This window comes from Oncorhynchus kisutch, linkage group LG5 (assembly GCF_002021735.2).
Source record: "Oncorhynchus kisutch isolate 150728-3 linkage group LG5, Okis_V2, whole genome shotgun sequence".
NCBI classification, from domain to species: Eukaryota; Metazoa; Chordata; class Actinopteri; order Salmoniformes; family Salmonidae; genus Oncorhynchus; species Oncorhynchus kisutch.
The window spans coordinates 33,164,042-33,236,130 of NC_034178.2; the positions used below are offsets into that span (position 1 = coordinate 33,164,042).

Genomic DNA, 72,089 nt, shown 5'->3' on the forward strand with positions numbered 1-72,089 from the left:
CTGTGCAAGCGATAATATTGAAATGGAAGGAGTATCAGACCACTGCAAATCTACCAAGACCTGGCCGTCCCTCTAAACTTTCAGCTCATACAAGGAGAAGACTGATCAGAGATGCAGCCAAGAGGCCCATGATCACTCTGGATGAACTGCAGAGATCTACAGCTGAGGTGGGAGACTCTGTCCATAGGACAACAATCAGTCGTATATTGCACAAATCTGGCCTTTATGGAAGAGTGGCAAGAAGAAAGCCATTTCTTAAAGATATCCATAAAAAGTGTAGTTTAAAGTTTGCCACAAGCCACCTGGGAGACACACCAAACATGTGGAAGAAGGTGCTCTGGTCAGATGAAACCAAAATGGAACTTTTTGGCAACAATGCAAAACGTTATGTTTGGCGTAAAAGCAACACAGCTCATCACCCTGAACACACCATCCCCACTGTCAAACATGGTGGTGGCAGCATCATGGTTTGGGCCTGCTTTTCTTCAGCAGGGACAGGGAAGATGGTTAAAATTGATGGGAAGATGGATGGAGCCAAATACAGGACCATTCTGGAAGAAAACCTGATGGAGTCTGCAAAAGACCTGAGACTGGGACGGAGATTTGTCTTCCAACAAGACAATGATCCAAAACATAAAGCAAAATCTACAATGGAATGGTTCAAAAATAAACATATCCAGGTGTTAGAATGGCCAAGTCAAAGTCCAGACCTGAATCCAATCGAGAATCTGTGGAAAGAACTGAAAACTGCTGTTCACAAATGCTCTCCATCCAACCTCACTGAGCTCGAGCTGTTTTGCAAGGAGGAATGGGAAAATATGTCAGTCTCTCGATGTGCAAAACTGATAGAGACATACCCCAAGCGACTTACAGCTGTAATCGCAGCAAAAGATGGCGCTACAAAGTATTAACTTAAGGGGGCTGAATAATTTTGCACGTCCAATTTTTCCTTTTGAAATAGTTTGAAATATCCAATAAATGTCGTTCCACTTCATGATTGTGTCCCACTTGTTGTTGATTCTTCACAAAAAAATACAGTTTTATATCTTTATGTTTGAAGCCTGAAATGTGGCAAAAGGTCGCAAAGTTCAAGGGGGCCGAATACTTTCGCAAGGCACTGTAGTTGTGTAATGTATATGGATACTGTTCTAGTCCTCCAAATGACTTACGTCTAGAGGAAAATTAGGAAAATCTTAAGTATTCTGGGAAAATATCCATGCAGTCAGATTATAAAACTCAACAAAAAAATAAATGTCCTCTCACTGTCAACTGCATTTATTTTCAGCAAACTTAACATGTGTAAATATTTGTATGAACATAACAAGATTCAACAACTGAGACATAAACTGAACAAGTTCCACAGACATGTGACTAACATAAATGTGATAATGTGTCCCTGAACCAAGAGGGGTCAAAATCAAAAGTAACAGTCAGTATGTGGTGTGGCCACCAGCTGCATTAAGTACTGCAGTGCATCTCCTCCTCATGGACTGCACCAGATTTACCAGTTCTTGCTGTGAGATGTTACCCCACTCTTCCACCAAGGCACCTGCAAGACTGACATTCCTGTCTTGCTGGAAATCACGCACAGAACGAGCAGTATGGCTGGTGGCATTGTCATGCTGGAGGGTCATGTCAGGATGAGCCTGCAGGAAGGGTACTACATGAGGGAGGAGGATGTCTTCCCTGTAACGCACAGCATTGAGATTGCCTGCAATGACAACAAGCTCAGTCTGATGATGCTGTGACACATCGCCCCAGACCATAACGGACCCTCTACCTCCAAATCGATCCTGCTCCAGAGTACAGGCCTCAGTGTAACGCTCATTCCTTTGACGATAAACGCAAATCCGACCATCACCCCTGGGGAGACAAAACCGCGACTCGTCAGCGAGAGCACTTTTTGCCAGGCCTGTCTGGTCCAGCGACGGTGGGTTTGTGCCCATAGGCAACGTTGTTGCCGATGATGTCTGGTGAGGACCTGCCACACAACAGGCCTACAAGCCCTCAGTCCAGCCTCTCTCAGCTTATTGCGGACAGGCTGAGCACTGATGGAGGGATTGTGCATTCCTGGTGTAACTCGGGCAGTTGTTATTGCCATCCACTACATGTCCCGCAGGTGTGATGTTCATATGTACCGATCCTGTGCAGGTACTGTTACACATAGTCTGCCGCTGCGAGGACGATCAGCTGTCCGTCCTGTCTCCCTGTAGTGCTGTCATAGACGTCTCACAGTACGGACATTTCAATTTATTGCCCTGACCACGTCTGCAGTCCTCATGCTTCCTTGCAGCCTGCCTATGGCACGTTCACGCAGATGAGCAGGGACCCTGGGCATCTTTCCTTTGGTGTTTTTCAGAGTCAGTAGAAAGGCCTCTTTAGTGTCCTAAATTTTCATAACTGTGACCTTAATTGCCTTCCATCTGTAAGCTGTTAGTGTCTTAACGACCGTTCCACATGTGCATGTTCATTAATTGTTTATGGTTCATTGAACAAGCATGGGGAACAGTGTTTAAACCCTTTACAATGAAGTTATTTTGAAAGACAGGGTCCTGAAAAAGGGACGTTTCTTTTTTTGCTGAGTTTAGTTGGTGGGGATATTAATATGGTTTATTATAATGAGACTGAAAGATTTCCCTATAGGCCTAACATTGGTGTGAACAAATTGGTGAATTTCTGCTAAGTTGGAGTTAATTGACATATGGAGAGTTAAAAACCCTGGAGAGAAACAATACACATGGAGTAATAGAGATCGTTCATTACAATCAAGAATGGACTTGTGAGTGATAGCCTTGAGCCCAACACTGTAGAGGTAAAAATATTGCATTCAGTCCTGATGGATCATAAAGTCCTATGACTGACTGTAAGAATGTGCAGTAATGATGATAATAAATATTCTGGTGATTATTGGAAATTGAATAACTAATTGTTTTTACATGATGATTTAAACATTTAATCTAATAATAATCTAAGAATAATAATCTAATTTCTGTTTATTGGAATTTAACTTCCTCTAATGCAGAATATGAGAAATATTTGGAAGTGCTGAAATGTAAAATCCGTTCAGCCTGTATTACTTATGGGAAAACAGCTTCTTTTAAGAAGGAGATGTGAGGTAGCTGAGCTCTCGAAGAAATTGGCTGATATCACAGAGATTGAGCATCTTGATCTTAATGAGAAAGCTAAATGGAATAATCAACTAGATACATTTTATGAGGAAAAGGCTGGAGGAGCCGTCATAAGTTCCACAAGACAATGGCTTGAAAAAGGTGAAAAGAACAATAAATACTTTTAATTTGGAAAAGAGGAGAGGAGAACTCAACACACTTTGGAAATGTAAGATTAAATGGGGTAACCTCTGAGGATAGAGAGTTGTCATCAAACCTTACCACTAAGTTTTATGAGAATCTGTACTCCTTAGATAACAGATAGAGTGACTCTAAGGATCTCCTTGATTCTATAAATGATGTTAACTCGGTTAGTGAAGAATTCAGTCTGTCTTGTTGTCAAGATTTAGCCAGTATGGACATCCAATATGGGATTGCTCAATTAAAAATTAAAAAAACTCCAGTCTGTGATGGACTAGTAGCTGAATTTTTCAAAACCTTCTCTGAAGAAATAGCAACATTTTACTTACCCTTTAAGGAGGCTATGAAGAAGGGAGAACTGCTTCTCTGAAGCAAGGGGTTATTACCCATACTGTACGTAAACCACACCAGAATCTCTTAATTATTGATAATTGGTGTCCAATCACACTCTTCAATAACTACTACAAAACTATAGCCTCAATCTTTGTGCAAAGGTTAGTCGGGCCTGAATGATCTGATTGGTGAATTTCAATCAGGGTTTCTGAAAGAGTGCCATATATCTAATACTTTGAGGCTGGTGTTAGATTTGGTTGAGTATTGTGATCTATTGGATGACTTCCCTGTTATCTTATTTTGGGATTTTCAGAAAGCTTTTGATACGGTAAATCACAGCATTTGATGTTCGGTCATTTTTGTTGTTGATGCTATTAGAAGTCTGTATAATGGTGGCAATAGCTATGTCAAACTCTGTCATGGAGCATCCTCAATGTTTAACATTTACAAAGGAGCACGACAATGTTGTCCAATAAATGTTTTGTTAGTACAGTACCTCAAACCTTGTTCCCATTACTTTATCATAGTCCCTAATGAAGGCATTACATTCCAGGGCAGAACACTCAAGATATCCCAACTGGTGGATGACACCTCACTTTTTTTGAAAAATTTGTCTCAAGTGTTGTGACTTTACTTTCATGAATCTGATGACTATTATTTATTTAAACCATTAACTATGTTTAATTGTTACCCGATTAAATGAATCATGTAACAATGAACTCATTAGGAATTTGTGGCACCACGGAAGAGTTTGTTTAAAGAGTCACCATCTCCAGAATTAACACTATATGATATACAGTTTCAGTCAAAAGTTTGGACACACCTACTCATTCCAGGGTTTTTCTTTATTTGTACTATTTTATACATTGTAGAATAATAGTGGATACATCAAAACTATGAAATACCACACGTGGATTCATGTAGCAACCAAAAAAGTGTTAAACAAATCTAAATATATTTGAGATTAGAGATTCTTCAAAGTAGCCATCCTTTGCCTTGATGACAGCTTTGCACACTATTGTGTGAAGCTGGCAATGTTCTGGTCTGGTATGTCAATGCTTAGCCAATTCTTAGCCAGTCCTTTTAATGCTAGTTAATGTGCAAAGGATATGATTAGAAGTTATCTCTTATGACTCCTAAAATCACATTCCTATCTTAACAAAAATACGTTCATAAATGTTCATAACACATAGACAACGTATTGGATGGAAACTTGACAGATAAAAGGGGTATCCTTCCCAAATTACAGTATTTCGTCCATACAGTTTTTAATGACATCACAAAATGAAAGACAATATGACATTACTTTTCCACATCTCCCCACTGACCGTTCCCCAAATTCTTTATGTTAGAATTATTGTTCCATTATCCACTTTTTGTGGTCTGACCCATTCTGATCCTCACAGGACAGTCATGTCACAAGCTAGATTGGCATTGGATATTGTGAAGCAGTTCTCCAAAATCTCAGGTTTTTAAATCTTTCCAAATGTGAGATATTTGTTCTTAATAACCTATTATGGATCCACCCCTTTTTTTTAAATGTTTGCTTAAAATGACATACCCAAATCTAACTGCCTGTAGCTCAGGCCCTGAAGCAAGGATATGCATATTCTTGGTACCATTTGGATGGAAACACTTTGAAGTTTGTGGAAATGTGAAAGGAATGTAGGACAATATAACACAATAGATCTGGTAAAATATAATGCAAAGATGTTTTATTTTATTTTGTATTAAGGCCATAATGTATTATCCCAGCCCAGTTGCAATTAACATTTTGGCCACTAGATGGCTGCAGTGTATGTGCAAAGTTTTAGATTGATCCAATGAACCGTTGCATTTATGTTCAAAATGTTGTATCAAGACTGCCCAAATGTGTCTAATTTGTTTGTTAATAACTTTTCATGTTCAAAATTGTGCACTCTCCTCAAACAATAGCATGGTATTATTTCACTGTAATAGCTACTGTAAATTGGACAGTGCCGTTAGATTAACAAGAAGTTAAGCTTTCTGCCCATATCAGATATGTCTATGTCCTGGGAAATGTTCTTGTTACTTAAAACCTAATTCTAATCACATTAGCCTATGTTAGCTCAACCGTCCCGCGGGGGGACACCAATCCCGTAGATTTCAATATTATTGTGCATCAATCAATTTGTTAATCTTCATCACAAGGTGATTTTTGCTTTGCTTTCTAATTAACTACTTTAGAGTCTATTGAATTATGGGTGGCAATAGAGCTGTGCTTTAATTATACTGGCAAGGACATGCATTTCAAACTAACATATTATTGTAATTCGAGTCTCCCGGATTTATGTTTACTATGTTACGTCTAGTCTATGAGACCAGTGTGATTGATTATAAAATAGAGATACATGTATTGATCCTCTGCTACCATACATGTAAGAAATTATTAACATATATTGTTGGCCTTGCTCGTTGTTCGATGCAATTACCTTTTTAATTTACATTGTTCCCTGAAGTAGGAATCTAAATAATTCACTGACCTTGGCCCATGGCTCTCTCTCTCTTATTGTCATACTCATGAGGGATGTCTGGTACTTTATGGCTATTCACTGACCATGCAAAACATCAGTCATATAACGTCACTCAGTGTTGTTGCTGCTAGGGATGCTTGTGAAGTAATCCCAAAGCACTTAGACTCATTGAGATATGAAAGAAATGACTGCTTCAAGAGCACTAAAGTGCCTCTCTCTCAGAGTGGGCATTCCAAAAACAGCTGCTAGGGAGAGTACACGAAGCAGGGAGATTTTTAACGTGAGGCGGGCCTCTTGTCAAAGGGGTCTGTATGGGATGAAGGCGATCTGATAAATGGAACAAAACCCATTACTGTGACATTGACTAAAAGGCAAGAAGTATGGTTATCAACTGGAGAAAAGGAAATCCATTGGAGCTAATAACATGGCCCTCTGGCAGGTGAAATACAGAGGTCGGGGAGGAGAGGAGATGCCAGACCCAGTCTTTAATCACGGAGCTGGGCTGGGACTGAGGAGCCTGCCGGCGGGACCAGGAAGACATCCAGCCCTCTGCATAGATTCATCACTATCACTGCCTCCCCACAGCCCACTGCTCTGGCCCAACACAGATACATCACTGACAGTCTACACACTGAGGTGGGGAGGCACACACAGGAGCGCACTCGCATGTATGCACATACTCATGGACAGAGACTCAAGGCTCAAGAACATTTTGTACATACTGTAACTCAGATTATGTCCCTGATTGACATAGCTTTGTCCAATAAAAAATCTCACACTGTAAATATGATCACAATTACACAATTGATGCAGCCTGAAATAAATACTGACACTTTCTCGTAGGCTTAGTTTCAGCCAGTACAATGTTTTATTTTTACTACAGTCAGAAAAGTTTTCCAAATGTATAATTCCACAATCTGTAATCGCTGATGCCAAATTACTGCTACGCGAAGGCAAGCAGGCCCATTCACAAAATAAATGCCTCTGGGTGTCGCATCACCTTAGTAGGAGTGCTCTGTGAGAGAGGCATCCTGCAGTGCCAAACTAGACCAGACCCACGGATGGCTGTCATGATACATATGAGCACAACACTCATTTATCCCATTTCAGTCCAAAAAGCATTAAGACTATGAAGTGCAATTTTATATCCAAGCTCAAGGAAAAAAATATAAATAACTGTCAGTTATTTTCACAGAGTATTGCCTGTCTATATCCATATTTCTTACTGTCAGTGTGACGCAGCTGCTATCCAGACTGTATCTCAGAAGCAGTGCATTTACTGGAGGCATACAACTTGCAGTTAAGTGTCCTTGTGTGATTTCTTATTCATGTTTTATCTTAGAGTGGTATTGAAACCTCTTAACTGGATAGTTCACCCCACAAATTCACAGGTTGTCATTTTCGTACCTCAGTGTAGTCTAGTTGAGCTGAACTCATATTCCACACCATATGTTGTGTGTAGAGCCCTCGGTATGCATAGGGGATATGCATGCCTCAGTACCAAATGAATGGTAAAGATTGACACCATCTAATCAGAATGGAATTGGATTAGAGTAGTCTTCCAATTATTTACTCGAATAAGGATTTAATGCCAGTATGATAGAAAAAATGGTGAGATTGTCTAGCAGAGAAGACAAGAAAAAAAGCTATGAAAAACGATTTAACAGTCATTTAACTGCGCACTGCATAATATATATGGTACCCTTGAATAGACCGGAAATTATCTTTCTAAAAGTGTTAAGGGTACAATGGCAACGATTTGTCTGAATGGCTGCAGTGAAAGACTGCATGTCCTCTATAGCAAATGTAACAAAAGGGAAAGAGTGTGAAGGATTCTTTTCCACCAACTTCAACACAGTACGAACTAAAGATGTCAGAGGATGATAGTTCTTCTTGTTCTTTCTTTTTTCACTCTCTGATTGCCATGCATCAATCAAAATGTGTCTATCGAATGTCATTTGATAATTCTGTAATTCAGTCATTCTGCTGTTGTCTGTCGTGTCTGGACTATCATTAAATGTGAAGACTTATTTATATAAAACCAGTTCTCTAGGTTTAATTATTACATGATTAAACTAATCATGTAAACATTCATTAACTAGGAAGTCGGGGCACCACGGAAAAGGTTGAGATTTACTAAGTGATAATATTCCGAATAAAACTATTCAGATATTTTAATATCTGATCGATTAGTCATTCTCAATAATGCATTATTATTACCTCATCAGTTCTCATTACTGAACATCGCAAACCCTTGGATATCTGCACAAACCCTAGTTTCCATAATGAATCAGCAATATACAAATTGACTTAATTATTTATTTACTAACTAACTAAATAATCAAAGAAATACATAACAAACAAACAGTAGATATTGGTTACTAACAATGATAGAAAAGTCCCTAGTGGGCTAAGCTGATATGACTGCTTGGTATACCACGGAAAGAGGTGGGGCAGATAAAGTGCGGGAAAGACAAGATGGATTACATACATAGTTGATAATTGTATTCATGGACATGCTAATACTTTGCACATGGACGGCCGCTCATTCTGAAAGAAATTGCAATGTACATATTTACGCCTGTATGTCGTTGCTGTCTCTTCGTTGAAAACACTTGATCGTCCTGTAGAGTTCATCAGAGTCTCTGGTTAACTTTCCCAGAAGTCACAATGTATTTTGTGGTGGTAGGTGGTTAGAATGGATAATTCAGAGTACCATTTGGAAATGTTCTCATATAATAGTTGCTTCGGCGGTTGTCGGTATTCTCGTTCTAGGTTTAGGTAATTTCTAGCTGCAGACTAGTAATTTGTGTCGTCTAGAATTTGCTCCTTCTGTAGTGAATCGATAGTCCCAGAGTTTAACCAGTTCTTGCCGTGTAGCCAAACTACAGCTGTATGGTCTAATGGTCTATAGAATTGTAGCCATTCCAACGTGGCGTTTTCAGACTTAATGTACATTTTGTAGGAAGTGGGTTTTATACTCTGTGGAAAAAGGGGTGGTTCTATGATGCCTGATGTAATGTCTAGGCTCACGTGGGTGTGGCCAATGACTAGTTAAAACTTCATAACTAAACATGTATTTTATTTTAGAAGGCCAATATGACATTAGATCTTCTCACAAATAACTTACCATTCAATCATATACTTTACACAACATTCAGGTGGAAAACTAATAACTGAGAAATGTGCACTTCCAGAGCTACCGTTATTCTGTGCTACCGTCCGCCCTGATGTCACAAAATAAAACAACTTCGACAGGATTGTTCTTTAAATATCCATGGACCATTCCCACATTCTCAAAAATATAAATATTGTTTAATCCTCCAATTCTGGGGAATAGGAGTTGAAGAAAGAGAAGCTCTAGGTTTATTTCTCCTCTCTTTCTGCATGACCAGGGGAGAGAGTCTCTGCCAGGAATGTATGACCTGTCGTAAAGTCATAAAACGTGTGGTGGGAGAGAAAGAGTGAATGAACTACAGGACAAAATAAAAACCATCCAACCCAAAAAAGGCCTGTGGCGTTGATGGTAGCCTGAATGAAATGATAAAATATACAGACAACAAATTCCAATTGGTTATACTAAAACTCTTTAACATTATCCTTTACTCTGGCATCTTCCCCAATATTTGAACCGAGGTCTGATCACACCAATCCACAAAAGTGGAGACACATTTGACCCCAATAACTACCGTGGAATATGCGTCAACAGCAACCTTGGACATATCCTCTGTATTATCATTAACAGCAGACTCGTATATTTCCTCAGTGAAGACAATGTACTGAGCAAATGTCAAATTGTCTTTTTACCAAATTATCATATGACAGATCATGTATTCACCCTGCACACCCTAATTGACAAACAAACAAACCAAAACAAAGGCAAAGTCTTCTCATGCTTTGTTGATTTCAAAAAAGCCATTGACTCAATTTGGCATGAGGGCCTGCTATATAAATTTATTGAAAGTGGTGTTGGGGGAAAAACATCCGACATTATATGGGGCGCCAGGGTAGCCTAGTGGTTAGAGCTTCGGACTAGTAACCGAAGTTCAAATCCCCGAGCTGACAAGGTACAAATCTGTTGTTCTGCCCCTGAACAGGCAGTTAACCCACTGTTCCTAGGCCGTCATTGAAAATAAGAATTTGTTCTTAAACCAGTTAGAGATAGGGGGCAGTATTTCCACTTTGGATGAATTGCGTGACCATAGTGAACTGCATCAAAATCTGTCCTAAATTGTTAATATATGCATATTATTATTAATATTGGATAGAAAACACTCTGAAGTTTCTAAAACCGTTTGAATTATGTCTGTGAGTATAACAGAACTCACAGGGCAATCTTCCAAACAAGTTTTGAAATCGTGAAAGTTGGGGCAACTTTGACATCATCGCCCCCTCCCTTCCCAACAAGTTATGGATCTGGAAACACTTCCTACGTCTTCCACTAGATGTCCTCATTCAGTTGAAAGTGTAATGGAGCATTTGCTGTGAACTTTGACCTAATGGGAGGGAAAGTAGTCGGTGTCGCAAGAGAATGCCATTTTGTTGTGGTGCATTTCTCTTTGAGTGCTACGGCTGTTCCAATCAGCCCCAGATGAAAACGAATGATCCGGTTGGAATGTTATTGGATATATATGATTATAACATCCTGAAGATTGATTCTGCACTTAGTTTGACCAGTTTCTTCGACCTGTAATATGTCTTTTGGAAGTTTTCATGCAAAGTTATCCTGGACCAGAAGTTATTTTTTGGGCATGTGAGCTGAAAGTGATAGTAAATGCTGCTATTTGGACACTATAATTGAACATTATGGAACAAAACAATTTATTGTTGAACTAGGACTCCTTGCACTACATTCTGATGAAAGATCATCAAAGGTAAGGGAATATTTATGTTGTAATTTTGTATTTCTGTTGACTCCAACATGGCGGAGAAATATTGTTACGTCTGAGCGCCGTCTCAGATTATTGCAATGTTAGGCTTTTCCGTAACGTAAAAAAAAATGTGACACAGCGGTTGCATTAAGAACCAGTGTATCTTTAATTACATGTAGAACATGTATCTTTAGTCAAAGTTTATGATGAGTATTTCTGTTATCTGGCGTAGCTTTCTATAATTCCTCCAGATATTTTGGAGGATTTTCTGAACATGGCGTCAATGTAAACCGAGATTTATAGATATAAAATGCATATTATTGAACAAAACATAAATGTACTGTGTAACATGTCATATGACTGTCATCTTATGAAGATTTTCAAGAGGTTAGTGTTTGATTTTTTTTATCCTGCTTTTGTGATTTAATCTTTTGCTGGAAAAAATGGCTACGTTTTTTCTTTGGTTTGGTGGTGGTCTAACATAAATATATGTTGTGTTTTCGCTGTAAAACATTTTAAAAATCTGACACACTGGGTAGATGAACAAGGTGTTTATTTTTCATTTGAGGTATTGGACTTGTTAATGTGTGGAGGTTAAATATTTCTAAAGAATATCTTTGCATTCCCTGTGCCACCTTTTCAGCTGAAGGGGGGGGGGGGGGGTGGAGTTCAGCAACACCTGATCTGGTGCTGTGATTGTGTGCATCCCTAACATGAGGAAAGTAATCACTTAGATATCTGGGCGCAGGACCATAAATACTCCTGTAAACCAAACCTAGTCTAATCTGAGACACCCTAGCCGCAACAGGCAGCCAGTTTAGTTCCTGAAAGCAGCTCCTGCCTATGTGAGTATGTGGACTCACCTTCAATACTACCCTGATAAGTTAATCTGGGCTATCTGGAGCTTGCCCTTCGTCAGTTTAGATAAACCCCCAAAGCAGGTAGTACTGGTGTAGTCAAAATGGCATTGAATGTGGGCAGTAGCTATCACTTTCATGGAGTCCTTTTCAAGCAGCTTGGACTTTCTAGACAAAAATGTTGTCCTGGCATTAACCTTCCCTAGCACTTTATTGGCCATGCTCACATCTCCCAAGCTTCCATCAAGGATACATCCTAGGTAGCTAACGGAGGTTTTAGTAGTCAGCACCTCACCCCCTATCTCCACTCTGATTTCAGAGGACCGACTCAATTTAGGTCTGGATCCAAAAATAATTGCCTCAGTTTTCCCTAAGTGCAGCGATAGCTTATTATCTCCAAGCCATTTGTTAATGTTAGTAAGCTCTGTGCTAAGTATGCTCTCCAACACAGTTTTACTTTTGTGAGACACCAGAAGTGTAGTCATCCGCATAAAGAAAAAGATGGCAGGAACAAGCATCTTTCATATCGTTAATATGCCATAAAAACAGCAGAGGCCCAAGCACGCTCCCCTGCGGAACACCACAACTCATTGTTTTTCTTGAGACAGTGACCTCTACTACTTGCTCCCTTCCTGATATATAGGACTTTACCCAGCCTAGAGGGATACTGCTTAACCCAAGTGCCTCTAGTTTGGAGATTAGGAGACCTTGGTTAACCTGTTGCTTCGAGCAATCCTGTATCCGGTAGGGTAATTATATCCTCAATCTCATTACCATAACGCAATGTTAACTATTCATGAAAATCGCAAATGAAATGAAATAAATATATTGGCTCACAAGCTTAGCCTTTTGTTAACAACACTGTCATCTCAGATTTTCTAAATATGCTTTTCAACCATAGCTATACAAGCATTTGTGTAAGAGTATTGATAGCTAGCATAGCATTAAGCCTAGCATTCAGCAGGCAACATTTTCACAAAAACAAGAAAAGCATTCAAATAAAATCATTTACCTTTGAAGAACTTCAGATGTTTTCAATGAGGAGACTCTCAGTTAGATAGCAAATGTTCAGTTTTTCGCTCCGTTTTGTTCATCACGTTTGGCTAAGAAAACCCCCCGAAAATTCAGTCATTACAACGCCGAACTTTTTTCCAAATTAACTCCATAATATCGACAGAAACATGGCAAACGTTGTTTAGAATCAATCCTCAAGGTGTTTTTCACATATCTATTCGATGATAAGTCATTCGTGGCAGTTTGGTTTCTCCTCTGAAGTAAATGGTAAAATACACGCAGCTGGAGATTACGCAATAATTGCAACGGAGGACACCAACCGGAGCACCTGGTAAATGTAGTCTCTTATGGTCAATCTTCCAATGATATGCCTACAAATACGTCACAATGCTGCAGACACCTTGGGGAAACGACAGAAAGTGTAGGCTCATTCCTTGCGCATTCACAGCCATATAAGGAGACATTGGAACAAAGCGCATTCAAAATCTGGGGCATTTCCTGTTTGAAATTTCATCTTGGTTTCGCCTGTAGCATCAGTTCTGTGGCCCTCACAGATAATATCTTTGCAGATTTGGAAACGTCAGAGTGTTTTCTTTCCAAAGCTGTCAATTATATGCATAGTCCAGCATCTTTTCGTGACAAAATATCTTGTTTAAAACGGGAACGTTTTTTTATCCATAAATTAAAAGAGCGTCCCCTATATCCAAGAAGTTAACTGTATCAAAGGCCTTCTGTAGGTCAAGCAGTACCATTCCACAGATATTTCCCTCATCAATCTCTTTCTTGATGAAGTCAGTCAAGTAAAGTAGACATGAATCAGTGGAGTATGTTTTTCTAAAACCCGACTGAAAATCATACATTAGACTTTGTTTGTTAATTAACATATTCATACATTTGTTCATGTACAATTCTCTCCAAAATCTTTGATGTTACACAGAGGATAGATACAGGCCTATAATTCCCAGGGTCAGACTTTATCGCCTTCTTATACAGAGGTATAACTTTAGCTTGTTTCATATCGCTGGGAAAGGTGCCTTGTTCAAGAGAGAGATTAATGATATGCGTAATACAAGGGCCAATTTGCTCAGCAGAAACTATAAGAAACCTTGTAGGAATATTATCCAGGCGTGTGCATAAATACATTGTGGGTTGGGCTATTCTTTTTGCAGACATCAGTAGTGAAATCCCCTAACAAAATGATTGGGCGGCCTGTAACGCACCCCCAACAAAATCGGCTTGGTTTTGGGAAGGCAGATATTCAGCCAGACAATCTCCAGATCAGTGTTTAAATCCTCCCACCATTCCGATTCCGATCCTTCCTGACAACAGAGTAATTACCTATCTCAATTTCTGAGTCACAAACAGAGGAATCCAACCATGTCTCAGTAAAACATAAGACACCCACCTCTGATTTGCAAACCAACAGGCGTATCTCATCGATCTTCGGTAGTAGGCTTCGGACGTTTAAGTGCACAAATTGTAAGCCCTTCTTCCCAAAGGCCTCATTGAATTCCCGATCCACTTGTAACTCGCCTCCCACTGCGCTACCATCTTCCCACTGCACTGCCTTTGGTGGCCTCTCTGCCGCCATGGAGCACCCCTCCCCAGGTGCTACACCATCGTCCTCACCACCGTGTCCCCCGTCACTCGGCTCTGGTGGCTTCCGCTCCGCTGTGGACCCCCCCTCCGGTGCACTCTCCACCCTCGGTAACACCTCTGGTCCCACTCCACCTTCAATGCTCAGACACCCCGCGGGTACAGCACACCGACAGCAACGGTAAGCTTCATTGACCCCATGTCCAAAGCTAGGATCGCTGCATTTTAGATGAATCCACTGCGCACATTCCAAACATATCAAAGCAAACTGGCAGCTTAACTTCAACAGTGAAGAGGCGACTCCTGGATGCTAGCCTTCTAGGCAGAGTTCCTCTGTCCAGTGTCTGTGTTCTTTTGCCCATCTTAAACTTTTATTTTTATTGGCCAGTCTGAGATATGGCTTTTTCTTTGCAACTCTGCCTAGAAGGCCAGCATCCCAGAGTCGCCTCTTCACTGTTGATGTTGAGGACTTGTGAGGCGTCTGTTTCTCAAACTAGACACTCTAATGTATTTATTCTCTTGCTCAGTTGTGCACCGGGGCCTCCCACTCCTCTTTCTATTCTGGTTAGAGCCCATTTGCACTGTTCTGTGAAGGGAGTGGTACACAGCATTGTACGAGATCTTCCATTTCTTGTCAATTTCTCACATGAAATAGCCTTCATTTCTCAGAACAATAATAGACTGATGAGTTTCAGAAGAAAGTTCTTTGTTTCTGGACATTTTGAGCCTGTAATCGAACCCACAAATGCTGATGCTCCAGATACTCAACTGGTCTAAAGAAGGCCAGTTTTATTGCTTCTTTATTCAGAACAACAGTTTTCGGCTGTGCAAACATAATTGCAAAAGGGTTTTCTAATGATCAATTAGCCTTTTAAAATGATAAACTTGGAATAGCTAACACAATGTGCCATTGGAACACAGGAGTGATGGTTGCTGATAATGGGCCTCTGTACGCCTATGTAGATATTCCATAAAAAATCTACCGTTTCCAGCTACAATAGTCATTTGCAACATTAGCCATGTCTACACTGTATTTCTGATCAATTTGATGTTATTTTATTGGACAAAAAAAATTGATTTTCTTTCAAAAACAAGGACATTTCTAAATGACCCCAAACTTTTGAAAGTTGGCGTATACATAATGACATTTGTAATGTCTTTATTCTTTTGGAACTTCTGTGAGTGTAATCTTTACTGTTTATTTCACTTTTGTATACTATCTACTTCACTTGCTTTGGCAATGTTAACATATGTTTCCCATGCCAAAAAAGCAGAAAGACAGATTTATACCTTTATACGTCAGGTCGGGGATTCGAACTTGCAACCTTTAAGGGGAGGCAGGGTAGCCTAGTGCTCTAACCACTAGGCTACCCTGCCTCCCCAATATCAACAGAGCAAAGGGTCTTTGTTAATTAGTCCCTGAATAGCAACCAGGCTGTCGTGGAAATTCTTGCACAGGGACACTCAAAGTCAATCTTAAATGAATTGTTGTTTATTGTCAGCGCACTGGAGAGGTTCCAACCAACTCAATGCACCATAGTACACATGTTAATCTGGAGCTCTCCTGGGCAGTCCCAGCAGTTGTCTTATTTATGGCTATACGCAGACAAGTTATATTTGCATGATTTAGCTTAACTAATTAATCATTACCGTTTTGTTTCATCCATGTGACTGATACTTTTTCATAACATGTGACAGACCAACACCTCACGAGGCTTCTTCTCTCTAAACTGAGACCTTGAAACGGAGATATATTTTGTTTGTTCTCAAAACAAGGTCTGGGCATACTGCCAAATTGCAGCTACTGATAGTGAGGATTTGTATAGTCAGCCACTTGCATGAACACAGAAATTGGTTATAAGAAAAGCACAAACATTAAAATTCCCATTATAGGGCCCTAAGCTAAAATTTGTTGAACTTCTTGATTTAGCCTCAGTTTCAATTCTCCTCGTTAGGAGATGCGACTGAGAACGAGATTTGGGTCTTGGAGGCGTGCTTTGATGTGGGTGTCTCTTGTGTGTGTTTGAACGTGAGAAGCTTTTGTACTTTAATTCTACCAAAACAGTACACAGTTACATTTACTCTTCCCTAGATAACTTGAAACAGTCTAATTAGGTCTTGTGTCTGGAAGTAGTCAATTTTGACACTAGAATAAATGTTGCTGACTAATATCAATGCTATATAGGCCATTTTCTACACGAGAAGTTGTTCATTGACTTTAGTTGCTCTTTGAGCGAGCACACATAAAACTGTGCTTCTTGTGTAGGGACTGTGGCTAACACAGCCCTAATTACCAGGAAGTGTGGATGGGACAGAGCTATCTGTGTATTAGATCATGTTTATGAATGGTAATTGCTGCTCTGATATATCCAAGGATGCTGCTGTGTTTGCTCATTTAAAGTACCCTGTTGGTACAGCACAGCACAACCTCTTAGGCAGTAAGCTCTCATTGCATCCCTGTTCATTGCATTCCTCAATGGTGTGAGATTGAGGGCAGACCCTGTCAAAAGATTTCTCAGTGAGATGATGTGATGCCTTACAAGCTTCGGCCAAGCGATGTGAAGCAAATGCAGCAGTTGTTGGAATGTTTATCAGTCATGAATCACACATCCTCCATCAAAGGCCCATGATCCTCAGGGGTAAGGGCTGCCATCTCTCTCCTCTTTAATAAGGGGAGCACCTTGTTATCCAGGCCGAATGCTGTGCATTTAACCCTTGGGCTGTTGTCTTGGGTGAGCAGGCTGCTGATGCAGGGAGCAGGGTGGAAGGGGGAGGGAAATGCACTTCTACTATTGGATCCAGAGGCACATCCCATGTGTATCGCCTGCTTGGGTTTTGAGCAAGCTGCGGCATCACTCACTAACCCAGAGTTATGCGTGCACTGTAGGGCACTACCTGAAAACTGGCAAGTGCACAGAGCAAACCCCAAACAATATTTGTCACAGCCTCACAGCCTTCGGGTGATGACGCTAACCCACAAACCCTACTGTTCTGGGAGGAGGCAATGGAATACGGAACCCTCAAATCGCTATATCGAGGAGGACGAGAACCTTGAGATGGATGAGGAAGAAATACTCCAAATTGATGAGGAAACTCACCCGATGGCTCGAGGTTCTCTTCCGCCTTCAGTGCAGCATCGGCACCCAATTAAGAATTCGGGCTTGTCAATGTCTGTAAACGGGCAGAGACCAAGCTCGGAATCAACTGGCCTGCACCCATGGAGGGTGGCAGCACCGAAATGGACTGGTTCGACAAGAGGAAACTCCCCTCTCACACCATCCTGGAGAAACAACTCCTCCCAGCGGTCCCAGCATGTGTGTCAGAAGCCAAACGTAACTGGGACAAGCCCCTGTCCACACACTTTGTTGCATGTGCAGGAGAGCTACTAGGTGACAGATGAATATGACATAGAGTTGTATTAATACATGCCTCCTGACAAGATGTAAAAACTATATTATTTCAGTAAACATTCATTCCCTTTCATTACAGTGTATTCATTGAATTCTAACAACACAACATGATGTCAGAAGTGATTGAAATGAGGAGAAGAAACCGAAAAATACAATAAACAACTCAACAAAGCAACAAACTGGATAGCCGTAAGATGCTAAACTAATGGCACCAATGCTAGGCTATGTAAAGTGAGGCTAGCTAGCATAACAGTCATCACTGCTAATAAGTAGATAAAAGCATAATATCATTACGTACATGGGAAGCGTAGATAATGTTCTGAAAATGGAAGGTTTTACATCCACCGCAAAAACTTCAGTTTACTGTCAATGTAGCTGTACATTTTGAACTGTACCCAGCTGCGATTGAAACTGATGTGAAAAGATGAAAGCGTCAGGGTTCTTACATGTGATAGGGGAAGAGGCACTGGATGTGTGCAATAACTTAGAGTTAACTGAAAAGGAAGATAGGCTGATGGCAAGATTAGAGAAGTTTAAAGGTTACTCTATACCAAAACAAAACATTATGTTTGAGAGGCACAGATTTTTCACTAGCACTCAGAAAACCTGAGAATCCATTGATACAGTATGCGACTGAATTGCGTAATAGGAGCAAGACGGGTGAGTTTGGCAGACTGACAGATTCTCTGATAAAAGACAGGATTGTGTGTGAATACCAGACAATGGGCTGAGAGAACAAGACCTGGACTTGGATAAAGTTATAGCACTGTGTAGTGCTGCAGAGACAGTGAAATCACAGGCAAAATAACTGTTCGGTGATGGTAGTTGCACCATGGATGCAATGAAAAAACAGGCCACGCACAGATCAAACAAATATAATGGCTATGTGATAAAAGGCGAGTGACCAGCCAAGAATAAAAATGTGATGGATGACAACCAAAAAGCATGCGGTTGTTGTGGAACACATCATCCTCCGAAAATGTTTCAGCATACAGCAAGACTTGAAACAAATGCAACAAAAATAACCACTGTGCTCGTTGTTGTAAGAATAAAGGGAAGCAAAACCAAGCAGATGCATTGAGTGAAATGAACTAGAGGAGTTATATGTGGATGCTGTATCTGAAAAAAACACTAAAACAGAAGGATAGGATTCTTTGTTTGCAGGTGAATGAGAGTATTATTTCATCTAAACTAGATACAGCTGCACAGGTGAATGTGATATCAGAGGCTGAGTTTAAGACAGTGGAGTCTCCTCAGAGGAGGAAGGGCAGGACCATTTCAATAAAAATATATATTTTAAAATATTTTAAAAGTTTTGCTTTTTAGATAAAGCTATTCGAAATATAATCATGTTACCAAATAATTGATTAAAACATTATTTTGCAAAGAAGGTCTACAGTAGACTCCACAGCACTCTTTAGGGTAGCACCATGGTGTAGCCGGAGGACAGCTAGCTTCCGTACTCCTCTGGGTACATTGACTTCAATACAAAACCTAGCAGGCTCATGGTTCCCACCCCCTTCCATAGACATAAACATTAATTATGACAAATTACGGAGGATGCCCTCCAACCTATCAGAGCTCTTGCAGCATGAACTGACAAGTAGTCCACCCAATCAAAGGATCAGAGAAGGAATCTGGTACTGAAAGCATAAACTACAGCTAGCTAGCACTGCAGTGCACAAAATGTGGAGGCTAGTTCACTCAAAGAGAGAGAAAGACAATAGTTGAACAGTTTTGAACAAATTAATTTCTTCCAAAATGAAAGAGAAGCAAGAGAGAAATAGAGAGAGATTGTCCTTTTTTTCACTTTCAGTTTCACTTACTTAACTAGCAAATGCAGCTAGCTAGTTCAGCCTAATGAAACACCCTGCTCAAACAGAGGGATGCTATGTTAGCTAGCTTGCTATGACTATCCAACACAACATTGGAACTCTTCCAAGTCAAGGTAAGCTTCTGGTTTTACTAATTTATTGCCACCGGCGCCCGCCTGTGTAACTGCTTACTAACTGTACACTGTAACGTTACTGCATGATTGTAGACTGTTTTACTAACGTATTAGTTCTATTAGCTATGCTGACTATGACGTTACATGAACAAATATGGTGACAACGATGCAGGCTGTGTGTAGCGTTTTGACTTGGAAAGATTTTTTTGTCTGGTCTCCTACAGCTGATGTGTTGTGCATTGAAGTCCACAAGCAAAGAGAAGAGGTGAGAGTAGGAGAGCGCATGCGAGAAGGAATACAACGTGGCTGCTATGAAAGTGAACTGTGTTTATGCGTGATCAGGGGTGTATTCATTCCATTTTGTTGATTCTGTTGAAAAACGTTTCTTAAACGGAAGCAAACGGAACAAATAGAGGATAAACATACCTGAATTTGTCCAATAGAAACTCTCGTTTGCAGCTGTTGGACTACACCCTATATCAGTTAGATGCAGGCAAGAGTGTGAACGTCAACATCAGTTGTCATGTCTCACTGTCTGTCACCTCAAATTTGTCTCTTGACCTGTGTGCCGGGCGCCTGCAGGCTGACCTCGGTCGCCAGTTGAACGGCTTGGTGCGGCTGGCTTCCGGGTTAAGTGGGCGGGTGTTAAGAAGCCGGTTTGGCGGGTCATGTTTCGGAGGACGCATGACTCGACCTTCGCCTCCCGAGCCCATTGGGGAGTTGCAGCGATGAGACAAGAATGAAATTGGGGAGAAAAAGCGGGTAAAATACAACAAAAAAAGAAAAGGGCCAAGACCGAAACTGCATGGCCCTAAAGTTAAAGTGACAGGTTACGCAGGTGTTGAGATTCCAGTTAAAGGGAAGTGCGTTGCCAAAGTGTCATACAAGGACACTGTGCACACTGTCATTCATTGTAGTACCCCAGGATGTGCAGGCTATACTAGGCTTATCAGCTTGTTACAGACTGAACCTAGTGAAAATAGTTATTGTGGTGGAAAGCTAGACAGAGACAGACTGTGATGAACTGTTGATTCTCAAAGAATGATGATCAAACTACAAAGCTATTCTCTGAATGTAGCATACGCTCCAGGAAAGATGATGTACACTCTTTCTAGAGCTGTGGACCCGAAGGTGCTAGCGAGTACCGAAGCAGATGACAAAGTGAGATTATATGTGGAAATGATCACAACAGCATTGCCAGTCACAGATGGAAGATGGAAGATGGAAATCATACGGATGGAGACAGAAAAAGACACAACACTGACAAACATGAAGAAAACAATCATCAATGGATGGCCTAACATGAGCCAAGACTGCTCACAAGACATAACCTAATACGGGAATTGCAGAGCTGAGCTGACAGTAGGTGAAAACATTGTCTATAAAGGAAACAAAATAGTAATTCCGAAAAATCTGAGGAAGGAAATGTTAATATTCATTCAGGGTGCCTAGAAATCGAGAAGTGCAAGAAGAGAGCATGTGAATAATGTATTTGCCCAGAATTAACCAATATGTGACAGACGAAGTATCAAACTGTAATATATGTCTGCAATAGCAAGCAAAAATGCAGAGCCATTAATGGCCAACCCTGCACCCGTGAGACCCTACCAAAAGGTTGGAGCTGACCTTTTCACATGTAATGTAATGGATCACCTTATTGTCACAGATTCCGTAGGTTTGTAGGCTGAACCACCACCACCGCAGATGTTGTGATAACATGCATGAAATCCATATTCTCCGAACACGGGTGGCAAGTGAAGTCTTCAGCGATAATGGACCGCAATTCTCTCATGCAGAGTTTAAGCAATTCAGCAAGGACTAGGACTTTGTCCACACTACATCAAGTCCACACCTCCCACAATCGAACGGACTGGTGAAAAGATATGTTCAAGACAGTGAAGAGACGGATGTACAAAGCAAACGACAGTTTGTAGAACTGACTTCTACAGGAGTCTGCTTGCCACTTTGAGTGTGGGTTTTCACAAGCACAGCTCCTCGTGGGACAGACTGAGGAACAACTTACCCATCAAGGAGAACCTAAAAACTAAAGGAGAGAAAGTGAAAAAGTACTAAATAAATAAATAAAAGCAAAAGTTTTACTACGACAGAGGGACAAGAAACCTACCTGAACTCCGACCTGGTGACAACATGAGGTACAAAGACAAAACAAACACATGCGCACAAAAAGGAACTGTGATCAGTGAAGTACAGCCAAGGTCATACAACAGATGGCCCTGTTCTACAGAGAAATAGTTGTGATCTTCTAAGGGGACCAGCAACAGAGAGTCATGACACAGACACAGTTTTGTGTCAAACTTTTTTATTTAACCTTTATATAATTAGGGAAGTCCGCTAAGAACAAATTCTTATTTGCAATGACACTCTCTGCCAAGAGGCAAAAGACCTCCTGTGGGGACGGGGGCTGGGATAAAAATAAAAAAGTAGGACAAAACATCACAAAAGAGACCACAACACCAAATAAAGAGAGACCTAAGACAACAACACAGCATGGCAGCAGCACATGACAACACAGCACGGTTGCAACACAACATGGCAGCAGCACAACATGGTAACATGGTTAGGCACAGACAACAGCACAAAGGGCAAAAAGGTCGAGACAACAATACGTCATGCGAAGCAGCCACAAGTGTCAGAAATGACCTGTTTCAATGTAGAGACGGAAATAAAACTGTCCAGTTTGAGGTTTTTTTGCAGCTCGTTCCAGTCGCTAGCTGCAGGAAACTGAAAAGAGGAGCGACCCAGGGGTGTGTGCTTTGGGGGACATTTAATAACAGAATGTGACTGGCAGAACAGGTGTTGTATGTGGAGGATGAGGGTTGCAGTAGGTATCTCAGATAGGTAGGAGTGAGGTCTAAGAGGCTTTATAAATAAGCATCAACCAGTGGGCCTTGCATCGGTTATACAGAGATGGACAGTTTACAGAGGAGTATAGAGTGCAGTGATGTGTCCTATAAGGAGCATTGGTGGCAAATCTGATGGCCGAATGCTAAAAACATCTAGCCGCTCGAGAGCAACCTTACCTGTTGATCTATAAATGACATCTCCATAATCTAGCTTTTTTTTTAATTTAACCTTTTTTAACTTGGCAAGTCAGTTAAGAACAAATTCTTATTTACAATGACGGCCTACACCGGCCAAACCTGGACGACGCTGGGACAATTGTGCGCCGCCCTATGGGACCAGGATGTGAATTGTGATGCCTCTAGCACCAAGATACAGTGCCTTAGACTGTTGCAACACCCGGGAGCATGGGTAGGAATGTCATCTGAATCAGGGTTAGTTTGGAAGCTGGGGTGAAAGAGGAGCGATTACGATAGAGGAAACCAAGTCTAGATTAAACCTTAACCTGCAGCTTGGATACGTGCTGAGAGAAGGACAGTGTACCATCTACCCATACTCCCAAGTACCTGTATGAGGGGACTACCTCAAGCTCTAAACCCTAGTAATCACACAGGTGGAGCATTCTTCTTCTGAACCACATGATCTTGGAGGTGTTCAGAACAAGGTTAAGGGCAGAGAAAGCTTGTTGGACACTAAGAAAGCTTTGTTGTTGAGCATTTAACACAAAATCTGGGGAGGTGCCAGCTGAGTACAAGGTTATATAATCTGTATATAAATGGATGAGAGAGCTTCCTACTGCCTGAGCTATGTTGTTGATGTAAATTTAGAAGAGTGTGGGGCCTAGGATCAAGCTTTGGAGTACTCCCTTGTTGACAGGCAGCGGCTGAGACAGCAGATTTTCTGACTTTATACACTGCACTCTTTGAGAGAGGTAGTTAGCAAACCATGCCAAAAACCGTTCAGAGACACTAATACTCCTTAGCCGACCCAGAAGAATGGAATGGTCTACTCTTCTTCTGAACCATCAAAAGCTTTGACCAAGTCAATAAAAATAGCATTGCTTAGAATCAAGGGCAATGGTGACATCATTTAGAACCTTTAAGGTTGCAGTGACACATCCATAACCTGAGCGGAAACCAGATTGCATACCAGAGAGAACACTATAAACATCAAGGAAGCCAGTCAGTTGATAATTGACAGGTTTTTCCAAAACTTTTGATAAACAGGGCAAGAAATTGACATATAACAGTTAGGATCAGCTTGATTTCCCCCTTTAAATAAAGGAATCACTGTGGCTGCCTTCCAAGCAATTGAAGAGGCTGAAAGCACAGCTCTGGCGGCAGCAGTCCAGAGTGAAGAACAAACCATCAGATGATTGACTCGGCAAGTGAAAGTACCAGAAAGATTTATTGAGAATTGTTAGAGACTCTAAGGTTACGTTAAAACAGTTGAGAGTACATTTCTAATGTAGTATTTTCTAGTGATCCTACTAAGCATATAGTTAATAACATTTTGCTAACACGGTTGAAATGCTGTTTACAAATCATTTTGTTATTACACAAAGTACACAAAGAAATTGTTTATTTTGAAAAGTAACATAATTATATTTAAAGAAAGGGAGAATGTAATGATATATGCAAATAGTGTTTGCTAGATTGAATACCATGCCTGAGCAGGATAACACATGCGCAGGAGAGATACTCTGTGGCAGTTGAACGTGACAGAGAGTTGTATGAATGAATGATCGTCTGACCTAGGGGTACGCCCCCAGAGGTATAGAGGGTGCAGTACAGACCCCACTCACGCCCTACAAAACCGGGGAGAGGCACATCTGTAGTCCTAAAACCCTAACGCTCATGCAGCGGCTCATCTCTATGCATCCACTCAACCCCCAAGTGCCCCCTGTGCCGCAGCTCTGGCACTCGCTCTCTGAGTCTACATAGACTGTCAAGATTATTCTGTGGAGCAGGGTACTCCGCTTTCATTACGCCCGACTCATGTCCCAGGCGTATTGAATGTAGGAGTGGACGTGTTGTCCAGCGGGAATCGCCTTTAATGGGACTGGGAGAGATACAGTCTAGCCACCATTCGTGTCTACAGTTTGCCCCATGGTTATCAAAGGTAACATTGTTACCTAACCCCGCGTTTATGACTAAGGTCAACAGCGATTACAATTGTCTCGTGTTAAAGCTTATGGCATTCCACCCGCCGCCATTCACTTGTATAGAAGAAGAGCGCCTCCACCGTTAATTCTACTTGGATAGAACGAGTGCATGGCGTAAGAGTGACCAACGCTTCGTGTCTTGAGCACCCCACTGCAAGAGTAGGCTCCTATCTCGTCAACAGCGATCCAATTGGATAGTAGAGGCTATTATATTGGCTTATAATAGCAAGTGTTTACAGCCCCTGGAGGGCCTGAGGGCTCATTCCACTTGGGTACTGCTCAAAGGCATCTCTTTACAAGAGATTTGCAAGTTGGCATGTTGGGCCACCCCTCATACTTTTATGAGGTTTTACCGACTAGACGTCACTGCATCTTCATTGGCGCATACTGTCCTGAGTGTCAAAGCCTCTGTGGGGTGATGCTGTTGGAACTACCCTGGCTTCGGAGAGCATTTATGTGTTACAGGAGGTGGCCATATCCCATCGAGAATTACCAGTTAGCGGGCGAGTGGCTCCCTTTAGGAGAGGGGCTCACCTCATTCGCCACTCGACCTGTCTGACACTGTGCGATTGGATACTTCGAACTTGTGACCCGCCCTAAGGCATATCCCATAAGTGCCACATCTCACTCGTATTCTCATAGAACCGGGGTTACGCAAATAACCCAAAGTTCTTCTCTTCCTCCTGGAGAATGACCGACTTTTAAGGCTGTGATAGACCATCGGGAGGGACTCCACCTACTCCCTCCCTCCCACTCTTTATTGTCCTCACTCTTTCTCGCTATCTCGCATTTCGCAAGGGACATATGCTGCATGGTTGGCATCCTCAAAGACTCTCTTAACTCTGCCGGTCTGATCGTGGTTTCACAACATTCTTTGATGATAGATGAGCAACATTTAAATTGCTTTCTGCATCATAGATGATTTGGTTTGGTTTTTAAATGTTGAAAGTCGTAATGTCTTGACTCCACTCAAAGCAGGTCATGTTGTAAAGTGAACTGTCCTTCTGAGCCTCCTGATGTTTGACAGCTCTGTGTCATATAGAAAAGTTGACCTTTCCTTATTTCTGTACGGGCTGAAATTGAAACAGCTGGGATTCTTCATCTTGTATAAAATCAATATCAAGATTATATCTTCATGTTTGTCTGAGGAGGAGGCTGTTCATGTTTGCCAACAGCCAAACCACCCTATTTCCCTTTGCTAGCATTCACCTGACGGTAAGCAGGGTGGGACCAGGTTTTTTTCTGGATGGGAGACCAAATGATGCAGGAAGTAGTGTCAGAGAGCCATAGTAAACACACCTTGCTCTGGGGTATTGGGCACCCCAATCTCCAAGGACAGTGATTAGGGGGACACTAGTCTTCAAAGGTTTTTATTCTTTGGATGGTGCATTTTGTACATTTGTTCTTAAGGCCAAGCACCACAGGCTTAAATTACATTTTTGTATCTACTTACAGTATTCATATTGAGATTTGTTGGTATTTCCGTCCATTAACATGAGTATTTTCAGAAAGTAAACATACAAAAGTCAAAAACTTCATGAAAATGTATATTGCTTTTAGTTTATCATACTACCGTCATCAACATTTTAATGAATTTTAAACACTTTAAAATGGACATACATCAATCATTTCAAATCAATAATGTAACAAATGCATTTTTTTGTTCATGTATTTAGTATTTTACAGGTAGAAAAATGAAAAAAGACATTTATCCACAATCTGCTCTGGACAAGTCTGGTCCTGGAGTGTGAAAACAAAATATGTAGGCTGACTTCATCCAGTGTCCAGAAAAATGGATGCGTGATATGCAAATACGTGCATATTTAATTATATATTTATATTTAACGTGCATATATTTGCATATTTCTATAAAATATTTCTGGAAATGTTTCATACAAAATAGACTTATATTTGTGTTTACATTCAACTGGTAAACGAAGACCAAACAAACACTATACAAAAACACAGGGTTGAAACCCAAAAGAGTATCTCGAATAAATAACACACGTGCACAATGATTAGCACATGGGACGAGACGCGTAATCATCTGCGCAATCCACAATGGCACGAAAGCCAAAACATACAGCACAGGTACTCACATGCACCAACGGACATAATGGACAGTAACAATAATGGACAGCCCAATGGAAACCAAAGGGCACACTTATACAAGTACTAATCAGTGGGAATAGGGGACAGGTGTGGGTAATGAAAGGGAGGGGATCCGTGACAGGTTTGGACAGCTCTTTCTTATTGGCCTATTAACTCATTTACCGGCTGGTGATGTCACCAGGCAGGCCAAAACTCCATCCCACCAAAACAGGCTGACATTTCGGGAGGTCTTTTCAAACAGCTCTTACACTAAAAGGGAATTATCATAATTTTTACAATTTCACAGTATTATTCCAATCTGTGGAATAATCACATTTTTGACTGCACTTAGCCTTTAAGGCTGTCAAATGCTGCCTTGTGGTGTTATACCTGTGCAAATTGCCGCCTGCCATGTAAACATCTGTAACAGAATACAATTAATATCAGCACACTGTCACACTGTGTGTACAGTACTGTGAAAATAAGAACAGTGGGGATAATGGGAAATTTCCATGCATGGCTCCATGACTATCTGTCCTTGTGGAGGTCTGGACGACAGGGACGGGGGGGACTGGGGTTCTCTTCTCAAGTGTTTTCATCAGCAGTAATGATGTGTTTATGAGGCTCATAATGTGGTCAGCGCTAATCTGCTATGACAGGCCCTTACATGACCTGCCCTTTGTGTCAGGGGTGTCAGGCCCGGGGCCATCCCAGTCTCTGGTGTCACCTTGTATCAGCATCACACCACAGCACTGCATACACTACACACAATACATAGAGCCCCTGTCCTTGCAATAGGGACGTGTTGTGCTGTATGTCCGCACTGCTGTGTTTGTTTATACTGGCAAAGGTCCATCTCCCCCAGAGACAGAGAAACCTTTAGCATGTAGATCTGAAACCCAGACAGATACATTACACAGGAATTGATTGCTCGTTCATAAGTCCTATCTCGACACCATTGTCAAAGTCAGAGTTGAACTGATTCATACCTTTTCATTATTTGATGCTTTGCGATCCATTTAATTATATTTAGTTGTAATATTCATTGTTTTTTTTGTTTCAGAATCTTCAAATGCAATGAGTCATAACTCATAAATAATGCTGATAATGAGTATATTAAGGCTGTTCCCTCTAAGTCCGCACCTCCTCCTGGACTGCTGCGCAGAACAAATGCCAGGCCCGTGCAGAGACGAGACTGAACTTCACTGAGTTCGCCCCATTAGTTTGCACTATATAGATCAATGTTTTTTTCCTGTGATCGAATCAACATTATATCAGCCCCTTTTCAATGCAAAAAAACCCCAAAACAAATCCAACTTTGCAAGATTGAGTCTGTGATTTTGTTGTAGGCAGAGTAGAATTCTATCAGTGGGGTAGCCCACCAACTGTCTTTCAATCACCCATGAGTAAATTACTTTTCAGATCAGTTCAGAGCCTGCGTGTCTGCACATTTGTCGATATTCTTTAGATCGGCAATGGGGAGCTACTGCTTCCTACAAGAGCACAAAACATGCAGGCCAGATTTCAAGCTGTCTTTGAAAAGCCAGTCAGGTAAAAAGCTGATGTCTTAATTAAAGGGGGGTGTTGTATTTTGAAACAGGCTTGAATATGCAAATAAGCCAATAGGCCGAGGGGTAGCCTATATTGTCTAAGTCACTATATAGTAATAATAAGACTTTTTATTTTGTGAAGTAGTTTCTTGCATCATATAACACAACACAATGCCATTTACAGTCACTTTTTTGCCTATGGTGTGACAGAAAAAAATCATAAATTAATGTCAAGCCCTTTTTAACAATCTCATGCAATGTAGGCCTGCATTGAACACCACATATAGGCTACTGTAGGCTAAATCATAGAAATCAAAAGATATTTCCATGTTAAAATGTTATGGAATTGTCTCCATTGGTTTTGTTGGTAGACCTACATTATGCTCAAATAGCCACAATAGCCTATTGGCAACTGTCTAAAGGGACACTGATCAACAGTCAGAAAACCCCAGCTACAGTATGACTCATCAGTGCATTTCTACTGTATTGTTGAAGAACGTGAAAAAGGGAAGACTTTTCAACGCAATCAGCATGTCTCCCTTAATTTCTGGGTATAGCCATCCACTTAAGGAGAAAATGAAGTAACTGTATTGTTCTAGAGACTAGAAGGAGCTTGTGGTAATAGTTTGTAGAGGCTAGGTGCAGGTTTGAATGGATATTGCCACGAGCAGAGTCTTTGTGGGGAACCAAGGACAGGACTCTGAATTGATGAGCTGTGACCTTGCGAGGTAAAGGGCTATTTGCATGATAGTGAAAAAAGGACACGTGTAATGAAGGTTACATATTTTCTGAAAGAGTGGATCTCTCTCTTACGTCAAACACTCTCTGTTATGTGGGACTTTCAAACACAAGAGCTGTAAAAGCTTTATGACACCAAGGGAAAAGCACTAAACACACAATGAATGTTGTGTAGGTGTGATGGATAGTATGTGGACTGAGTGGGAAGATCTTGAAGACGACAATTTGGAGGAGAGTGATGTTAAAGACAATTGTCAAATCAAATCAAATTGTATTTGTTACATGCGTCGAATACAACAGGTATTTCACCTTACCGTGAAAGGCTTACTTACAAGCCCTTAACCAACAATTAAGTTTTGAGAAAAATTGGAGTTAAGAAAAATATTGACTAAATTAACTAAAGTAAAAAATAAAAGAGCAACAATAAAATTACAATAACGTAGCTATATACATGGAGTACTGGTACCGAGTCAATGTGTGGGGGTACAGGTTAGTCGAGGTAATATGTACATGTAAGTAGGGCTATGCATAGATAATAAACAGCGAGTAGCAGCAGCGTAAAATAAGGGTGGGCTCCTCCCAGGTGGCGCAGTGGTTTAGGGCACCGCATCGCAGCGCTAGCTGTGCCACCAGAGACCCTGGGTTCGCGCCCAGGCTCTGTCGCAGCCGGCCGCGACCGTGAGGTCCGTGGGGCGAAGCCGGGTTAGGGAGGGCTTGGCCGGTAGGGATATCCTTGTCTCATCGCGCACCAGCGACTCCTGTGGCAGACCGGGGGCAGTGCACGCTAACCAAGGTGCACGCTAACCAAGGCAATTTTTAGGGCCCTCCTCTGACACCGCCTGGTATAGAGGTCCTGGATGGCAGGAAGCTTGGCCACAGTGATGTACTGGGCCATATGCACTACCCTCTGTAGCACCTTACAGTTGGAGGCCGTGCAGTTGCCATACCAGGCCGGTGATTTAACCAGTCAGGATGCTCTAATGATGGCAAACTTAATGATGGTGCAGCTGTAGAACTTTTTGAGGATCTGACATGCAAATGTTTCAGTCTCCTGAGGGTGGATAGGCGTTGTCATGTCCCCTTCACACCAAGGAACTTGAGGCGCACAACCTGTTCCACTATAGCCCCGTCAATGAGAATGGGGGCGTGCTCGGCCCTCCTTTTCCTGTCATACACGATCAGCTCCTTTGTCTTGAACATGTTGAGGGAGAGGTTGTTGTCCTGGTACCACACTGACAGGTCTCTGACCTTTTCCCTATAGGCTGTCTCATCATTGTCGATGATCAGACCTACCACCGTTGTGTCATTGGCAAACTTAATGATGGTGTTGGAGTCATGCTTGGCCATTCTTGGCGGAGTACAGGAGGGGACTAAGCATGCACCCGTATTGAGGATCAGCATGGCAGATGTGTTGTTGCCTACCCTTACCACCTGTGGGGCGGCCCATCACGAAGTCCAGGATCCAGTTGCAGAGGGAGGTGTTTAGTCCCAGGGTCCTTAGCTTAGTGATGAGCTTTGAGGGCACAATGGTGTTGAACGCTGAGCTGTAGTCAGTGAACAGCATTCTCACGTAGGTGTTCCTTTTTTCCAGGTGTGGGAAAAGGCAGAATTGAGTGCAAAAGGGATTGTCTTTTGGGGCAGTATGCAAATTGGAGTGGGTCTAGGGTTTCTGGGATTATGGTGTAGATGTGAGCCATGACCAGCCTTTGCAACTCTGCCTAGAAGGCCAGCATCCCGGAGTCACCTCTTCACTGTTGACATTGAGACTGGTGTTTGCGGGTACTATTTAATGAAGCTGCCAGTTGAGAACTTGTGAGGCGTCTGTTTCTCAAACTAGACACTAATGTACATGTCCTCTTGCTCAGTTGTGCACTGGGGCCTCACACCTCTCTTTCTATTCTGGTTAGAGCCCATTTGCGCTGTTCTGTGAAGGGAGTAGTACACAGCGTTGTACAAGATCTTCAGTTTCTTGGTAATTTCTCGCATGGAATAGCCTTCATTTCTCAGAACAAGAATAGCCTGACGAGTTTCAGAAGAAAGGTCTTTGTTTCTGGCCATTTTGAGCCTGTAATCGGACCCACAAATGCTGATGCTCCAGATACTCAACTAGTCTAAAGAAGGCCAGTTTTATTGCTTCTTTAATCAGGACAACAGTTTTCAGCTGTGCAAACATAATTGCAAACTGGTTTTCTAATGATCAATTAGCCTTTTAAAATGATAAACTTGGATTAGCTAACACAATGTGCCATTGGAACACAGGAGTGATGATTGCTGATAATGGGCCTCTGTACGCCTATGTAGATATTCCATAAAAAAAATCTGCTGTTTCCAGCTACAATAGTCATTTACAACATTAACAATGTCTACACTGTATTTCTGATGAATTTGATGTTATTTTATTGGACCACATTTTTTATTTTCTTTCAGAACAAGTGGCCACAAACATTTGAACTGTAGTGTACTGTAGGTATTACAGACTCGGCTAGGGACAGGTTGAAAAATGTCAATGAAGACACTTGCCAGTTGGTCAGCGCATGCTTGAAGTAGACGTCCTGGTAATCCGTCTAGGCCCTGCGGCCTTGTGAATGTTACTCATATCAGCTGGTGCTCTCATGCATGCTTCAGTGTTGCTTGCCTCGAAGCATGCATAGAAGTCGTTTAGCTCATCTCTTAGGCTTGTGTCACTGGGCAGCTCTCGGCTGTGCTTCCCTTTGTAGTCCATAATAGTTTGCAAGCCCTGCCACATCCGACGAGCATCGGAGCTGGTGTAGTAGGATTCAATCTTAGTCCTGTATTTACTATTTGCCTGTTTGATGGTTCATCTGAGGGCATTGTGGGATTTCTTATAAGCATCCGGGTTAGAGTCCCGCTTCTTGAAAGCGACAGCTCTACGCTTTAGCTAAGTGCAAATGTTGCCTCTAATCCATGGCTTCTGGTTGTGGTATGTACGTACTGTCACTGTGTGGACAACGTCATCAATGCACTTATTGATGAAGCCTGTGACTGATGTGGTATATTCCTCAATGCCATCGGATAAGACCCGGAACATATTCCACATTCCAGTCTGTGCTAGCAAAACAGTCCTGTAGTTTAGCATCTGCGTCATCTGTATTGAGCGAGTCACTGGTACTTCCTGCTTTGGTTTTTGCTTGTAAACAGGAATTAGGAGGATATAATTATGGGCAGATTTGTCAAATGGAGAGCGAGAGAGAGCTTTGTATGTGTCTCTGTGTGTGGAGTAAAGGTGGTCGAGAGTTTTCCTCTGGTTGCCCATGTGACATCCTGGTAGAAAGTAGGTAAAACAGATTGAACTTTTCCTGCATTAAAGTCCCCAGCCACTAGGAGTGCCCTCTGGATGAGCATTGTCGTGTTTGCTTATGGCTTTTTACAGCTACAGCTTATCATGAGATACTCTACCTCAGGCGAGCAAAGGATCACTGTCAAAGGATCACCTAAATAGATGTGAATTGAACTGAACACATCCAAGGCTAAAGTTCTGGTTCTCCCTGTTTAGCATACCTGTACACTGAGTGTACAAAACATTAAGAACACCTTCCTAATATTGAGTTTCACCCCGCCTTTTGCCCTCAGAACAGCCTAAATTTGTTGGGGCATGGGCTCTACAAGGTGTCGTCAGTGTTCCACAGGGATCCTGGCCCATGTTGACTCCAATGCTTCCCACAGTTGTGTCAAGTTGTCTGGATATCCTTTGAGTGGTGGACCATTCTTCATACACATGGGAAACTGTTGAGCGTGAAGAAAAAAGCGGTGTCGCAGTTCTTGACACAAACCGGTGCGCCTGGCACCTACTGCCATACCCCGTTCAAAGGCACTTAAATATTTTGTCTCGCCCATTCACCCTCTGAATGGTACTCATCTCAACTGTCTCAAGACTTAAACATCCTTTTTTAACCTGTCTCCTCCCCTTCCTCTATACTGATTGAAGAGGATTTAACAAGTAGCATCAATAACGGATCATAGCTTTCACCTGGATTCACCTGGACAGTCTATCATGGAAAAAGCAGGTGTTCTTAATGTTTTGTAGACTCAGTGTAGATATAATTAAAAATATCAAAAACATTTTTTTTGGGGGGGGGGGGGGGTTGAATGCAGTGAACTTTACCAGGGCAAATTCTGCCATAGTTCAAAACCAATAAAAAATAAATAATGTGCAGCTGTTGTTGCGACCTTCAAGTTAGTACATTCTATCCTTGCTGTAGCTATGACATAGACAACCAAGGCAACTCTACATATTTTGGGTGTTTGGGATACAATACAATTATTGGCCTTTCTAGGGAGTTTTTCCTAGCCACCGTGCTTCTACACCTGCATTGCTTGCTGTTTGGGGTTTTAGGCTGGGTTTCTGTACAGCACTTTGAGATATCAGCTGATGTACGAAGGGCTATATAAATCAATTTGATTTGAAATTTGATTTGAATTATTAATATGAATAGAGGGGAAGGCACAGTACATTGACGAAAACTATTGCTATTAAATGTTTACATTTCTTACATGTTTTCCCTGTTAAAATAAAGGAAAAAAATTCTTAGCAAATAAATAAACTAATATTGAAGATCAGAATGTTTGGGACAGTTTGAGAGAAATTGGATTTACACCCTGTTTTAGAGAAAAGGGATTTTTAGAAATAGGGTTTATACCCTATAATAAGGAATGTGGATTTTTTTTGTCATACCCTTGTCTCTTTCTTTTGCAGGGTTCTCTTTCCACGTATCATTGGATGGGTACAAATACGCACACACCACACCACCACAGGTGTTATGGTCAGCAATTAAAAGGCAACTCAATTAAAAGGCAACTCATTTTGCTGACTCCCCATGAGATTTCACCCTGGATCTGAACTCCCTATTGGGTCTCCCACTCTCCTTTCTCCCTCAGGCTTCCCTAATCCCTTCAGATGGATCATCCCAGCCGGTGGGATCACGGCAACACCAGGATTAACTCCCATCTCGCGCAAGGGGGGCCATGTCATTGAGATAAAAAGCATCCGATGAAGAGGTGCAGAGATGAGTTGAAATCCTGCAGTGCCTTATGAGGGAGGGAAGATGCCCAGTGGGGATGCCAGGGGATTTGAACAGCAGCAACATGATGTTACCCTGGGCTTTGATCTAGTTAGGAGATGTCCAGAGCCAAAAGAGCCTGATGTTCACAATAACCCGCAATCTCATGGTATGTGCGCCTTACACAATTTAGCAACCTGGTCTCAGAGCATTTCGTATTATTCTGTACGTAAATCCGAGACACTCCATTTAAGATGATATGTTACGTTTGGTATGGTTACATACGACAGATGGTTACTTAAGGCAAAAACGAAAGTAGGGTGGTTGTTCGGGGTGGATGGGTGGGCGTATAACGAGTTTAGCAACCCAACAATTGGAAGTTCAAATCTCACAACAGACAACTTTAACATTTTATTATATGAAATGGGTGGACATCCACAAATCATTAACTACCATACCAAACGTAACACATCATTCCATATGGAGTGTCTCAGATATACATACAGAATAATACGAAATGCCCTGAGACCAAGTTGAATTTACGCATGCAGAGAAAATGAGATTGGGGATTGCCTTGGAGGGACAGGCTCAGAATAGATTTATGTGGATGAGCCAGCAACCCCATCCCCTCCCTCACCAGGAATAACATAAATCAAAGACGTCTTAATTCATGTATAGCAGGGATCATTAACTAGTTTCAGCCGAGGGCCTATTTTTTCTTGAGCTGATGATCGGGCGACCGGAACATAATTAGAAACCATTTGTAGACTGCAAATTGACCACAAGCAGATATAATATTTGACTAAAACATAATAATTTCAAACCTTGTTTATATATACCATGTCTCTCTATTATGCATGGGAATACTTGGCAACATATTTCCAAAATTAAAAATCACTTGGAGCTGATTTTCTAGTGTTTCTAGTCTTTTATCTCCAACAATAAAAAAATACCCTGAAAGTTGGGGAACCCAGATTTTTTATTTATTTTTTAAATGGACCTTTATTTAACTAGCTAGGCTAGTTGAGGACAAGTTCTCATTTACAACTGCGACCTGGCCAAGATAAAGCAAAGCAGTGTAACACAAACAACAACATAGAGTTGCACATGGAATAAACAAACATACAGTCAATAATACAGTAGAAACAGTCTATATACAGTGTGTGTAAATGAGGTAGTATTACGGAGGTAAGGCAATAAATAGGCCAAAGTGGTTAAATAATTACAATATAGCAATTAAACACTGGAGTGATAGATGTGCAGAATATGAAGAGTAGAGATACTGGGATGCAAAGGAGCAAAACTAAATAAAATAGACAACAGTATGGGGATGAGGTAGTTGGATGGGCTATTTACAGATAGGCTATGTACAGGTGCAGTGATCTGTGAGCTGCTCTGACAGCTGGTGCTTAAAGCTAGTGAGGGAGATAGGAGTCTCCAGCTTCAGTGATTTTTGCAGTTCGTTCCAGTCATTGGCAGCAGAGAACTGGAAGGAAAGTCGGTCGAAGGAAGAATTGGCTTTGGGGGTGACCAGTGAAATATACCTGATGGAGCGTGTGCTACGAGTGGGTGCTGCTATGGTGACCAGTGAGCCTAGATAAGGCGGGGCTTTACCTAGCAAAGACTTACAGTGCCTTGCGAAAGTATTCGGCCCACTTGAACTTTGCGACCTTTTGCCATATTTCAGGCTTCAAACATAAATATATAAAACTTATTTTTTTTGTGTAGAATCAACAAGTGGGACACAATCATGAAGTGGAACGACATTTATTGGATATTTCAAACTTTTTTAACAAATCAAAAACTGAAAAATTGGGCGTGTAACATTTTTCAGCCCCTTTACTTTCAGTGCAGCAAACTCTCTCCAGAAGTTCAGTGAGGATCTCTGAATGATCCAATGTTGACCTAAATGACTAATGATGATAAATACAATCCACCTGTGTGTAATCAAGTCTCCGTATAAATGCACCTGCACTGTGATAGTCTCAGAGGTCTGTTAAAAGCGCAGAGAGCATCATGAAGAACAAGGAACACACCAGGCATGTCCGAGATACTGTTGTGAAGAAGTTTAAAGCCGGATTTGGATACAAAAAGATTTCCCAAGCTTTAAACATCCCAAGGAGCACTGTGCAAGCGATAATATTGAAATGGAAGGAGTATCAGACCACTGCAAATCTACCAAGACCTGGCCGTCCCTCTAAACTTTCAGCTCATACAAGGAGAAGACTGATCAGAGATGCAGCCAAGAGGCCCATGATCACTCTGGATGAACTGCAGAGATCTACAGCTGAGGTGGGAGACTCTGTCCATAGGACAACAATCAGTCGTATATTGCACAAATCTGGCCTTTATGGAAGAGTGGCAAGAAGAAAGCCATTTCTTAAAGATATCCATAAAAAGTGTAGTTTAAAGTTTGCCACAAGCTACCTGGGAGACACACCAAACATGTGGAAGAAGGTGCTCTGGTCAGATGAAACCAAAATAGAACTTTTTGGCAACAATGCAAAATGTTATGTTTGGCGTAAAAGCAACACAGCTCATCACCCTGAACACACCATCCCCACTGTCAAACATGGTGGTGGCAGCATCATGGTTTGGGCCTGCTTTTCTTCAGCAGGGACAGGGAAGATGGTTAAAATTGATGGGAAGATGGATGGAGCCAAATACAGGACCATTCTGGAAGAAAACCTGATGGAGTCTGCAAAAGACCTGAGACTGGGACAGAGATTTGTCTTCCAACAAGACAATGATCCAAAACATAAAGCAAGATCTACAATGGAATGGTTCAAAAATAAACATATCCAGGTGTTAGAATGGCCAAGTCAAAGTGCAGACCTGAATCCAATCGAGAATCTGTGGAAAGAACTGAAAACCGCTGTTCACAAATGCTCTCCATCCAACCTCACTGAGCTCGAGCTGTTTTGCAAGGAGGAATGGGAAAAAATGTCAGTCTCTCGATGTGCAAAACTGATAGAGACATACCCCAAGCGACTTACAGCTGTAATCGCAGCAAAAGGTGGCGCTACAAAGTATTGACTTAAGGGGGCTGAATAATTTTGCACGTCCAATTTTTCCTTTTGGCACTGTATAGATGACCTGGAGCCAGTGGGTTTGGCGACAAATATGAAGCGAGGGCCAGCCAATGAAAGCATACAGGTCGCAGTGGTGGGTAGTATATGGGGCTTTGGTGACAAAATGAATGGCACGGTGGTAGACTGCATCCAATTTGCTGAGTAGAGTGTTGGAGGCTATTTTGTTAATTACATCGCCAAAGTCAAGGATCGGTAGGATAATCAGTTTTACAAGGGTATGTTTGGCAGCATGAGTGAAGGATTCCTTGTTTGCGAAATAGGAAGCTGACTCTAGATTTAATTTGGGATTGGAGATATTAATGTGAGTCTAGGAGAGTTTACAGTCTAACCAGACACCTAGGTACTTGTAGTTGTCCACATATTCTAAGAGTAGTGATGCTAGACGGGCGGGCAGGTGTGGGCAGCGATCGGTTGAAGAGCATGCATTTAGTTTTACTTGCATTTAAGAGCAGTTGGAGGCCACAGAAGGAGAGTTGTATGGCATTGAAGCTTGTCTGGAGGTTAGTTAACACAGTGTCCAAAGAAGGGCCAGAAGTATACAGAATGGTGTCGTCTGAGTAGAGGTGGATCAGAGAATCACCAGCAGCAAGAGCGACATCATTGATGTATACATGATGTATGGTAAGTCAATTGTTTATTCTAAACCTTGCACAGCCAGCAGCCAAAGAGGGGCCTTTATCATTTATGTAAAGTAAACCATGACTTGGCTCTAGGTCTACATCATATCAGAGACATTAGTGTCCTACTCCATGAGCCAAGCTTTTTCTTGACAGCCAGTAATTGCTCCTGACACACAGAGGAGCTTTGAACTTTCTGACTGTCAGCTTGCCAAACGCCCCTGTACCAGTCCTCCCCCAAGCTCCAGGCCAAGGAACAAGAACAGGAAGAAAGACGCAAGCCTCCTAAAAAAGAACCCCTCGTCTGTAAGCTACCTTTACTGTGTCGGTGAACCTGCTGCAATGCTTTCTAAAGAGCCTCTGTGCCACTACCTCTGGGTTTGTCAGAATGAATCGAACGCACTGCACTCCTCCGAGTGTAACAATGTGTGGCACACCTCAGCCTGGCTTCTCACGGGGCTGCCTGTCTCTAAAATCTCAGCAAACACTAGCAAGCAGGCACAATATAAAATGGGGCTTTCTGTAATGCACTGAGGTTACTAAATCATAAGGCAACAGCAGGTTCTGCATGGAACAGAGGAACATTTGGGCTCAGAGGGTACTTGATAAATACAATGTGTGTGGTTGTCTGGCTTATGTAGTATGGGTGTTACACCAGTGAGAGTTGTTTTATGGAGGGGATGACACATCAAATGATCAGTCCTCATTGGCAACCTTTTTCCAATTCTCAAGTGAAAATCCTTAGATAGGACTATATCTGTTAGCTGGAAAATAGCTGGAAAATATGCAAAAAAGTAAACACTGCAAATGTTCCATTAAATGAGTATGCTACCCATCATTTTAAGTAACGGAAACCGATCATATATGAAAGACAGTTCACTCCATACCAGGGTGTTTTTGTTGTACTTGTCCTCCTAGCCTCTTTACTTCTTTCTTGTGTTTTATGTCTCCTTGTTTATCTCATTGGATTGGTATTGCTTGGAGACTTGGTCAAGAGCTCCAGATTGGCAAGCAGACTGGTTCCTGTCACAGGCAGAAAATAAGATTAAGTGCTTTGAAATACAAAATGACCCACTTGCAGTAATAAGGGGAAATATTTCAGTGCACACTGAAAATAGAGTGCGGCAATGTAGAAATGAACCTATTTTCACTTAAATTATACTGTAAATGGTTTCTGCATTGTGCTTAAGTGTTCTCTACTTTGGGGCTTTGAAGTGGATTGAAACACCCTCACCCTGAGATTTAAGGAAATAAAATCCATATCTCTGACATATTCTCTTTCTATGAACGTTTCTGTCCAGGTGATGCATTTATGCGAGCTCTTCTTCTTCTGCATTGCTTCCTTGCCAATACCTTGATATGTGCAATGATGAAGGAGTAATGATACACCAGGGAAGAGCAGCACACTGGAGGGATGCATGCCAAGTCATTTCAGCCGACCTGGCACTCAGTCGGTGTTGGAAATAAAAATACAAGTCTACCCTGCAGCTTAAACTGCTGGCTGCTCTCTCTTTCTGTGTCTCTCTCACAGTCTCAACCCTCCCTCCCTCTTTCTCACCAGCTATTACAGGACCAGTGGGTCATATTACAAACGTACACGTCAGCCAATTACATATTCACCTGGGTTGGTACTCCCCACTAAAGGAGAGAATAAAATGAGTTGAACAATATAGATGATCTTGAGTGATATTCATATTCATATCCTGCTGTATTCAGAGTCACACTGCTTCAAGAGAAGTGTGTCATTTTGTTCAGGGCTATCCCACTATCCACCTTTGGTCGTCATTCTCGAGGCTGGGGCCTTAATCTTGGCTTCCTGTGAGACTCAGTTAGTGGTGTGACTGTGACTCAGGTCCTTACCAACTGATGAGGGACAGTTCAACTGCAGCCGACTGGACATATCAGCGAGTTCTACTTGATGTCACTATTCTACAAACTAGACAATGGAACTTCTTGAATTCATAAAGGAGAGTAATCAGTCACTATGCAACAAATGTTTGTAATATCAGCCTTTTACATTTAAATGACTTGTTGCCCAAAGTTTAAATTCCATCTCACTCCATTCTGGCATCACCACAATATGAAAAGAAAAATGTTTACTTTACCATTTTACTGATCTTGAACATCTGGGCTCAAACACCAAGGACTTCTGTGCCTCTAGCTGCTGAAAATATAACAATGTAATTGGCATGGCTTATTTTGGCATGCCAATTATATTTTTTTATAAGGGGAAAAATATTTGATAGAATCACAAGTGCTACCGCCTTTCATATTGGAGATGAGACCTTGAGTTTCTGTCATGACAACCCTTCCAATAGCAGATTAAATGCCACAAATATCCACATATGGCCTTATTAAATCACGTGAGCCTAGGACAATATATGACTGTATGTACTCAATTCTTTCAGTTGACATAGACATTTTTATTGGAGTGACATTCTTTTGGTGAGCCTACAGTGATTGAGTGACCATGTAATTGTATTTAAATGTATTGCATCAGAGCTAAGGAATGTGTGGCTTTTATTTTCTAACCATATCATTTTATTTACACTATATATACAAAAGTATGTGGACACCCCTTCACATTTAGAGGATTCGGCTATTTCAGCCATATTTGTTGCTGACAGTTGTATAAAATCGAACACAGCCATGCAATCTCCATAGACAAGCATTGGCAGTAGAATGGCCTTACTGAAGAGCTCAGTGACTTTCAACGTGGCACCGTCATAGGATGCTACCTTTCCAAAAAGTCAGTTAGTCAAATTTCTGCATTGCTAGAGCTGCCACGATCAACTGTAAGTGCCGTTATTGTGAGGTGGAAATGTCTAGGAGCAACAACGACTCAGCTACGAAGTAGGCTCTGTCGTAACCGGCCGTGACCGGGAGCTCCGTGGGGCGACGCACAATTGGCCTAGCGTCGTCTGGGTTAGGGAGGGCTTGGCCGGTAGGGATATCCTTGTCTCATCGTGCACCAGCGACCCCTGTGGCAGGAAGTGGTGAGATGACCGGGATGCTATGCTACAGGACTGTTTTGTTAGCACAGACTGGAATATGTTCCGGGATTCACCCAATGGCATTGATGAGTTTACCACCTCAGTCATTGGCTCAATCAATAAGTGCATCGACGACGTCGTCCCGACAGTACATATATCATCCAGAAGCCATGGATTAGAGGCAACATCTGCATCGAGCTAAAGACTAGAGCTGCCGCTTTCAAGGAGTGGGACACTAATCCGGACACTTATAAGAAATCCCGCTGGCAAAGCGTCAATACAGGATTAAGATTGAATCCTACTATACCAGCTCTGACACTCGTCGGATGTGGCAGTGTCTTCACTGATGTTTTCATCCTGTCCCTGACCGAGTCTGTAATACCTACATGTTTCAAGCAGACCACCATAGTTCCTGTGCCCAAGGAAGTGAAGGTAACCTGCAAAAATGACTACCGCCCTGTAGCACTCACGTCGGAAGCCAGGAAGTACTTTGAAAGGCTGGTTATGGCTCACATCAACAGCATCATCCAAGATACCCTAGACCCACTCCAATTCGCATACCGCCCCAACAGATCCACAGATGACGCAATCTCAATCGCACTCCATATTTCCCTTTCCCACCTGGACAAAAGGAACACCTATTGTGAGAATGCTGTTAATTGACTACAGCTCAGTGTTCAACACCATAGTGCCCATGAAGCTCATCACAAAGCTAAGGACCCTGGGACTAAACACCTCCCTCTGCAAATGTATCCTGGACTTCCTGACGGGCCAACCCCAGGTGGCAAGGGTAGGCAGCAACATGTCTGCCATGCTGATCCTCAACACTGGTGCCCCTCAGAGGTATCGTGCTTAGTTCCCTCCTGTACTCCGTGTTCACCCACAACTGAGTGGCCAAACACGACTCCAACACCATCATTAAGTTTGCTAACAACACAACAGTGGTAGACCTGATTACCAACAATGAGGAGACAGCCTATAGGGAGGAGGTCAGAGATCTGGCAGTGTGGTGCCAGGACAACAACCTCTCCCTCAATGTGAGCAAGACAAAGCTGATCGTGGAATACAGGAAAAGGCGGGCCAAACAGGCCCCCATTAATATCAACGGGGCTATAATGGAGTGGGTTGAGAGTTTCAAGTTCCTTGGTGTCCACATCATCAACAAACTGTCATGGTCCAAACACACCAAGACAGTAATGAAGAGAGCACGACAATACCTTTTCCCCCTCGGGAGACTGAAAAGATTTGTCATTGGTCCTCAGATCTTCTAAAGGTTCTACAGCTGCACCACCGAGAGCACCACCACCGACGGACTGGTTCCATCACCGCCTGGTATGGCAACTGCTCGGCATCTAACTGTAAGGAGCTACAGAGGGTAGTGTGTACGGCCCACTACATCACTGGGGCCAAGCTTCTTGCCATCCAGGACCTGTCAGAGAAAAGCCCCAAAATTGTCAAAGACTCCTTAACAGCTTCTACCCCCAAGCCAAAAGACTGCTGAACAATTAATTCAAAAGGCCACTTGTTTTTTTAAATTGACAAACCCCCCCCATTTGTTTTTACACTGCTGCTACTAGCTGTTTATTACCTGTGCATAGTCACTTTACCCCTACCTACATTAACAAATGACCTCGACTAACTTGTACCCCCGCACATTGACGTGGTACTGGTACCAAGTATAAAGCCTCGTTATTGTTATTTTGTGTTATTTTGGACCATTTTTTACTTTAGTTCATTTGGTAAATATTTTCTTAACTCTTTCTTGAACTGCAGTGTTGGTTTGAATGTAAGCATTTCGTGGTAAGGTTGTCTTCGGCGCATGTTGTCTTCGGCGCATGTGACAAATAAAGTTTGATTTGATTTGAGTGCTGAATCGCGTAGCTTGTAGAAATTCTCTGTCCTCCATTGCAACACTCACTACTGAGTTCCAAACTGCCACTGGAAGCAACGTCAGTAAAATAACTGTTCATCAGGAGCTTCATGAAATGGGTTTCCATGGCCAAGCAGCCACACACAAGCCTAAGATCACCATGCACAATGCCAAGCGTCGGCTGGAGTGGTGTAAAGTTCTCCGCCATTGGACTCAGAGCGGTGGAAAAGCATTCTCTGGAAGGATGAATCCCACTTCACCATCTAGCAGTCTGTGTTTAGCAGATGGCAGGAGAACGCTACCTGCCCGAATGCATAGTACCAACTGTAAGGTTTGGTGGAGGAGGAATAATGGTCTGGGGCTGTTTTTCATGGTTCGTACTCTGGTTCGTACTCTGGGCCCCTTCGTTCCAGTGAAGGCAAATCTTAATGCTACAGCATACAATGACATTCTAGATGATTCTGTGCTTCCAACATGGTGGAAACAATTTGGGGAAGGCCCTTTCTTGTTTCAGCATGACAATGCCCCCGTGCACAAAGCGAGGTCCATTCAGAAATGGTTTGTCAAGATCGGTGTGGAACTTGACTGACCTGCACATAGCCCTGACCTCAACTTCATCGAATACCTTTGGGATGAATTGGAACGCAGACTGCGAGCCAGGCCTAATCGCCCAAAATCAGTGCTCAACCTCACTAATGCTCGTGGCTGAATGGAAGCAAATCCCCACAGCAATGTTCCAACATCTAGTGGAAAGCCTTCCCAGAAGAGTGGAGGCTGTTATAGCAGTAAAGGGGGGGACCAACTCCATATTAATGCCCATGATTTTGGAATGAGATCTCCGACAAGCAGTAGTAGTGTATATTTGATTGCTTATGACTTGTAAAGTGGAAATGTATATTTCATAGAAATATATATACTGTATGAATGCTGAATCTTCTGCTCAAGGATGACAACACAACTACAGGCTTGAGATCACTCAAAGGGTATGATAATGGTGGAAAAGAACAGGAAGAATTGGCATCAACATAAAAAAAATGCCAGAAGGATATTGTCGTGTTGAGCTTTACCTTGGGCTTCTCTTTTTTTCTCCGGAGGCGATGCTGGTGACTCATTTAGATGGAATGGCTGGCTGGGTTTATAAACCTCTCTCTGTCCTCAACACCAGACTTTGGAGGCCACCTCTCTTTCCAAGTCCATCTAACGCACACATACACACGTAGGAACGCACAGCAGACCATCTCTTTCACCCTGGAGAACACAGGAGCTGGAGAACTTTTCTGCTTCACAATGCGGTTCAGCTGCTCCCTGCTATTCTGCCTACTGCTTGTGTCCCATGGGTCCTCAGCAGTCATCACAGGGGTAAGTGTAAGCGAACAGGTTCTAGAAGCCAACCGAGTTATGAATAGATGATACTATAGAAACTTCATATTTTGTTATGGTAAGCTTGATTTGGTTGAATATGAAATAATTATCATAATTGATCCAAAATGGAAATGATAACAGGGGGTAAATGATCTCAGAGTGCCATGAGAAGCCTCTGATGAAGAAACAATGAAGTTACAGTCTGTATAACAGCATGTTTCATGTCAGAATGTCATTATCAGTTCAAGCCTGGCTATACCCAGAGAAGAACTGTTTGCGTTATGTTGCAGCAAGTAGAAGTATCTTTTCAATCAATGTGAGGTTAGCCAGCTGTGAGATTGCCTTAGCAACCCATGTAGTAGAGCACAATTATTGTCTTTTAAGTTAACATTTTAAACTGTGTAACCACAATAGTTCCTTCTGGGCGAACCAGTGTCAGATAATATGGGGAAAAAATATTTTTTCAATGTCTCCAACATACTGTATCTATACCCATCTATATGGAATAATTTGGACAATTCATGTTCCTTGAATATGGATTTAACTAGGAAAAAGGTTTTAATATATTAGTGGTCCTAGTTTTATAACTAAAGCGAAGCTTTTGCAGAGGCAGTACTACGCAGGTACGCATTGTTGCACAGTACTTCGGGTGCCATGCAACCTGTTTGCTATTTGTGTAGTGACACTGTTCTATTTATAACAATCTATAGTTTTTAGCAGAATTGTCTAAAGCTGGGCATAAGTTGTTTTATCAGCACCAATGACAATGTGGAATCTAATTTGAGGATGAAATATAATAGATGAAAAACGAAAAAAGTGCCAGAACAGTGCAGGCATATAGGGATGCTAATATGACTTGAGGTAAAAACAAGCAACCATGAAACAGAAACAGATTCTCCTCCCAGATTGTCACATTCAATCATCCCCTCTTTCCCTCATCTCAATCCTTCATTTCATTCAAAGTGAGAGCAGTCACTCAAGTTGTTCATATCCCTCTGAGCAATTTCAGGATCCTTTTTAAAAAATAAATAGCTTGCGATAACCTCCATATTATATAGCAGCGCCAAACATTCCAAAAATATATCAATATCTGTACAAAGGGTTTGGCTTATACTGAGCAGTATTTGGAAAAAATACAAAGTCACTTTTAATGCTTCTCAGTTTTCTCTAAAGCTTTTTTTTTCCATCTTTCAATTCAACTCTATAAAATGGTGTGTAATCTCTCCAGGCCTGTGTGAAGGACTTGCAGTGTGGAGAGGGGATGTGCTGTGCGGTCAGTCTGTGGATCAGGAGCCTAAGGATGTGTGCCCCTATAGGACAGAAGGGAGACGAGTGCCACCCCATGAGTCACAAGGTGGGCCAAGTTTTGTACATCGTCTCTTCTCTGTATTACCTCACACCATATCTCACTAATCAATACCTCCGTCTCCACTTAATTTCTATTGGAGCAGCAGAAAGAGTCCTGATTTCCTTACAAAGTATGGACTGACTTTTGTCTCTAAGGTGTAACATTTTGTTCACAGTATGAATTTCTGTCTTTGTTTCCAGGTTCCCTTCATTGGCACAAGACTACATCACACATGTCCATGTGTGCCACATTTGGCATGCATCACCACATCAGAGGGCAAATCAAAATGTCTTTCACCGTACAACTACTCAGACTACTACCTCTGAGGACAACCACGGGAAGTGCTGATAGTCATTTTCTAGGTCTGCCTTAGTTTTTAAAATACTGTTTCCATTATATGTATTAAAGATAACATATAGACATTTTCAGGTTGAATTATATTTGAAAATAACAATTTGCTCTCCCTTCTTATAGCTGCAATCCTTAATTGAAACATTAACAGTTGACACCCCGCCACAGTTTCAGTAAAAAGTTGAGGAATGGGGCTGGAGAATTGCAACCACTCTCAAATCCATAGACTACACTATGGATGCAAGGACTGACAATCCATGATATCAAAATTGTAGTTTTACATTTACCTTGTTTACAAACATTGGAGTAAAACAAACTTATATTTGGGGTTTTGATGGGTACTACAGTTGAGCTAAGCTCATGAGGCATTTATACGTATATTCTTCAAGAATCAATGGATACATATCATTCATTTATAAGTCCAAAATGGATGTAGCAACTAAGGATGACCCTTTTAAGATTCTGGACTTCACAATAAACAAAATATGCCCACTGTAAATGCTGATGGTATCTAGTGCCATTCCAAATCAAACAAGAACAACGACTGGATCTGTACATAGGTCCACGAAATATACAGTTTCACAGCTTTGCGACTTTACAAACGTGAACGTTAATTATCTGCATAATTATGTTTAAACCGATATGGAATAAAAATCCTTTCGGGTTTGTTCGTGAAAGACAGACAGAACTCATTTCAAAAAGAGCTACTCTGCTTACTATTGTGAATGGCCACTAACAGTGTGTGACGTCCAAAGGACATTTTGTCTCTACCGTGTTGTTGTATTGTACTGTATGCGACTGGACCTTATGTGCATTATGCTGTTGTTGTTGTTATTGGTGGTGGTGGGACCTGCCATTCAATCACTGGACTTGTTTTTGGGGAATAAATGCAATTCAAATAAATAGGAAAAGTGTCTAATCATGTACCTCTATCAAGTGTATTTGAACGTTTCTTAATACAGATGCGTGGTCAGACTTCCTCAACGTCATGATGAACACTCTACGTTAACGTAGAGTCATTATACTTTAATACTACGCTTAAATATCATCTCTAGGGAGACAGGAAGGAAATGCAATCAAGGGGTCATTTCATTGAAGGAGCACGTTCCTTTCTGTTATCTGCAACTAGGGCACGCACATCACCCTATACCATGCTTCTGGTGGCCCACAGTTTTTACTGGTCAGGCTGTGTGAGCAGGAAAACCTCTGGGCCCAAAGCATATTCGAAAATAACTGAGCCGCACTTCACTAACATTGTAGTTGAATTGAAAGAGTTTGGGAATTTAAAGGTTAAAACAGAAAGTTCTATTCTCCTCTGACATCAGCAAAAGAAAGAGTTTTCTCTGTAATAATAGACAGCTCTGAAAATCTCTCATTGTCAGGCTACATTTTACAGTGCATTCATTCAAAGCGCAAAGCTATAATTAGATTTGTCCAATGGTTAAGGGGACCAGCGTTCGTTGACTCATCTTAATCTAATTATTTATTCATGGGAATCTGTGTTATTCAGCTCTAGTTACATTTCAAACTACTTTCTCAGTATTGATATAGATTAGCATCTTAACGGGTCAATCTCCCAAATGGCCCAAATATTGGAGCTCATCCACAGTCCAGTGATCAAAATGATGTATTTTAGACGTCCATGGATGGTGCTCACTGGGAGTACACTAGCACATACAATGTGGTCACTGAGCCTTGCCATTTCAATGTAGGTATATTCAGACAAGGGCATCATAAACTCTATGCAATAACACAGATTTCACCCTAACTTACTCTAGGGATGAAAAGTAAATAACAGCAGCAGATGTGGGGTCAACAATATGGCCGTGTACAGGCTCTGCAACATTTTTTCATGAGCACAGCAAAGAGGCAGAGAGAGTACTACTGGGGCAGAACTGTTGCATTAAAAAAATGCTTGACCTGAAATGGTATTTCATGAGAGAATTCAACGGTGAGTAAGATTCAGTATCTCAGAAGCCACAGAGATTCTGCTGATAGCCTTGTATGTACATGCTGGGAGTGGAGCAGAGCAGATGTCAGTATGAGGCAGGCATGTTGTGATGGTTATGAATGCAGTGAGGCCAGGCCAGGGAGGGAGGGTGTACTGTAGGTATACTGCGATGGCTCTGCACAGAAACAAGAGCTAAGCAACTCCCACTCTATCCCAATTCCCCATAGGGAGGTGAACCGGGCTACAAAGATTAAGGACTCCAATTAGCTGACAGATTTTCATTTACATGGCTGTAACAGAGACGAGCAGTGATCCAAATAATGACTATTATACACTGTTGGCTTTTTTACATACTGCGAGGTGCATGTCCTCTCTCTAACTAAGCGTCAGCTGTCAGAGCAGCTTAACGGTCACTGTACCTGTACACAGCCAATCTGTAAATAGCATACCCAACTACCTCATCCCCATATTGTTATTTATCTTTTTGCACCCCAGTATCTCTACTTGCACATCCTCATCTGCACATCTATCACTCCAGTGTTAATGCTAAATTGTAAATATTTTGCCTCTATGGCCTATTTACTGCCTTACCTCCCTAATCTTCTACATTTGCACACACTGTACATAGATGTTTATATTGTGTTGTTAACTGTACGTTTGTTTATGTGTAACTCTGTGTTGTTGTTCTTGGCCAGTTGTAAATGAGAACTTGTTCTCAACTGGCCTACCTGGTTAAATACAGGTGAAATATATTTAAAAAAAATAACATGTTGGCTAGTTAGTCTTATCAGAAGAATGGAGTGTGCAATCAGAGGAAAACTGGACTCTTACTGCACTTCTTTTTCAGGACCACAAACTTCCTAAGGCCAGTTAAATACTATGGTATACAAATAATGGTCGTATTTCGCCTTACAGCATGGAATAAAGTAGTAATACTAAAATAACATGATTTGCGTATAATCATATTCTTGTTTCAGGGTAATACACCACATAATTTGTGCTACAGTACAGAAAGGGCTACAATACACAAACAATATGGTAAGCTGAAAGTAATTGGGTTTGTGGATGACGATTGGAAATGGATGTTCCCATATGGTTTTTGTATTGTAACTGAACAGATACTGTCCAATAACCATTTGCTTATTGTGTAGTACAGAATCAAAGCAATACTCATCATTCATTTGTTGTTTATTTACTCAGAAGTCCAAACATTGCAAACACCTCTCTGTAGCACTGACACTTTTCTTCTTTTAGAGTCCCATGGTCATTGTCCATAGAAAAACAAATGATTTGTCTATTTTACAGGGAATGTACAAGGGATGCATTTGTATCACCAGATCATGTCAACATCCAGGAAGAACATGTATTTGCAAATTACTGTAAAAGTGAGTTAACACTTTCTCCACACAAATAATTCTACGATTTTCTGAAAGATACAAAGTCATTTTTTTTGGTTTGTTCAGAATAAAGCAACAAAATAGCTTTACAGAATATTACACACGTCATATGTCTTTCTCACAGGGTTGACATAGGCCTAGGCTATACTCAAAGAAAATACTAATGAGATTCATAAAATATGCTAAATTATTAGTATTTGAAATCAAGATTGGAAACTTTATACACTTTCTGTATGTGCAAATCACAAAATGTGGCCTTCAACATATGTGGAAAAATTGGGCAAGCAGAGCGACTGAGAAATATCACCTATAGGCTTTAATACCAACATGACAGTTCTGTTCGTTTTCCCTTGTCTAAAACAACAGTTGAACCTATCAGATGACACAGTAAGGCTCCATAGACATAGGCGTCTGTGTGCTGAGACAACACGGGAAACAAGCTCTGAGACGGATCCTCAGCTCCTTGTTGAATATGAAACAAATAATGGGATTCGCCCCCGCCTGAATGAACGTCATCCACACCGCCGCAGTCAGGTAGACCTGTGGAATGGTGCCTCCCTTGACAAAAACTCGAAGGTAGCAAGCAACAATGTACGGGGCCCAGAAGAGAAGAAACGCCAGAGTTATCATGTAATACATTTTCCCTATGCGTTTCTCCATTTTAAATTCATCCAAGACAAGCAGCCGCCTGTTTCCATTATGCGAGGCTTGCCTGATGCCCACTAATGTTGGTGGGGTGGGGCCACGTCCAAATCCTGCAATCCAATTGGCAGCTGCCTGCCCAGTTGCACCTGGCCCGTGGAAGGTCCAGTTTTGGCTTATAGCTGGGACCAGCTGAGCGGGTTTCATCTTGCGGTGGTCATAAACGAAACACAGCATCTTTATGTAAACAACGTGGGTTGTTCCCACGATGACAGCCAGCATCAACATGAAGCCCAGGGTATCGTTTGCTTTCACGTATCGGTGCTCGAAAATGCATTGTTCCTCCTCATGGATGAATTTGTAGGTGCCAACGTCGAATACAGGGGGGAAAGCCATAGCGACAGAGAGGGTCCAGACCATGCAAATCACTGCCACACATGTCCATAATGTCATTCGTTTGGAATAAAACCGGTGGTGTGCTATCGCCATGTATCTGGTGACACTGACGCAGAAGAGCAGAAACGCTACATGGAAACAAAAAAGGACTGACATGAAAGCAATAATCTTACAACTTATAATGCTGTATGTCCAGGTGGAACCGTTATTGATTGATATCATCACAAAGGGGAAACACACGGTAGACCGTATTATATCTGCCAAGCACAGATCAAGTAGAAAATAATACGGAGCCTTTTGAAGGGAGCTGTCTTTCAGCACCAGCAGGGACAGCGCCACATTCCCTACAAGGCTCATGCAAATGATCAGACCGAGCGAGGCCAGTTTCACCGCAGAGGCGGTGATAGCATAATTCTGTAGTGAAGGATTGCTTTCCCCAAACTCGCTTGTATTTGCCATCTATGCAACCAGGCTATTGTCAAAGCCGCGTTGATTCTATATTCGCACATCAAGTTGTCCTGCTTCCTCTCGTCGAAGTATCAATGATTGATCAAAATTGCCCTGCAAAAAATGTACATGATGCACGTTTTAAGTCAAAAATACCTCAGGTTAAACAGAATCTGCGTTTTAACCTATTCAGAATATAATTAATTATTCTCCTGGGTTTAAAGCATAGCCTGATTAACAAAAGCAATTGATATCCATCGAAAAATGAAGTCACCGTTTTACATTGCTTTTCTTGTAATCCTTCATCTCAAGTGTCCGTTTCGAATATGAAATACACCCATGTTCGTAGTTCCATTTTCTGCTGATAGCAGTGTTCGCACACACCATTTTAAAAGGATCCGTTTAATGGGCACAAATTTCAAAAAAATATCTCCATTTCCACTGATGGCAGAGGTTCTCGTTCGTCTTGCGGAAGAAATAAACATAAAACGGGGGACAGGCCGTCATCATCACTTCAGCACGCAATTAATAGGGCATGGTAGGCTATAGCCAAACCACTGTTCAGTCCGCTCAATCGAAGGCATGGTTTATGGATAGATCCAGAATTAAAGAACAGTTGTATATAAACTATACGCGTTGGTTTGTATTTGTGGAAAATATGTCTACTATTTACGTTGCCAAACGAGGTTGAATCGGATGAGGTAGAGACCGACAACACTGAACAGCCAGAGGCTAATCTCGAGATAGATGAGATGTAATCCACGTCCTCAGATCAGAAACGGAAACGTTTGTCCTGTGCGTGTACACTATTCTGCGATACATGGACTCATTCAATAATTGGATCCTGTCTCATGCATTCCTCAGGCATGCTTTTTCATGTAGCCTATAGAAAGCCTTGTCAAATGCAATCGTTTCGGTCGGGGGGGGGGGCTCCGTTACTTTTACGCTGAGTCAGCTTTAAAGGCACAGTCTTATACAACCAACCTAACCTAAAATGCAACGATCATCATCTAATTTAAAAATATACTGTAAGTAATTGTGTGAATTCATAGTCATACAGTCACACAGGACAGGTGCATTATGAACATGCTACCAAGGGTCACAGAGATATATTTCTATTGACCCATGGGTTTGAGTTACTATCTCACCCAAGTGTATGACTCTTCTGATTGCATTTACTATTTAGTAAGTCACTACAGATGATCCATGAGTCTTATCCCCTGAACAGACATAGCCCACTGGGCACACACTGGTTGAATCAACGTTGTTTCCACGTTGTTTCAATGAAATTACATCGAACCAATGTGGAATAGATGATGAATCTGTTTCCAGTGGAGCAAACAGTAGGCTATTGTAGTCTACTTAGAAAGATTTTATTCCTGTTTCTACTTTATTAGTCACATATGTTTCCAAATGCAGTCCAATTTTGACTGGTCAATATGCAGGATAGGCTTACACAACTTTGCCAACATGATTAGTTGGCACTACCAAGTAGGCTAGGCCTATAAGACTACCAACAATTTTTGTAGCCTAAACATTTGAAAAACTATAAGACAGAAGCCCACATATTACTATCACCAATTATATGTGATATGTTAGAGACATATCCATCTTATTTAACAAACTGTATGCACATAATATGGCACAATATGATATGTGGCAACGGTATGCATTATGTCAATGGAGTTGTAACACAAATCTAACAGCTGTGATTGACCAGTGCCCTCTGCAGGCAAGGCATTTTAGTGCAGGAGTCACAGAAATGCAGTACTGTATTTTTATATTTTTTCACCTTTATTTAACCAGGTAGGCCAGTTGAGAACAAGTTCGCATTTACAACTGCGACCTGGCCAAGATAAAGCAAAGCAGTGTGACAAAAACAGCAACACAGTTACACATGGGATAAACAAACTTACAGTCAATAACACAATAGAAAAATCTGCATACAGTGTGTGCAAATTAAGTAAGGAGGTAAGGCAAAAAATAGGCCATAGTGGCGAAGTAATTACAATTTAGCAATTAACACTGGAGTGATAGATGTGCAGATGAGTATGCGCAAGTTGAAATACTGGTGTGCAAAAGAGCGGGAAAAAAAACAAATATGGGATGAGGTAGGTAATTGGTTGGATGGGCTATTTACAGATGGGCTGTGTACAGCTGCAGGGATCGGGAAGCTGCTCTGACAATTGATGCTTAAAGTTAGTGAGGGAGATATAAGTCTCCAACTTCAGTGATTTTTGCAATTCGTTCAAGTCATTGGCAGCAGAGAACTGTAAGGAAAGTGGCCAAAGGAGGTGTTGGTTTTGGGGTATCAGCCTACTCAGGGGAGTGAGAGAGGGGGAGAGAGAGGGGGGGGGGGGTTAATTGAGGGTCTATCTCCTTCGCAGGCTACTTGTTTATGTTAGGTTATAAGCTATGGGGCCTATCATAGCAGGCATAAAAGAAACACCTGAGCAGAGTCCCCTAATCCGGTTTTCAGGGGAATAGTGTATAGTGTAGTCTAGCCTCGATCACACCGATAGTGTCATTGCGTTGTGGTACACCAGAAGTACATTGATTTCCAATGGAACTCTGCGTTTGCTTTCTAGCATTGTGTTCAAAGGAGTGCATAGGTTGGATTTATCAAACATACAGTATGCGTCAAACTGTATGCGTAGACACTTGACAGAAATGGACTTTTGTTGCACATTTATCCAGATGATGCTGCGTACCATTTTTGCGCAATGACGCTGTAGGTATGATCGAGGTGTTATTGTGAAGTGGAAATGTCTAGGAGCAAAAAACGTGTCAGCCGTGAAGTGTAAGGCCACACAAGCTCACAGAACGGGACCGCCGCGTGCTGATGCGAATAAAAATTCTCTATCCACGGTTGCAACACTCACTACCGATTTCCAAACTTCCCCTGGATGCAACGTCAGCACAAGAACTGTTTGTCGGGAGCTTCATGAAATGGGTTTCCATGGTCGAGCAAGCGCACACAAGCCTAAAATTACCATGCACAATGCCAAGCATTGGCTGGAGTGGTGTGTAAAGCTCGCCGCCATTGGACTCTAGAGCAGGGTTTGCGTTCTCTGGAGTGATGAATCACGCTTCACCATCTGGCAGTCCGATGGACAAATTTGTGTTTGGCGGATGCCAAGAGAATGCTACCTGCCCCAATGCATAATGCCAACTGTAAAGTTTGGTGGAGGAGGAATAATGGTCTGGGGCTGTTTTCATGGTTCGGGCTAGGCCCTTTAGTTCCAGTAAAAAGACAAATCTTAACACTACAGCATACATGATGATTATGTGCTTCCAACTTTGTGGCAACAGTTTGGGGAAGGCTCTTTCCTGTTTCAGCATGACAATGCCCCCTTGCACAAAGCGAGGTCCATACAGAAATGGTTTGTCGGGCCTCACGAGTGGGGCAACGGTCTAAGGCACTGGATTTCAGTGCTTGAAGCATCACTAGACCTGGGTTCGATTCCAGGCTGTATCACAGCCGGCCTTGACCGGGAGACCCATGAGGCGGCGCACAATTGGCCCAGCGTCATCCGGGTTAGGGGAGGGTTTGGCCGGCCGGGTTTTCCTTGTACCATCGTGCTCTAGTGACCCCTTGTGGAGGGCCGGGTGCCTGCAAGCTTACTTCAGACGTCAGCTGGATGGTGTTTTCTCCGACACATTGGTGCGGCTGGGTTAAGCGAGTAGTGTGTCAAGAAGCAGTGTGTCTTGGTAGGGTCATGTTTCGGAGGACGCATGGGTCTCAACCTTCACCTCTTCCGAGTCTGTAGGGGAGTTGCAGCGATGGGACAAGACAGTAACTACCAATTGTATATCACAAAAAAGGGGTAAAAGTACATTAAGAAAAAATGAAAAAATATGTTTTTTTCGAGATCAGTGTGGAAGAACTTGACTGACCTGCACAGAGCCCTGACCTAAATCCCATCAAACACCTTTGGGGTGAATTGGAACGCTGACTGCGAGCCAAGCCTATTCACCCAACATCAGTGCCCGTCCTCACTAATGCTTTTGTGGCTGAAAGGAAGCAAATCCCTGCAGCAATGTTCCAGCATCTAGTGGAAAGCCTTCCATGAAGAATATAGGATGTTATAGCAGCGCTATACAGGCCCTATACAGTCAATGAGACTACCTGTATACTGTACATGTGACCAGTGACCTATAACCCTATGTGACTGACGAAGTGTATGTAAAGGTTAGAGGAGAAAGCATGGCCCTTACCGTTTCACAGCTTATGGAATGCACCTCTCTTCATGTTGTATAGTACTTATTTTGTGCAAAGTTGCTATATGTTATTCAACTTTAGAGAACTTCACCAAACTAAACATCTATGGGACAGCTCTCAAACTGTGCCAGTGGCATTTAGGGAATGCAATTATTAGGGAATGCTATTATTTGCCTGCAGTTAGGATAGAGCAATAACAGCCAGTTATTATATGATGTGACTTTTATTGACTGTTGTTTTTTAAATATTTTTTCTTAATGTAGGCCCAATAAACACTGAGTTAGGTAGGCCTATATGGCCTAAAGTGCCAAAAAAAAGGATGCCTAAACCCCAGGTCAAATTAGGCATACATCTCTTGCAACATGCTGCAGCCTACTAGACCTACTCATATTGTAATGAAGTGCACCAGGCTGGAGGAGACTGTCTATCATCTACAAGCAACCTACCCAGAAGCCAGGACTACCAGAATCTGCCTACGTCATTTCAATGTATAAAATGAACTGTCCGATATGTGTCCGGTCTTTTTTCCCCCAATAGTTCGCATAAGAACTTGACGAAACGGGGCCGTGCCGCACGAATTGCCAGATATCATTACTCTTGAATAAACGGCCTATACTATACCGTATCCGCTTTGTCCAGAGTCGCAGAGTCGTTTCTCATATACCTATTCATCAACAATATAGACCTAAAGATCATTAGATTTCCACTGGGAATCTATCAACAAGCATGCTTCTGACAACAAGCATCAGGCATGGTTTGATAATAATTTAAAATGGGCTGATAAAGAATTTGTTTTTGAAGTTGTTTTGGAAAAAAAACCTTTGCGTTCTGCTAAAGTCCCATATTATTTTGTAGGAGTACGTTTTTTTTTAAAGATGACCACCTGAATGAAGTATCAAATGTATTTATTTGTATTTTTTTAGCCCTTTTTTTCTCCCCAATTTCGTGGTATCCAATTGTTAGTAGTTACTATCTTGTCTCAGAGACGAAGGTCGAGAGCCATGCGTCCTCCGAAACACAACCCAACGAAGCTGCACTGCTTCTTAACACAGCGCGCATCCAACCCGGCCACCAATGTGTCAGAGGAAACACCGTGCACCTAGCGACCTGGTCAGCGTGCACTGCGCCTGCCCGCCACAGGAGTAGCTAGTGCACGATGAGACAATTATAACCCTACCTGCCAAGCCTTCCCTAACCCGGACGACGCCAGGACAATTACGCGTCGCCCCATGGACCTCCCGGTCGCGGCCGGCTGCGACAGAGCCTGGGCTCGAACCCAGAGTCTCTGGTGGCACAGCTAGCACTTCGATGCAGTGCCTTAGACCCACTGTGCCACCCGGGAGGCTGAGGAACCATTTTGATATCCCAACCTGGTGGAAGAAGTGGCGGGTAAAGTCAAAGCTGCAAGGACCACGAGAAGTGGCCTTTTTTATTTCTGTTGTTAGTCGGAGGAACAGAAAGAGCACATCAAATCAAATCAAATCAAATTTATTTATATAGCCCTTCGTACATCAGCTGATATCTCAAAGTGCTGTACAGAAACCCAGCCTAATACCCCAAACAGCAAGCAATGCTATCCGATTCTAGAAATATGCCATGTCGTGCGTTGCTGTAGTGTAGGGCACCTGTAACGGGGGTAATAAATGGCATCTCGTGGGAAGTCGTTGTTGCACAAATGAAGAGTATCCCTGGAGTGGTTGATGCACGTCGGATGAATCGTGTTGAGAAAGGAGTGAAAGTAAAGAGTCTGTTATTTTTTTTGTTTTACGGAGTCCCTTTTGTTGTACGGAGTCCCTCTCTACCAGGTGCATTTGGGTAATGTGAATCACCATGACAGACCGTTCGTGCCATGCACCGATGCATTGTATTCACTGTATGGCTTTTGGACATGTGTCAAGTATGTGTAGGAGAAGTCGATATGTGGAAGTTGTGGAAAATAAGATAATTTTGATATGATAAACTTGTGAAGTGTTGCAATTGTGCCCGACTAGGTCGAAAGAGAATTGGGTTGCCAAAGTCAGGGCTCTCCAGAGCATTTCATATGTAGATGGTTGTCAAAAGGGTTGAGGGAATGAATGGTCCTCCTGAAGACTCCATGGTGTTTTATATGGCCTCCCACCTTGTACGTGTAACAGAAAAAGAAAATATATCCTGTTTTAAGTTCGCCAAAATTTGTTTCATAAGCTTTGAATACATGTTACTGAGTTCATGTTTGAATATGTCTTATAGTTTCAATTATTCATATTGACAGCTTTCATTCAGAGGTACTTGACAGAAATCGTGTGGTTGGATGACGGTATTGCACCCTAGCTGCTGTATTATTTGTGCACACCATTTCCCCCGACTGTTTCATGCTGATGAAATTAATGGTAGGTTGAAAATGCTTCTCCCGCTCCTTTTCCCAGTTAATGTCACTTTCTTTTGATATAATTACGACCAAACTGTCACGAAATATGTATGAACTAATGTACAACATGTAGTTTGTCATAATGTGAAGTGTATTATGGTTGTTTTAACCTTAACAAGTTAGCATGAAAACTTGGTTATCTGTGCTAGTTCTTTTCCTGTTAGCCATGTACACTGTTAGCTAGCTTGTTTTCAACATGTGCGTACCGTTCAAGCCTAGAAGTTCCACATTTTTGTAGCGTTTTTTATCCTTTTTTATATAAGAGGTGGGTTTAATCCTGAATGCTGATTGGTTAAAACCACATTCCAGCCGCTGTCTATTCCACAAGTTACCACCGGCTAAATCTGATTTTAAAATTCCTATTTACTCTGTTCCATCTGACTGCGCAATCCATTGCCTCTTCAGCCCAGCCAAGCAATTTATACATATACTATAAAAAGCATCTAATCATTATCTCACATTTCTTTTAGACTAACATTTAGTTTTCAACAGAGGAGATCTGCTTGCTGTCTGTCTCTGACAGTATAAAATTGTTTCTATATTGAAATTCAATCTCCAGCTGTCCCATAGCAATGAATGTGTCGGGAGTCGGAACGAGATGCAGGCAGCGTTTCTCAGCCAGTCGAAATCAGGAATCAGCTGGCATCATTTTTATGGATATATACATAGAAATTTACATTTTAAAAGAGGTAAAATGAAATGAAGTGCAGCTAGTTTGCAGTGTTTCCAGCTTCAGGTTGAAGTGATTGTGTTAGTTGTGTTGTTGGCTAGCTCCTCTGAATAATAGTGACCTAACGAGTGAGCATATATTCTATGCCAGGTGAAATCGTGCTTCATTAACAAATGCAAATGCGGCTACTTTGATATTATTCTGGCTGTGCTTTTTGACGTGACTGTAAGTTAACTGTAGTTGGCTAGCTAGCAAGTAAGCCAGTATGGCAATGGAAAATTTAGAACGAACGTCTGGGTCGATAAAGAGCAAAGACTGAGCGACTGTTCTGCCGGTGCATTGAAAATCCCTCCAACTCTATATTATCTGTGTCAGTGTTCAGCCACGACGCGGTGAAACATACGATATTACAGTTCTTAATGTACCGTTGGTAGGATAATCGTAATCGTAGGTCATCAATTTTATTTTCCAATTATTGCGTGTTAGCAAGTAGAATTGATGGCAGTGGGAGTTTACTCGCTCACCTACGGATTCTCAAAAGACAGCCCGATCTGCAACCTCTTTTCCTCCATCTTTTCTTCACGCAAATGATGGGGATCTGGGCCTGTTCCAGGGAGAGCAGTATACCTCTCTCATCGAACACGTTAAAGGAAAAAGATTCTTCCAGTTCGTGGTGAGTAATCCCAGTTCTGATGTCCAGAAGTTATTTCCGGTCATAAGAGACAGTAGCAGCAACATTATGTACAAAATAAGTTTAAAAAACAAGTTGCAAACAATGCAAAAAAAGAACAAAATAGCACAATTGGTTACAGGCATGTAAAACGTCAGCCATCATCTTCACCGCCATCTTAACAGTTAGATTTGTTAAAGTCGCGCCTTGGACAATTTTGCATTTTTGCTCACCCTAACCCTTTTCCTTATCTTAACCTAATTCTCCTAACCTGCCACGGTAATTATCCTAACCTGACACATTGATTCTCCTAACATTCTCCAAACCTGCTCCAAAAAGTAACTTCTGCGACACAAAACCGGCAGACCTGCCCTGAGAACAGTCTTGATTTTTACCAATGCGATACAGCAGCCTACATTCCTTCACTAGATTACTGTTTTGAAGACACTATTCCTCCATCTTGGCACCCTCCACCATTTGTAAAACATATTTTGAAGCTATAGAACTGCATTTATGTCAACATTTGTTTATTCTATTACAGACACCTTAATGCATACTTGTAAATTATATTATGTGAGCTAAACATAAAACATGTCCTAAGTATCTTTAAAAAAAGTTATAATCTTACTGTCCCCACTACAACAAAAAATACTTAAATACCTGTAATTTTGTCCTTTAAATCCACTAAATTGAAACACTAGTAGAATTCACCATAGGAATGAATTGGACTGATACATTACATGGCATCAGCAATCCAGGGTTTATATACATAATTGAGTGGGGGCGAACATGAAAGAGGCAAACCATTTTAGGCGCTACACCGAGCGGTTTCACTAAAATAGTTAGATTTTGCACACAAAACAAAAAAATGGCTGTTCCTACGGGTACAAATCTGCAGGTGAAGACAGAACAACCTCACAAATCCATCTCAAAATGATATTCACATTGACTAAGATGAAAGGAAAAACATAACAAAACACAAACAAACATTTCCCCTGCACTCTCCGTGGACATTTTAGCTTGACAATTAACATAAATACACGAACGACCAACTTAAATGTAACTAGCAGCAACACAATTCATTGTGATATGAAAGGAGTGAGACATGCACCGAAAGACAACCAACAGAATTGCTGTGTCTGCCTTGCATAACTTGCTAGCTAACTACAAGAAAAGAGGGTCTTCCACATAAGTTATACCTACACCCAACTAGCTAGCTAACTTTAATGTTATGCTACCTTGACCAGCATGAACGTGTAACTAAACTATTTTGGAACAATAATGCATTGCTCTTGCCCTATAACATAAGCTAGCTAACCATCCAATGGCTTCCGCCTTGCCACTCTACCATAAAGGCCTGATTGGTGGAGTGCTGCAGAGATGTTGTACTTCTGGAAGGTTCTCCCATCTCCATAGAGGAACTCTGGAGCTCTGTCAGAGTGACCATCAGTTTCTTGGTCACCTCCCTGACCAAGGCCCTTCTCCCCCAATTGCTCAGTTTGGCTGGGCAGGCTAGCACTAGGAAGAGTCTTGGTGGTTCCAAACTTCTTCCATTTAAGAATAATGGAGGCTACTGTGTTCTTGGGGACCTTCAATGCTGCAGAAATGTTTTGCCACCCTTCCCCGTTATATTGACAGGTGTGTGCCTTTCCAAATCATGTCCAGTCAATCAAGTTGTAGAAACATCTCAAGGATTAACAATGGAAACAGGATGCACCTGAGCTTAATTTCGAGTCGCATAGAGACTGGGTCTGAATATTTAGGTAAATAAGGCATTTCATTATTTTTATTTCTATACATTTGCAAGAATTTCTAGAAATACCTCATCTAGAGCCGACATGATTTCTAATTCAACATATTACAGATGCATGTTTGTTCTACATAGCATACTTGTATCTGTGGAAAGATCTGATGTGATGGGTAAAAACCGAGAGGAACAGGTGAAGCGAGAGGGTTTATTCCGTCCAAAATCTGTCCACGAAAATTAGACCACGAAGTGAGGAATTTTTGTATGGAGGTCCATGAGAGAGTGTCGAATTTGGTCAACAAAAAATGTAATAGCTAATTTGCTACGTGAGGCTTATTTGAATAAAAGTTTCGTAATGGTTAGGTTATGAATGCACTGATATAAGTGGACACATGGCATTTCCACAACTTTGAAAATAATGACTTTATATCACAGTTGTGCCTATTGTTCACACTCATATCTGACCTCTGAATGGCTAGAATGGTTCCACCTGTTCTCGCCTCCTCCCACATGCCTTCCATCTTTGAGGACATGTATTTCCATGGTTAGAAAGGTCACTGGACTATCTTGTCAGTATAATAGATAATCTTTGGTCAAAAGTAGCCTGGCTGACATGGCACACGTGACTGACAGCATAGGGAGAGCTGTGACACACTCGTCTGGACAGGAGATCATTGTAAATGCAGTATTTGCGCGGAAATTGTGATGATGATTGGTTTATGATTGGTTCTCTTAAAACTCCTTCGTGGTTGAGGCCTGTCATTGTTTAGATTTGAAAGGGGGGCAACACTCGGTGGCGGTGTGTGGCTGTCCATGTGGGTGTTTGAGTGAGAAAAACACAGAAGAACCAACCTGTAAAAAGCACAGCCCCCTTCATTATCGATGAATCATGCAGAAAACATCAAGGAGCCTTTTCAGACTGAACTCAGGAGGACTTTGAGTTAGGTGTCAGCCAAACTAGGTCAAATGTGTGTGTAAAGGCAACCTTAACATCATGTGACTTCTGGACTCCTTTATTGGAAAAGTCAGCTGTTCAAGGTCTGTACATTTTAATCGAAGTTCAGCAGATAGCCTTGTTTACCATACCATTTGCATAATTGCAGTCAAAATGCAGAGAGAAGGTTTTTTCATGGTTCATGTTCATAATGCGGGATCTGCATCATCCTCTAATCATAAACCATAGATATTGACCTACCCACTTTTTCCCCTGATTTTCTATGTTGAATTCCTTATCACATCCTTGAATGTGTCATGTATAGATATGGCTAACAGTGTGCCATGTCTAGTATCAATGCAGCTCCAATGTGCCCAAGGAACGTCTTACTTTGATACAGGCTTTGGTAAACATCTGTGTTTGGGAATGGGCTTGATTTCCAGAAGCCGCTTGTTCTCTTTTAGGTCATTTCAAGGGAGTGTGAATCCAATCTGAAAAAGATCTACGCAGTACAAACAGTTTAGCTGAGTTCATGTGAGGAACTTCATTTTATCTCTTCGAGGAAGTAAGTAGTAGTTAATTATGCATTGATTTTCTCCGAGTAGAGTTTGAGTGTATACAACAACATCCCTCCTGTGACTGCCCTGCCTGTCTATCACTTAATGCATGGAGATAGAAGGCCTCTATGGTAGGTCCACTTCCTTGGTTGAAAATATAAATCACTTACTACATTTAGATTGTGGTTTCAATGGAAGGTTTCTTGTAAACATTGTTACATAACTTTCATGACTTAAGTGGCACAAATCCGAATCCTGTTTGCAAATTATGATAATTTACAAGTTTTCACTGCCTGAGACAAGAGTTTTTGGTTGAAACATAAAACATGTTGCGACAACGGGACAGAGGATGTGGATAGAATCTTATTTCATTTGATTATCAGTCAAATTAACAAATGTATAAAATACTGATGACTATGTATAGCTTTGAGACTATAAATGACCATCCACCCAGTTTTGTAACAAATGAACCAAATTATTGTTACACTACCTACCGACCCTCTGGCACTAATGCTAGAATTTGAAGTGACTGACTGAGGTAGCCGAAACATGTACCATTTATAATATATAGTTTTTTTTGTCTTTTGTTTATCTTTTTTCCTTTACAGAGGAAGAGGTTGATGGGGTCAGCTTTAGTATTTGAGATCGAGCTGACGTTTTTCAAGTCTGGATTGGAAATGCATCTCTAGCGAGTGAAGCGAATATCTTCGGTAAAGTCTATTAAACTCCTTCCGCACGCACGTAACTTTTAAAGCAGTGTTTTATAAATGTAAGTATGGTCTTTTGTTTTTGTAATTTTCTGACGACCTGATATTTTTGTATGTAGCAGTTACATTTGTGCAATAGTTGTCACGTTCTGACCTTTATTTCCTTTGTTTTGTATTTATTTAGTATGGTCAGGGTGTGAGTTGGGGTGGGCAGTCTATGTTTGTTTTTCTATGATTTGGGTATTTCTATGTTTCGGGCTAGTATGGTTCTCAATCAGAGGCAGGTGTCATTAGTTGTCTCTGATTGAGAATCATACTTAGGTAGCCTGGGTTTCACGGTGTGTTTGTGGGTGTTTGTTTCCGTGTCTGTGTTTTTTACCACACGGTACTGTTTTGGGTTTCGGTCATTCCACGTTTACTGTTTTTGTATTCAGTTGTTCATGTGTACCATTTCGTATTAAAAGAACCATGGACACTTACCACGCCGCATATTGGTCCTCCGATCCTTTTCGCCTCTCCTCTTCGGAAGAAGAGGAGGAAATCCCTTACAATAGTGGTGGTAGGATTACATATTTGTTGTGGGCTGAACTCACCATGGCCAGGCGTGCATACGATTTACTTTAAAATGCATTGTATTGAATGATAATTATCCAGCCGAAGCCGGGCGGGAGGGAATGCTTTGATGATCTGTTAAATTAGAACATGTCTATATTTTTTTATGGTTTTGACTCTTGACGTTGTAGTCACACAAAGCATATCTTTTTTTTCAAGGTTATTTGAATGAAAAGATGTACAAAAGGGTTGAGGCTTTACCCTGTCTGCTAATCTATTCCAATGCCCCAACAGTGCATTTACTTCCCCAAGTTGCTAACAAACTTTGCTTTCTACTGGTGGTATTGGCTAGGTAAATACTAAACATAACTGATGGGGGTTCACTAATTTTTAGTAGCAGTAACACGTAAAATCTTGCTAGCTATTGAGCTAGGATCCGATGTGATTTTCACACGCATTTAGTTGGTTTCACCCCTCTGCCTGGCTGTCTCCACCTGCATGCCCCTGGTGTGCTTTGCCCATATTTTATCCCCCCAAAATATTAGCTTAGCATATAAAGTCAAGGGTGTACATTGGATATGACTGTTTTCATCTTTCAGCTCACAGGGAACATCATGCTTTTGAAAGAGGACGTTCAGGACATTAGTCTCTGATGCACAAATACATTCAAGAGGATACACTTTTTAATCAACCATAGCCCCAGCACCACACACAGGAGCAACAGAGCAAAGGACACCCCGCCCAGACCAGCAGACACCCTCCCAGACTTGCAAGACCCCCTCCTGAAGGACCTGCACTGAGAGAACCCACGCCAAGAGGACCTACACCCAGACCACAGTATCACCAGCCACACCCCAACCAGCTAAGACCATCCCAACCAAACTCTTGCCACACTCTATATAGGCCCCCCCATATCAGACATATGCCCCTTCTACCCACCCCATGCCCCCCGCCCCTGAAGGCAAGGACCTCAACACAACAGCAGGACATGTGCCCAGGCCGTGAGCAGAGCAACAGGCTGCTCAGCAAGGAAGAAGCCACTGCTCCAAAACTGCCATAAAAAAAGCCAGACTACGGTTTTCAACTGCACATGGGGCAAAGAACGTACTTTTAGGAGAAATGTCCTCTGGTCTGATGAAACAAAAATAGAACTGTTTGGCCATAATGACCATCATCATTTTGAAACAGTTAATGCTTCGCATACAAGCCAGTGAATTCTATGCGTTACAGCTGTCGTGGAAAATTGCAAGATGCTTGTATTGCATTATAATGGTTGTTTTATTCGACAGAATCGAGTATTGTGTGTGTGTTCCACTGAGGACGGGCCTCTATGAGATAGCACTGACAGAGGAGATTTACAATGTCTTTGGGTAATAAAGCCTAAAGAGCATTCCAGATAACATGAGCTAATGGTTCTGTTCTATGCCGTATCAGGGAGAGACTGTTCCCTTTTGGAGTGAGGGGGCCAGACACTGGTCTTTAGAATGAGAACTGTTGACAGAGCAGTAACTTGTCTGCTATGTTTTATAGATATCTTTCATATAAATCTTAACCTTTGTGAACTGCTCCGAGGTGGCATAGCAGTTCAGACGTCTTTTGTCCTCGTCTTGTCGTGTCCTGTATATATATATATTTACAACTTTTTCACATACATTTTATTTTTATTTTCCATCAACTCATCTTCAAAACACTCTCCTGCAACCCGCCTCACCAATGTATATTTATAAAAAAGTATTATTTACCTCAGATCTGTAATCCTCCAAGAAGCTAGCCAGAAACTCCAGGAGGCTGGCCTGAAACTAGCCAGAAGCTAATCCAGAAGCTAGTTCAGAAGCTAGTTGGCTCCTTTACTGGCAAGTCATTGGTGTTCAGCTAACCACGGTTTGTGGTCATCGGCTATCCTTTGGCTCGAAAGTCTATCGCCAGTTCTGTACGGCGCAGCGCGGCTCGGAGCGGAGCATACCGGACCAATTTTTCTCTCCATGTCCCTGGATTTCGACTGCTCTCTGGACATTCATGCCCGGATCTCACAGCTAGCTAGCTGCTATCCGTGTGACTGTCGGCCTTCGTCGATTCCGGAGCAAACATCAATTGTTCCGGAGCTAGCGGGCTCCGTCAATCACTCCTGAGTTCCATCAATCGCACCTGGGCTGCAGTCGCCTATCCGGACCCGTTTTGCTGCCTTCGCGGAGCCCCACCGGGCCTTCACAACTGGACTGCCGACGTTATCTACCCGAAGGAGTTATTCGGCTGGCTCCTCCGTCGCGACGTTACCTGAACGCCCATCTGCGGCCTGCTAACCGTTAGCTGTCTTACCGGCTGCTATCTGAATAGACAATCGGACAATTTTTTTTATTTTTTATTTTATTTTATTTTGTATTATTTTTTATTATTATTATTATGTTTTCTTCTTGGGCCTCTATAACTATATCTATTGTTTTTATTTTTGTTGTTGTTTGTTGTTGATCAATTTGGATTGATCCCCTCTACCACACGGAACCCCACTAATCTACTGACGGAGCGCAGGAGGTGGCTAACAACAGACCTCCATCCTATGCTAGCTTGCTACCGATGCCCTGGCTAGCTGTCTAAATCACCAACCAACCTCTCCACTCACCGGACCCTTTTGATCACTCGACTAAGCATGCCTCTCCTTAATGTCAATATGTCTTGTCCATTTCTGTTCTGGTTAGTGTTTATTGGCTTATTTCACTGTAGAGCCTCTAGTCCTGCTCACTATACCTTATCCAACCTATTAGTTCCACCACCCACACATGCAATGACATCTCCTGGTTTCAACGATGTTTCTAGAGACAATATCTCTCTCTTCATCACTCAACACCTAGGTTTACCTCCACTGTATTCACATCCTACCATACATTTGTCTGTACATTATACCTTGATGCTATTTTATCGCCCCCAGAAACCTCCTTTTACTCTATGTTCCAGACGTTCTAGACGACCAATTCTCATAGCTTTTAGCCGTACCCTTATTCTACTCCTCCTATGTTCCTCTGGCGATGTAGAGGTGAATCCAGGCCCTGCAGTGCCTAGCTCCACTCCTATTCCCCAGGCGCTCTCTTTTGACGACTTCTGTAACCGTAATAGCCTTGGTTTCATGCATGTTAACATTAGAAGCCTCCTCCCTAAGTTTGTTCTATTCACTGCTTTAGCACACTCTGCCAACCCGGATGTTCTAGCTGTGTCTGAATCCTGGCTTAGGAAGACCACCAAAAACTCAGACATTTTAATTCCAAACTACAACATTTTCAGACAAGATAGAACTGCCAAAGGGGGCGGTGTTGCAATCTACTGCAAAGATAGCCTGCAGAGTTCTGTCCTACTATCCAGGTCTGTACCCAAACAATTTGAACTTCTACTTTTAAAAATCCACCTCTCTAAAAACAAGTCTCTCACCGTTGCCGCCTGCTATAGACCACCCTCTGCCCCCAGCTGTGCTCTGGACACCATATGTGAACTGATTGCCCCCCATCTATCTTCAGAGTTCGTGCTGCTAGGCGACCTAAACTGGAACATGCTTAACACCCCAGCCATCCTACAATCTAAACTTGATGCCCTCAATCTCACACAAATAATCAATGAACCTACCAGGTACCTCCCCAAAACCTTAAACACGGGCACCCTCATAGATATCATCCTAACCAACTTCCCCTCTAAATACACCTCTGCTGTCTTCAACCAAGATCTCAGCGATCACTGCCTCATTGCCTGCATCCGTAATGGGTCAGCGGTCAAACGACCTCCACTCATCACTGTAAAACGCTCCCTGAAACACTTCTGCGAGCAGGCCTTTCTAATCGACCTGGCCGGGGTATCCTGGAAGGATATTGATCTCATCCCGTCAGTAGAGGATGCCTGGATATTTAAAAAAAATGCCTTCCTAACCATCTTAAATAAACATGCCCCATTTAAGAAATTTAGAACCAGGAACAGATATAGCCCTTGGTTCTCCCCAGACCTGACTGCCCTTAACCAACACAAAAACATCCTATGGCGTTCTGCATTAGCATCGAACAGCCCCCGTGATATGCAGCTGTTCAGGGAAGCTAGAAATCATTATACACAGGCAGTTAGAAAAGCCAAGGCTAGCTTTTTCAAGCAGAAATTTGCTTCCTGCAACACTAACTCAAAAAAGTTCTGGGACACTGTAAAGTCCATGGAGAATAAGAACACCTCCTCCCAGCTGCCCACTGCACTGAAGATAGGAAACACTGTCACCACTGATAAATCCACCATAATTGAGAATTTCAATAAGCATTTTTCTACGGCTGGCCATGCTTTCCACCTGGCTACTCCTACCCCGGACAACAGCACTGCACCCCCAACAGCAACTCGCCCAAGCCTTCCCCATTTCTCCTTCTCCCAAATCCATTCAGCTGATGTTCTGAAAGAGCTGCAAAATCTGGACCCCTACAAATCAGCCGGGCTAGACAATCTGGACCCTTTCTTTCTAAAATTATCTGCCGAAATTGTTGCCACCCCTATTACTAGCCTGTTCAACCTCTCTTTCGTGTCGTCTGAGATTCCCAAAGATTGGAAAGCAGCTGCGGTCATCCCCCTCTTCAAAGGGGGGGACACTCTTGACCCAAACTGCTACAGACCTATATCTATCCTACCGTGCCTTTCTAAGGTCTTCGAAAGCCAAGTCAACAAACAGATTACCGACCATTTCGAATCTCACCATACCTTCTCTGCTATGCAATCCGGTTTCAGAGCTGGTCATGGGTGCACCTCAGCCACGCTCAAGGTCCTAAATGATATCTTAACTGCCATCGATAAGAAACATTACTGTGCAGCCGTATTCATTGATCTGGCCAAGGCTTTCGACTCTGTCAATCACCATATCCTCATCGGCAGACTCGACAGCCTTGGTTTCTCAAATGATTGCCTCGCCTGGTTCACCAACTACTTCTCTGATAGAGTTCAGTGTGTCAAATCGGAGGGTCTGCTGTCCGGACCTCTGGCAGTCTCTATGGGGGTGCCACAGGGTTCAATTCTTGGACCGACTCTCTTCTCTGTATACATCAATGAGGTCGCTCTTGCTGCTGGTGAGTCCCTGATCCACCTCTACGCAGACGACACCATTCTGTATACTTCCGGCCCTTCTTTGGACACTGTGTTAACAACCCTCCAGGCAAGCTTCAATGCCATACAACTCTCCTTCCGTGGCCTCCAATTGCTCTTAAATACAAGTAAAACTAAATGCATGCTCTTCAACCGATCGCTACCTGCACCTACCCGCCTGTCCAACATCACTACTCTGGACGGCTCTGACTTAGAATACGTGGACAACTACAAATACTTAGGTGTCTGGTTAGACTGTAAACTCTCCTTCCAGACCCATATCAAACATCTCCAATCCAAAGTTAAATCTAGAATTGGCTTCCTATTTCGCAACAAAGCATCCTTCACTCATGCTGCCAAACATACCCTTGTAAAACTGACCATCCTACCAATCCTCGACTTTGGCGATGTCATTTACAAAATAGCCTCCAATACCCTACTCAACAAATTGGATGCAGTCTATCACAGTGCAATCCGTTTTATCACCAAAGCCCCATATACTACCCACCATTGCGACCTGTACGCTCTCGTTGGCTGGCCCTCGCTTCATACTCGTCGCCAAACCCACTGGCTCCATGTCATCTACAAGACCCTGCTAGGTAAAGTCCCCCCTTATCTCAGCTCGCTGGTCACCATAGCATCTCCCACCTGTAGCACACGCTCCAGCAGGTATATCTCTCTAGTCACCCCCAAAACCAATTCTTTCTTTGGCCTCCTCTCCTTCCAGTTCTCTGCTGCCAATGACTGGAACGAACTACAAAAATCTCTGAAACTGGAAACACTTATCTCCCTCACTAGCTTTAAGCACCAACTGTCAGAGCAGCTCACAGATTACTGCACCTGTACATAGCCCACCTATAATTTAGCCCAAACAACTACCTCTTTCCCAACTGTATTTAATTTTTATTTATTTATTTATTTTGCTGCTTTGCACCCCATTATTTTTTATTTCTACTTTGCACATTCTTCCATTGCAAAACTACCATTCCAGTATTTTACTTGCTATATTGTACTTACTTTGCCATCATGGCCTTTTTTGCCTTTACCTCCCTTCTCACCTCATTTGCTCACATTGTATATAGACTTGTTTATACTGCATTATTGACTGTATGTTTGTTTTTACTCCATGTGTAACTCTGTGTCGTTTTATCTGTCGAACTGCTTTGCTTTATCTTGGCCAGGTCGCAATTGTAAATGAGAACTTGTTCTCAACTTGCCTACCTGGTTAAATAAAGGTAAAATAAAAAAATTAATAAATAAAAACTGTTCCTAAGATCTGTGGTTCGTCAGTGTAAGTTGAGAGGGGTGTATCTTGGCTATAAAAGATCTTTGTACTTTTCTGTTGGTACTTTTCAATGGTTCATTGGAGATAGCTCATCATTGAAAGTCAAAGGCTATTGCAAAGCTTATTATTTAAACAGATGTAGTTTAAGTATAACTCTGACAGGTGTGTGAAGTTTGTAACTCTCCCCTCATTTGGTAAAATAGAAATATGCCACCACACAGCTTGGTGAGTCAACAGACGTGGCGGGCCTGTCACAGCTCCTGGTATATGTCCGTAACGTTTATGGGAGGTCAATTAAGGAAGACATCCTCTTCTGCAAACCATTGGAAACCAGGACAACCGGAGAGGATACTTTTAAAGTACTGGACAGCTTTGTGACATGGCGCAAAAGCCATGACAGGGAGACATAGTGGAGTGGTAACGCGCGTTACATGGTCAGCGACCATGTAACACTTTTACAACATACAGAAGTGCGCTGGTTATCAAGGGGCAAAGTAATGACACGTTTAAAAAAAATAGACGAGCTTAAAGGTTTCTTTACTGACCATAATTTTCACTTGTCTGACCGCTTGCATGATGACGAGTTTCTCACACGACTGGCCGATCTGGGTGATGTTTTTTCTCACCTGAATGATCTGAATCTAAGATTACAGGGACTCTCCACAACTATATTCATTGTGCTATGATTAAGAAGTTGGAGCTCTTTTCTGTCTGCATTATCAAGGACAACACACAGGTCTTTCCATCATTGTATGATTTTATTTGTGTGCAAATAAACTCAAGCTTACGGACAATGTCAAATGTGATATAGCGAAGCACCTGAGTGAGTTGGGTGCGCAATTACGCAGGTTTTTCCAGAAATGGATGACACAAACAACTAGATTCGTTATCCCTTTCATGCCCTGGCTCCAGTCCACTTACCGATATCTGAACAAGAGAGCCTCATCGAAAGTGCAACAAGTGGTTCTGTGAAAATGGAATTTAATCAGAAGCCACTGCCAGATTTTTAGATTGGGCTGCGCAAAGAGTATCCTAACTTGGAAAATCGAGGTGTTAAAACACTGATGCACTTTGGATTCTCAGCCCTCACTAGCATGAAATTAAATATAGGCACATACTGTGTGTGGAAGATTATTTAAGACAGACTCTCTCCAATATAACCCAACATTGCAGAGTTATGTGCATCCTTTCAGCACACCCTGCTCATTAACCTGTGGTGAGTTATTCACAGTTTTCGATGAACAAATACAGTTTTATATGTAAGATGGCTAAATAAAGAGCAAAATGATTTGTGCCCTGGTCCTATAAGAGCTCTTTGTCACTTCCCACGAGCCAGGTTGTGACGACAACTCGCACTCATTCTCATGTTTAATAAATGTATTGTACAGTGTGTGTGTGTGTGTGTGGCAGGCTTACAATGATGACAAAAAACAACATTTGAAAGTGAGCTGACCTTGGTGCTAGAGAGGGGTATAAAACGTTTGGGAACCATTGTACTTGAAGAAACTCATGGACTATATGGACACAGATATAGAAAATTAATACTATACATTAATATATATTTTTCAGGTTATTCAAGTATCAAATGACCAAAGTTACCATAGATTTCCATAAATTACAAAAATTATCAAAATTACAGAATGTTCTTGTAACTTTGACTGGTATCTTTGAAACCATAATTCTGATGCTTTGGTCTTGGTCCCATTATCTCCACCTACTGGTAACTTTTTGTCATGACTCTTCTGGCATTTTTGCTGTAAATCACTATTCGTTCTACTGATACTCCACACGGTATTATCACTTCTGAGATAAACAGAAAAGCACACTACAACAACAGAGCTTACTTTTTGCAAAATAATGTCATTTTCCTTCGTCTACCCACATCAATCAATTGTTTGATCAACCTTAGCAGTAAAGAACAAGTAGAACATGAATATTATCCCCATAGGATGCTTGTTGTGAAATGTAGATGCATGTCTATTTCCAGGCTTTGTGTCCCTTGCTGACAAATAGAGTAGACACAGATGGGTGAAATGTCCTCAGAAGTCATTATCTGTGAACCCTGTCCAGACGTGGCTTCCTTTCATTCCATGTAGAATGGTAGTCATCTAGTGTTCCTCTGTTGCTCTTAATGCCCTCAGCAGCAGGGGAGAACATATGAAAGCCAACCCTTTGGAAATCGAGAGTAGATTCTTTTCATTTGCTTAATTACCTAATTAACAGAAAGCTAATTACTTTGTTGTGTGCATGAGTGCATTTGGAGAGGGTGTTACATAACTGATAGTAATCCTCAATTCATTTGTTTTGAAGCAGCACTCTATCAAGTCAAGGCCTAATCCACAGCACATTGGTAACATCAAACCAACAATATGTCAAAACAATTCAGACAAGACACTTGTGTGTTAGACACTGTTGAGCTTAATATGCCCAATATACAGATACGTTTAACTGACTATTGGCTGGCTGACTTTGTAATTATGTGTTGTATTGTCTTTATTATGGATAAACATTTAGAATACATTTTCACCAATT

At 41.9% G+C, this 72,089-nt stretch overlaps 2 protein-coding genes across 2 annotated transcripts; one reads left to right on the forward strand and one right to left on the reverse strand.

Moving 5' to 3' along the window:
• Positions 1-44,007: 44,007 nt before the first annotated feature.
• On the forward strand, positions 44,008-46,785 carry prok2 (prokineticin 2). Its single transcript, XM_020482141.2, has 3 exons — positions 44,008-44,186; positions 45,418-45,543; positions 45,738-46,785. Exons 1-3 carry the CDS (start codon positions 44,115-44,117, stop codon positions 45,861-45,863), a joined length of 324 nt encoding a protein of 107 aa, XP_020337730.1. The 5' UTR covers positions 44,008-44,114; the 3' UTR covers positions 45,864-46,785.
• A 2,224-nt stretch (positions 46,786-49,009) lies between these two features.
• On the reverse strand, positions 49,010-51,621 carry LOC109890171 (probable G-protein coupled receptor 173). The gene has a single exon (XM_020482144.2). It carries the CDS (start codon positions 50,731-50,733, stop codon positions 49,612-49,614), a length of 1,122 nt encoding a protein of 373 aa, XP_020337733.1. The 5' UTR covers positions 50,734-51,621; the 3' UTR covers positions 49,010-49,611.
• Positions 51,622-72,089: the final 20,468 nt, after the last annotated feature.

Excerpts from the sequence above, each read along its gene's own strand:
- prok2 (XM_020482141.2), top strand. The coding sequence starts at position 44,115 with ATGCGGTTCAGCTGCTCCCTGCTATTCTGCCTACTGCTTGTGTCCCAT. Across the intron at positions 44,187-45,417 it reads CCTCAGCAGTCATCACAGGG|GCCTGTGTGAAGGACTTGCA; the intron begins GTAAGTGTAAGC and ends TAATCTCTCCAG. Across the intron at positions 45,544-45,737 it reads GCCACCCCATGAGTCACAAG|GTTCCCTTCATTGGCACAAG; the intron begins GTGGGCCAAGTT and ends CTTTGTTTCCAG.
- LOC109890171 (XM_020482144.2), bottom strand. The coding sequence starts at position 50,733 with ATGGCAAATACAAGCGAGTTTGGGGAAAGCAATCCTTCACTACAGAAT.